This window comes from Gekko japonicus, unplaced genomic scaffold, assembly GCF_001447785.1.
Source record: "Gekko japonicus isolate JY-2015 unplaced genomic scaffold, Gekko_japonicus_V1.1 scaffold2052, whole genome shotgun sequence".
NCBI classification, from domain to species: domain Eukaryota; kingdom Metazoa; phylum Chordata; class Lepidosauria; order Squamata; family Gekkonidae; genus Gekko; species Gekko japonicus.
Window position 1 is genome coordinate 249855 of NW_015174899.1, and position 72089 is coordinate 321943.

The window sequence follows — 72089 nt, forward strand, 5'->3', positions numbered from 1 at the left end:
TCTTGAGTGCCCTTCTATGCTTTCTTGCCCTGTGGAACTTAAAAGAAATTTAAATGCCTTCTGAAGGCAATTAAATGTCCTCTGAACTGTTTTCCCCTAGGAATTGACATACTCGCTGCCCTGTCTCTTGAAAGGAAGGGCTAGAAACAGACTTGGAGCCTCCCCCTTTAAAAGCAGGCATTCAGATTAATTCAATTAGCTATAATTTAACTGCCCCCTTAAAGATTTAAATACCCCTGAACAAAAAAATCATGGCTATAGGCCTGGTTTTCTTATGTTCTTAATTTTAGGCACTACCCCGATGTTAGTAACCGTAGCAGAGGAGCAGGGCCGGCTCACCCACTAGGCAAACTAGGCATTCGCCTAGAGCACGGGCCGGCCATTAGGGCGCAGGAGGAGAGGCAGGGGTAGTCCACAGGAGCCTGGCATGCTCCTGGCACTGGGAGCCAGAGGAGCGCCCTCTCCATGAAGCTAGGCACCGTGCGCCCCCTCAAGCCAGCCAGCCAGCTGTGGTGCCACGCTGCCAGGAAGTGCCAAGGTCCACCCTCCGAGGTCTCCACTCCACCTCCCATACCCGCCCACCTTTCTCCGCCCACCTTTCTGCCTCCCTACCCTCCTTCCCGTGCCGCAGTCGGTGCCCCAGGGGGGGCCTCGGAGCCGATATCTCGCCTGGCTCGGGCTCAGAGAAGCCGCCCAAGCAGCAGCAGCAACAGCAGCAGCCTTTCCCTAGATTGCACTGGCTGGGCAGAGGGGGGTGGGCCCCAAGTCCTGGCTGTGCACGGTGGTGGCAATGGGGCTGGGCAGCCGGAGCGGTGGTGGAGTGCATGGGTGGCCACCTCTTGCTGCTGCTGCTTGCCCTAATGGTGGTGCTGCTGCTAGGTGCCGCAGGTAAGGACCGAGATGGGGCTGGCCACCGGCATCCCCTCCGCTGCCCTCCCTCCATGCTGGGCACCCTGTCAACTCAGGCTCTGCAGCACTGCCCCAGCAGAGGAGGAGGAGGCGTGGTGGGTGCTTCAACAGCAAGGCCCAGGGAGTGGGTGGCAAAGCCAAGCTCCGCCCCAAGGTGCCGCACGCCAGTTGGGAGGTCTCCAGTCCCCACTGGGAGGTTGGCATCTGCGCTCGCCTAGGGTGCAGGAACACCTCGGGCTGGCCCTGCAGAGGAGCTACTGCCAAGATTAGATTAAGAGGAAGTAGATTTGGAGGAAGCTGTCTTTGTAAATTAACCACCCCTGAAAACAAATGAGACAAACAACAATGTATATAGTAACTGTATAAAATTGTACAAAGTTTTAATCCAATGGCACCTTTAAGACCAACAAAGTTGGACAAGGCACTTTGCAGCTCACATTTTTTTGTGCACTACATTACCCTCAGTTTTTTGGTGGGTAAAAACATGTTGTAAAGCCATGGATCTCAAACACTGGGTAGTTGTCAAAAACATGGAGGAATATACTCAATAGACCCTGAGTTTTGCTAGCTACATAATTTTCCAAACAGAAATTGGCATAATATCATGTTTCTTTTCCTTTAGGTACAATGGACCATCTTGCACTGAGAAGGACTCTAATGGACATATTTTGTATTTGTTAATTTTGTTTGGATGTCCTGAATCCACTAGTGGAGACTGAACTGGCAGAAGGATGTGACTTACCGGAGTAACAAGTGGTTTGCCAAGGAATTTTTTGCTGATTAGTGTGTAACTTGAACTGTTCAGAGAAGCATGCTTTGAGGGCTAATGTAGTCAAAGAAAGTTTTGCCATCTACAACTGCTGTCATCTGAATTTTAAAATGAATACACCATTGGTTCCAAACAAGTCGTGCTACAATCTAATACAGGACAATAGAAATGAGATGAAAAATAACAATGAAAACACAGTGACTATAGGAGACACAAATGCCAATCAAATAACCTCAGAGGTTAGAACCCCTGGAAGGAAGGTGGGGACCAATGATTTGGCAGGAGAAACTCGCTTGAACATTGGCAAACCAGAAAATAACACACAACTCGATTCAGAGAGGAACAGACTTCAGGATACTACTGGTGTGTCAGAGGTGAGACTGCCCACTACCACCAACAGGGAACTACATAAGGATTATAGAGCCGATGGGGCTAAGGACATGTCAAAGATAGTCCCTATTAGCCGGGGACATAGTTTGTCCAATTTGAGGATTAACACAAATGATACATTTTCAGTGGTTCTTTCAAAAAGTGATGCTGATCTCATTCAGCATGTTTCAAAGGACAGAATGCCCAGAAGGATTGAGCCTGAAGGGATAAAACGTCTTTCCTTGGGAAGGTCAAGGAAACTTACGGCTAAAACAGAAGCTTTTGGAAGAGAATTTGTTGGCCGTGTATCAGGTAAGCGTTTGCTTTCTGCATCTCTGGATTCCATCGACACTTCACATCATTTGACTGGAGATACTGAAACATCTCAGAAAGCATCAGTGGACCATTTTTTAGGTATGGCCTCAGATGGAAATATCATGCGTTATTCTAAATCTACCTCGGAAACAAAGAAAATAAATGTTTCTGCAACACAAATGAGTGTGGACAGTGCACCAAATTTCATCAAACAAAGCACATCACATCCTTCTCATGCAGATCAGCATTTAACTGTTAAGTCCAATGATATTTGGAGCAGATCAGAAGCACAATTAGATCATAAGGCTGATAGGAGAGGGAAATGGGAGTTGAAGAGTCCTCTGTCTTCACAGCCTAGGAGTCTTTGTCAGCAAAAAATGGACAGGGTTATAATGGCCGAGTTTCTTAGATGTCAAAGGGAAGAAAATAATGTGGTGCAGTATAAAAAGGATTATGAGGCTGAAGTACACAAAGTGAAGTCCCTTCACTCGCAAGATGATGATCCGTACTCAAAGGAGGTGGTTGACTCCATGAATGACAGATCATTACGTGGTAATAACTATTCTAGTTTAGGAAGAGGAAGTAGCCATAGTGAGAGTGAGGCAGTGAATCAAGTTAGGGAGAAATATGTAGTTGAAAAGGAGGCAGATGCTGCGTTCTGTCTTACTGATGAGAACAAACCCAGTAGCAAACTGACACCAACAAGAAACGAAAACATGCATGACACTGATTCAAGTTGTTCTCAAGCAGTTGGTGGGCATATGTCTTTTGTACATAGCATTAATCCACCTGACGGCAAACATTTGAATGATAATGAGAGTAAGCTGATGCTAATCAAAGAGAACAGCGAACACTTTGCTGGGCCTGCCTCTGATCTCCCGGAACAACCAGAAATGCTCGATACAGAAAGTGAATTAGATGAACATTCCAACATCCAGGACAATGGTTTAGAAACTGCAAGCTTTTCAGTTCAGGGCAAGAAGACACTTATGAAGAAACACATATCAAATGACCTCCTGGAGAGCTGTAATGTATCCTCGAGAACAGATACCTTTGTATGTGCCCCAACTCCTTTGCGCCCTGTAGCAACTGTGAACTCTAATACTCACCCCACACTATCCAATGGCAATTTGAAAAATCTTTATGCACTTCATGTTGACAAGCTGTCACCCACCGCAGTCCTACCTCCCTTTGATGGTACACAGTTGTTAAGCCTATCCGCAAAAGTGCCTAATAAGACTGCCTGCAATAGCAGCATCCCTAAGCCAATCCTTGTAAATTCCAATGACCCCCATCCATCTAAGAGCGATGGAATCCATTCAAACTGTATTGAAAAGCCGGAAGAAAATGTTGAGACAAAGCCAGACGTCCCCAAACCCAAACACGTGAGACCTAAAATCATCACTTACATCAGAAGAAACCCCCAAGCTATCAGCCAGCTTGACCATTCATTCACCACATCTGGATTACCCTATGGGCCACCAGGCTGTGGTGTGCCAGTCACAAAGGAATCAAATAACTCGAATGATGGAGAGATTAAGCCAGCTAACATGCTCTATGACAAGTTTAAACCTGACCTGCAGAAACCTCGGATTTACAGTTCTGGACTCATGGTGTCTGGCATTAAATCCTCTGGCCACCATTTCAGTCAAATGGGTGAAAAGTTTCTACAAGAGGTAAGACTCAGCCATGTATGATCTTTGCATTCGTCCACTGGCTTTTCCAGTGGAAAATAAAGTACATGAGTGTGAGGAGGGGGGGAGCACAAGACATTTGGATAACTGAATGTGTGTGTTTAATAATGCAGTGTTACATTGGCATGGGATATGGAGAACAAAATGGTTCTAATATAGACCACTTTCTTAAATTTCTCCTTTCTCCTATACCTTCCTTTCCTTTTTAAAAAAGGGGGAAAAGAAAATGGCCAATAATCTTTATCTGCTTGATTTTAGAATACTACATGGCTTTTATTTTTTTTTAATGAATGTAATCCATTTTACCATGGCTGCTGAAGAGGGACCCTCTCGTCATCAGTGCTAGCTGTGTTGGAGGAGACTGAATGAATCCTACAATCACAAACACCCCATAACGTACTCCTCCAAGGAATCTTTCCCAGCTGGTTCACCCTGTTCCTAGGGACCCCTCACTCATGCTCTTCTCCCATGACAGAAAAGCACTGTAAGCTGGTCTAGTGTAATTAGGTTTGCCAACCTCCAAGTGGGGCCTGGAGATCTCCCACTATTGCAATTGATCTACCGATGTTCCCCTGGAGAAAATGGTTGCTTTAGAGGCTAGAGTCTACGGCACTGTACCCTGCTGAAGCCCCTCCCTTCCCCAACTGCACCCTCCCCAGGCTCTGTACCCAAAATCTCCAGGTATTCTCCCCACCTCCGAAGCCCACAAGCCTAGCTGCAATCATGTAAATTAATTTTTGAGGAAGTGGTCTGTGCCACATTTTAGTCTTTGCAGAAGTTGTGTTAACATTAGGGTTGCCAAGTGTATCTTCGCCAGGAGCAGGGGACTCCCGGCCAGCGTCTTGTGCATGCGCACGCGCACAAAGCGTGTGCGCACCGCACACACGTCACCCGGAAGTGACGGGAGGACACCAGGCACGCTGGGGGTGGGGCCACGGCCATACAAGGGAAAACCATAGAGTTTTTCCTTGTATGGCCGTGGCCCCGCCCCCAACGTGCCCGGCATGTCCACGTCACTTCCGGGTGACGTGCACGTCGGGGTGGAGTTCCCCCCGGGGGCCGATCCAGCGCCGCCAGGGAACGGGCCTCTGGGGCAGGGGTTTCCCCGCCCCCCATGGGGACTTGGGATCCCTAGTTAACATGAATTAATGCTAACCCTGCTAGATTGCTGCAGCAGTTATGTAAAAGCATTTACATTATCTACAGATGCTTTCTGTACAGAATGTATCTTCAAATTTTCTACAAAAGATTAAAAGCCAGTAAAATAATGGCAGGAGATCCTGTAGTTCTAGTTTAAGGGCAGAAATAATATTTCTCTTGGCAATAGACCAAGGGACATGTTAAAGGAAAAAGTCTGGGTCATGTTCGAATGAACTGTCACAGAACTTCTGGGCCAGTCTTAAGTGAGGAATTCATGGCCAGGACCCAAAGTGCCCTGTGTTCTTTGTCTCATGCACGTTGCAAGGTTTTTGCCCAACACCAACTTCTTGCTCCTTTCTTAAAGCTTGTTCTGGAGGCAACAAAGATCTTCTGGAGCCTGGAGCATGTTTAATATGTCATAAGGACCTACATACAGCCTGATCAGGAAACCAGTCGCTTCCTTGTGTATCAGAGAAATTATTTGTGCATGTGCAAAGAACTCTTTGGACTGTGGCACATAAAACACCTGTCTGTGTAGATTTGGATCCCTGGGGGACATGTAATAGCTGATTGTCACATGACCTCTGTAACTGTGCAAGGGGACTTTTAATATTGATGCAGCTCATTGTAGCCCCTGCTATATCCAGTAAAGCACATGAGAGTTTGCACTGTCAGACTCAACCTTAGAGTTGCCAGGCCACAGCCAGCAACCCCCAGGAGGAATTGGAGGCAGGGCCTACCAGCATTGTGGCCCTGCATATTTATATAACTCCTGGTAAAAACAGGAAGTGACGTTGGTAGATGCTCTTGTACTTACAAATGCTAGATTGTATCACCGCTGTGACGTAAGTGCGCCAGTGTGATGCTGGTGCACAATCCATTTTCTCCTGCCGTTTCCTGAGTCAGGATGTTGGTAGGCCTGGCATCCCTAACTTTCATCCTTAGAGAAGTTTCTTGATGACTAATTACTGCATGGCTTTCAGTTATCATCATCAAGTTGTTTTCAGGGCTAGTCTTTGGTGTAATTAAGGTTGCCAAGTCCAGGTTGGGAAATTTATGGAGATCTGGGGGCAAAGCCTGGGAAGGGTGGGTTTGAGGAGGGGATGAACCTCAGTAGAACATAATGCCATAGAATCCACCCTGCAAAGCATCCATTTTTCTCCAGAGGAAATAATCTCTGTATTCTGGCTAGTTGTAATTCTGAGAGATCTCCAGCCTCAACCAGGAGGTTGGCAACCTGTGTTGTAATGGATTTTAGAGGGGTCCTTCAGAGTCTCCATAGAACTGAACCCAGCCTGTTAGAATGAAACCAAATTGTGCATTTAATATATTCAATTTGGGCCAAGAGGCACTAATTCCTGGATTGCCAACCTCCTCAAATTAAAACAACTACTACCACCACCAGTGTATATACTGGCATTTTTATTGTATCAATGTAAGGCAAGGCACATATTCTATTTTGATCAAAGAACAACCTAGTTGCCACAACAAGCTAAATGTCTGTTGAATCTGGTAATTTCTCTAGACTGTAATGAACCAAGAGGAATCAAATCCAATAACAAAGAATGAAATCAAAAAGAAACAAAAATGGTAATGTTGGCTGATCCTTGTATTGTATGAGGTGAAACTTAATTCTGAGTAAATGTGCTGCACATATGGAATGAAGAGAAGAAAGAAATCATTTATCCAATATGTGTTAAAATATTTTTCCCCAGACAGTTAAATGCTTGATTTTTAAAAACAACAACACAATTTTCTGCTAAACAACATTTATTCCCTTTAAAATATTTAGTTAAGATTCATCCTTGAAGTTAGAGAAACCGTTTTCTATTTCCATGAGCTTCTCTACTGTGCTACCTACAAAAGATAAAAAGCAAGCAAGCTTGCAGCATTGCATAGATAAGCCAAGCTGATTAAAAATGCATTAACTCTGTATTTGCAGAATCCCTTTCTAGTTTTAAAAAGAATTTACTGTTGCGGCATTCATATCCGATACAGCAGGATTATTCAGAGTGTATGAAGAATTCTGGGCAAAGTATGTTAATTGGAGGAAAAAAATTAGTTGGATATACTTTTTGGAAAGAATTTCTAGAATGAATTCAGCAGCTGTGAATTTAAAGACAAGCAAAAAGATCTTTCAAAGTGAAATAATTTCATTCATGCATGCATTCATTGACTAGTCTACTAATATAACAAAATGTAATTGACCTTTCAGATAATTTATAAAATTGAGTACCCCCAAAAAATGGTTGCTAATTTTATTTAGATATAATCAACTTTTAAAGGGCTAAAATTAATGGTTGAACATTTGAACATGAAACAGAGATTAAAATACAGATGTTAGGTCCAGATAAAGTTTTCCATATATTTTCTTGTGTATCGCACGTGAAAATAATGGGGATGAAACCCCATGCTATGATTCCTTTTGAGTAAGATGGCTCCAGTGTAGGTTTGCCAAGCAAGCAGTGCCTGGCAACTGGAGGGAGGGGCTGTGGGTGAGGATATGGGGGAGCATGCAACACTGGTTGCAGCATCACATTACTTTTAATAAAAAACCAGAAATGCTAGGAATTGCTAGAAACTCTGTGGTTTTATCATAGAGTTTCCAGCGATTCCTAGAGTTTCACAGGATTTTAAAAAAATCTTCCACTGCTGCTCTGAGTAGTGGTCAATAATGGGAGTGGAAAGCAGGGGATCTCCCACTCCGACTGCTCCGATGATTCCACACACTGAGTTACCTCACAAGGAGTGAGTGGGCATGTGGGCTGGCCCACCCCCACTTCAGCACAATACCTATCATATGCAAGCCCCTTTCCTGTGATCAGCAACATTCTGAGGGGAGCCAGTGTGGTGTAGTCTGGAGAACTGGGGTCGATTCTGCCCTTCTCTACTTGAAGCCGGGCTAGGTGACCTTGGGTCAGTCACAGTTCTCCCAGTCCCCCCCCCCAATAAGCCTAGCTTGCTGCACAATGTGAAAAAAGAGCTAGAGCTTTAGGCTGCCAGACAGTCCTAGGATCTCCTGGCTATAACACATACTTGAATTTAGCTGTGACTATCTAAGGGGTTATACCTGCTTTCAGTTTGCATATATATTCTTGAAAATACACTAACATAGCACATTGGTGTGTTGTGATTTTAACAGCAAAGTTAATGAACTATTCTAGGTTGTCATGCATTTTCAGCTCCTGGCAAGTGTTTTGATTAATTTTTAAAATAAATTTATCTCTGGCTTCACAGCTGTTTTTTGTTAACATCAAGATGAAAATCTCAAAACTGATTAGTGAGATAATGGCTTGATGAACATGTATAGTTTAAATAGGAATTCAGCACCAACTTTAAACACTGTCCTAGCAAACTGAAAGGTATGTTACTTTTTTGAACCCAAGGGCACACCCTGATCCTACCTACATATGTTTGTCTATTTTAATTTATTGGATTTCTATCCCATCTTTTCACACAAGTGCTCAAGATATCTCATATGCAGTTCCTCATACTGTACAATAGTTGCTTACAGCACATAATATCACTTGGTGGGAAGCATATGGAAGTCAGAGCAGGACTATCAAGGGGGAGAGGTGTGTAGATTCAATCCCATTTGCCCCTTGTGGCAGCATCCTGGCAACAGACAAAGTAATAGCTCCTTGATGCAAAAGGATGTAGAATTATTTGAGGCAGTTTACTTTGCTGTAGATTTCAGTGTTGTTCTGGAAACTTAGACAAGAGGAAACTCAGGTATCCATCACTGGCCAGAAGTTGAGGACTACTTGGAGGACATCTAGAGGTGGTTTCAGGTTTGGAAGGACTGATAAAAATAACTTTACACAACTTTTCCTCATGCACATGTATGCATATTCATGTGCATGTCCAAACATACATTAGGCCTCCCATTTATCCACCCAGGGTGGGGGACTACCTGCCCCTAGCCCCAGTTTTCCACTCATGAGGAATTGAGGAGTGGGAGAAAAAATGGCCTCCGCATAGTTATGCTCTAAGAATTTCCTCTAGTCTGTATGGTAAAGACCATAGATACTAGAGGTGGCAACTTGGAGCATCACCTGGAGGTGACATCACATCCTCCCCAAACTCCACCCTTCCCAGGCACTGCCCCCCAAATTTCCCATCATTTGCCAATGCAAGGTTGGGAACCCTAACAATGCATATACTGTTCTTTCTCCTGAAGGAGAGAATGAAGCACAACTGATGACTCCTTGGTGGTGATGGAAACTGCTATCAAGTCACAGCTGACCCATGGTGACCCTGTAGGGTTTTCAAGAGACATTCAGAGGTGGTTTTCCATTGCCTGCCTCTGCATAGCAACCTGTAGACGTCCTTGGTGGTCTCCCAACCGAATACTAATCAGAGCTAACCCTACTTAGCTTCCAAGATCTGATGAGATTGTGCTAACCTGGGCCATTCAGAGGCGGCGACTCATTAGTACTTCTGTAAGGCCCAACTGCAATGACAGACTGCCTTGGAGATAATTTGATCAAAAATCATGCTATAATAAATAAATAGACGTGGCATGGCTGAAAGCTGCACATGACTCCATCTTGCAGTGCTGCTGGATCTTTTTAATTGATAGGGGTTTACTGACATCAGAGGTCATTTCGGGGGGGATCGCGGGGGAATGCAGTTCCCCCGGGTGAGGTGCAGGGGGCGGGGCACATGATGAAGCCCCGCCCCCTGCTTCCGGCCGCCCCGCTTCCAGCCCTCATTCAGCCAGGAGGAGGCAGGAGAAGAGGGAGGGTAAGTTGCTTCCTCCCCGCCTCTCCCCACCCCTGCCTGCCTGGGGCCAGGGAGGGCCTTCGCGGGGCTTCCTTGCACTCCTGCTGGCCTTGCAGGTCCACCGCCAGGCCCCTGATATCAGGGGGTGTGGCATATGCTAATGAGTTATGCTAATGAGTTCCCCTAGCTCTTTTTCTACGAAATGACCCCTGACTGACATGCATACATTTCCCAATACTGAAGAGAAGGGGATAGCATCAGTACCCTGCAGGACTCTCTATCAATACATACATCCTAGCATGTTCATACATAGAGCTGAATCATGATGACTGCTTTCAGTGGCAGCTTTAGGATTTGAAGTGAGTTTTGAACTAATAATGACCCGAGGAATGCCAGCAATCTACATATCACCCTTCAACACCAGTAAAAAGAGATTATTGGAAAGGACCAACCTCATCAGCCATGTGCTACTAGGCCTGGGTGACTCAGGAGATTGCCCTCAGCTTCACAGGAAATGAGTCCAAAGGGTATTTTCAAACACAGGTGCCTAATGCTCTAGGTATACAGTTTGATTATATAAATTCAATGCCACTGCTAACAGCATGTTCATAAAAACACTGGGCGTGATCCAGACAAAGCTATGCAATTTTACATTTCACTGACTTTACTGGGATAGAATTAAGTACTCTGTCACTGAAACCAAATACAACATAGAAGTACTTTAATTGTGCTGGATTGTCCACAGTACTTGAATGTAAGAATGGCCTTGAATCAGTTGGGTTTTCTTTTGAGTCATGTGTTTAGGATAGCCCTAAGAACATGCTCGTAAAATAAACTTTGCAGTTTGCATATTGTGGCATATTTATATGTGAAATCGAATCCCAGTGTATCTTGGGGTAGAAAAATGTTCCTCCCTCCCAGATCACCTGTTTGTGGTAGCAGAGGACATTGTGCTTCAGAATACCCTAACTCCCTGAACCTGAAAACATCTAATTGTAATGATTTCTACTATTACCTGCACCTCAGGTAATTTTGTACTGTAAGAACGTATCTCTCTATGGTGAGGTAAATATTCTTAAAGTTATCAGTAGAGGTCATCAGGTTACCAGAAAGGGATGTATCTGGAGTACCTAACATGTTCCCCTAGATTGTGTTGTTTTGAAGGGGAAGATATGGGATGGGGTTTTTTATTCCGAGATATTTTGAGTAGGAGTAACAAAGTACCCATGGCAAAAGATAAATACATTTCTGGGATTGTTTTAACTTAGATGAGGGGTTTTTTTTAGAACTGCTTCTCTATGCATTCTGCCAAAAAAAGTGCAGCAGGGGTGGAAATTCACCTTCAGCTGCATTATTTTACTCTATATAAATTTGAGACTATACATTTTGCATGGTTAGTATTTTATTGTGTAGATTTTGCTTTTCTGTTGCTTGGTGGAATGGGATGGTACACGAAGGTATTAATTAATCATTCAGACAAGTGCAAATTTATTCAGGATCACATATACCCAGGAAGCTTAATTCATTTGTTCTACATTGAGAAATGTATTCATAAATTATTGTATATCACTGTTCATTTATTACTCATTAATCATACCATCTCAGTCTCCAGTAGTATTATCCAGATGCTTAACAGTAAATGTTTTCTTATTTGTCTTCTTAAAACATTGAGTGATGAGCACACTAGAATAGGCTTCCTTTGTTTATCCTGCAATTAAAAATAGTTAATTAATTTCACTGGTTCAGTTTCCTTTCCTGGTATCCTACATAATGAAAGGCATGTCACAATGAACAAGTTGTTGTCAGGATAAAATGGAGGAGAGGAGAATGATGTAAGTAGAGTTGCCAGGTCCCCTCTGGGGACTGACAGGGCATGGGGGGGTACAGTGGCCAGATCCTGGTTGGGAAACTCCTGGAGATTTGGGGATGGAGCCTGGGGAGCACAGGGACCTCAGTGGGGTACAATGCCATAAAGTCCACCCTCCAAAGCATCTATTTTCTCCAGGGGGACTGAACTCTGTAGTCTGGAGAACAACAGTAATTCCGGGGGATCCTCAGGTCCCACCTGGAGGCTGGCATCCCTAAGCCACTTAGGGTCCCGATCGAGGGCGGGGGGCGAAAGACAGGTTATAAATGAAGAAAAAAAATAATTAAAATGGATGGCTGCTGTTTGACATTAGGGTATGAAAACTAGGGTTACAGTGCAATGTTAAGAACACTTTCCTGGGAGTAAGCCCCACTGAATAGACTTAAGTAGGATTCTGACTGCATCTGTTTAGGGTTGCACTGGAAGGCCACCATATTGTTACAGAGATCATCACATTTTTCTTTCTGCTTTGCACAAAACCCAGACTAATGATCAGTCTGGGAAACATTAGCTCAGTTCTTATAAGCAGTGACGTGACCCATATATTTTAGATCTCAGAATTATCTTTTTGCAGTTAACATTTCTTGCATTCTCATGTAGGTTGGGGAAAGGCCCGTGAAAGAAGAATTTTGCCCTCCACCATATGCCCATTATGAGGTACCTCCAAGCTTTTATCGTTCAGCCATGATACTTAAGCCCCAGTTGGGCCTGGGGGCAGTTTCCAGGCTGCCATCTGCAAAAAGTAGGATTTTGATCGCCAGTCAAAGGTCTTCTGCAAGCTGCATCCATCAACAAGGTCCAATAACGAGCTCTCCCACACTTTTCCATCCTGATGCTACAGGTAATCAATGTCATTGCCTTACTTTGAATAATATTTTAATTTAATTTATTTGAATGGTGTTTTGCATTTTGGAACATTTTTCTGGTTCAACTTGTGTTATCGTGATTGAGGTTAGTTACCAATCATCGTTCAACTTGTGTTATCGTGATTGAGGTTTCCCCAATAGTTACCAATCACTCAACCATGCCACCTCGATCTGAAAACACTCTGAGTATTTAGAATTCCACTCTCTTGGTAGCAATAGGAACTTCCCCTAATATGTCCAGTATTGAAAGTAATTATAAAATTATTCAGTAGAATGGTTTGGATCGAATGCTTCCATGAATGGAGTGAGTTCATGAAAGCTAGTGTTACTGCTATGTCAATTTCCCCAGGATCTCTTTATCTTCTTCTTGACTAGGCAGCCCTTTTCTTTCTTTGTTTTTGTCTGTCCCACTCAGTTGTTTAAATGTATATAGATCTGTGCTGACCCAGTCTAGGGATCTAAGGGACCAACTAAAATCCTTCTTTATTTTTTGGTCAATAATAGCACATGAGAGGCTGATGGTAATTCAAAATTAACAAACTATTTTATTATACTTATTAGGAGAAATGGTCAAATAGGTATCAGTTTTAGGACATAGGAGGTGAACAGCCAACAGGAATGAGGTAACTGTGTATAAATATAAGCAATAAGTAGTTTGTCACAAACACAAACAGGTTTTTAAACACTGAGCAGAGATTTCTTAGCAGTCTCTGCTTAAAAAGCACTTAAAAAGTTGGTGAAGGCAGGAATATTCATCCATTCTTAATCACTTGATAGGGATCACCCCCTTCTCCAGGAGCTATTCCCCTCAGACTGAATAGGGATCACCCCCTTTTACTAGGAGTTATTTCCCTCAGGGTTGAATGGGGATCCTTCTTAACCCTCTCACTCTCTTAACCTTCCTTCCCAGTCAACTCTCATTTCTTAACTTCCACTTCTTACTGACACTCTTAACCGTATGATTCTGTTTGAATCCCCTGTCACTCAAGGTTCTCATACTGGTTTAAATCATTAACCATTTACTGTCCATCACAATATTGATTGTGACCTGAACTGTATCAAGAGGTAGCTTGGAAGACTTGTGCTTTAAATAAAACTTAATTCTTGGTAGGATTGAATCTCATTGTTGTGGCAAAAGAACCTGTTTATACTGTGTGGGAAATATGAACAATGTACAAAGATTGTCAATGTAGTACATTTATATCAGTTCAAAATTTGCTTTTTCCCTTCCCCCAGGAGCTCCCTGTGTCCCTTGAAGAGCTGATAATAAGAGTCAAACAGGGCCCCTCTTGCATGCTATGCCATACAACATGGGAGGTTACCAGTAAGAAGGAGGTATCAGCTGAAATATCCCTTAGGGGACATCTAGGAGAAGGTAGTAAAAAAAACTTCATTCCATTCATAAACATGTTGGATTCAACCCAGTCTTTCTATTATTTGTTTCAAGATTCTGAAGGTTAATCTCAGCAGCTTTGGGAGCTCTGAGTTTAATTGACTTCAAATTACACACGACTTTTCCTGGAGTGATTGCTTTCAGTGTTTCCAGTATTCTTGGAAAAGACATATTATTTCAGTTTTTGCTATCTCATGTCTATTTTCCCTTGGATGTGAAAACATTTTTTCAAGAACAGTTTGCATTACACTGTTAAGTCTTTTATATTTTTCACTTTAGTCTTGCATTTCTTCCTTTGATCTGTTACTCCTGTATATAAAGGGAATATGTTATTGAATCATATTGTATTGTGTGTTTTTTCTGATGTTCCCAGTGAATAGCCCCAAACATTGTCAGTTTCTTTATTCTTGGGAAGAATGAAGCAAGAAATTGAGAGTTAGACTCTTGCCCACACTGGCTTGTGAAAGGTAGTTGGCAGATGCTTGATTAGACAACATGGAATGTTTCTTTTGACAGCAGCTAAGTTAGGTTGTATATGTGGCTTTTGTGCTTGAGCACTTTGTGGCATTCATTAGCTGGCAACATTTTCCCATTTCCTCCTCCAAGGCTTGGCCAATTGCAGTTTTGATGCACTGGGTAAGGACTCAGTGCATTACTTTGCAGAGAACACCACAAAACTAGGAATGAAATGTACATGGTCAAGCCTTTCTTAGCTGGGAAGGGGCACACCTTTTGGAAATACAAAATAAAAATAACAAAAAAGCTGTTTTGTAAGTTGATTTTTTCCTCCTTTGGGCATAAGAATTCGTTTTCTTCAGACAAAAGAAATTCTGTGGTGCATTGCAGAGGTGGAGACAGAGGGAATGGCAAAGCCTTGTGTGACCATGCATGCACAAAATGATTACAATCCAAGTTCAGGCATTTTGATCAGTACAGATGTCCTGTTGAGAGACTGGAGCTGATTAAGAAAGTGATCAAGAAACCACACACAATGGAAATAGTTGATCTAGGAATTCAATTGTTATTGGATTTGGGGTGTAAATAACATTGGAGGTTCCTGCTTGGTATGTTGGTAAGACAAGGGAAGCTTCTCAAGAAGGTTGCATACCTCTTTTGCAGAAGTATCCTGCAGGACAGTAATGGATGTTTGTGCATCTTCACAGCAGCTGTGGTGCCCCCATCTTGAGTTTCTCCTCTTTTTGCTGTAACAGCCATTTGATGTTATCCATAACTCCTCACTGTGAGCTACTTTTTCTGTTCCAAAAGTAACCACTGCCATGACAAAGAGGTGGGAAAACTGACTGTGTCATATGTCTAAGGCTCCTAGATGCTGCAAGTGAGAAGGGGAAGAAATTGCTATGGAGATACCATTTTTGGTGGCACCTAAATGGCAGGCATAATGTGTTATTCAGTGGTCTTTCCTGCAGGGTTCTGCAAATGTCCACTGTTGTCTTTGTCCCATTCATGAAGCCTGTTGGCATGACTATGAAGAGTTCAAGGGCAGAAGTTAATATACGTCCACTGAGAAGGAAAGAGGATGTTCCTTTCCAGTTCTTGTACCACATCAAAGATAATTATATTTCTACCTTTCTCATTGGGTCTTGAAGCATCCTAATAGCATCAGTGCCAGTATTTCAACATAATAGCAGTGACCAAAATTGGAGTGTCAGATGCTTTTGGTACTCTCCATTGACATGGATGGGGGAAGTATTGGGGTTTTTTAAAGGAGCTTTAGAGTAGATTCAGCTCTGATCGTTCTAATTATAACAATATTGATTGTGACCTGAACTGTATCAAGTACATTTATATCAGTTCAAAATTTGCTTTGTCCTTTATCGATGCTCAAATGGCTGTCAGTTTAGTAAACACCATTTTGTTGATTATTTTCTCGTGTATATGCTCATAATCCTAAAGGAGGAGGGAAAAGTGAGATAATTTTGAAATTATCATTCTAATAGGGGGAAAATGCAACACTAAGTGATATAAATCTCTCCAGATCACTTGAATTTATTTCTGTGATAATGTGGTAAATTTGAAAATCATCCATTACTCTTCAGAAATGTGATGCTCCGTATCTCTGCCAACATATTTCCTCTAATTTGACACACTGTTGAGTTGCGTCGTATCTCCTTTCATCTGCCTTAATGGTTTTATGTAGCATTAGAGCAATGGAATTGAGAAAAGGCTCAGATAACTGTCCCACAAAGAAGAGAGATGATGAAACGCAAGCACTAAATAGTAGCTTTCTCAGCCATTATCCTCTGCAAACTAGCAAAGGAAGGCATTTTGTCAGGGTAAGGTAAGACAGGTTAAGAAGAACAGAAACAGGGAACAAGAATCTCTATAGTGCAGTCAGCTGCTTTGCAGCAGTCCTTTAATTTGGAAGAATAAAATTTGGAAGAATGAAAGCACATGGGGAATGGGGGAATGGGACCACAGTGATGAGCCCTACTCCTAACACATGTGTTCTCATTGGAATGTAGGTCCGGGTAGAGCTTGCCATGTCATTCATTCTCCCCAGTCAGAATGTATGAAAGAGACTAGCAATTGCTTTTACTGGAGACAGGCCATTGTTCCGTGGTACACAACATCCTTTTGCTAGCAGACAATTGCAGCTTCAGGCTATGGCAGCTTCAGCTAAAAGAAAGGAAAGAGTTCTGGAAAGGTAATTTCCTCAAATAAACAGGATAAAAGTTGGAAGATTTTATGTGTATGTTAAGTGCCATCAAGTCGCTTCTGACTTATGGTGACTATGAATTAATGACCTCCAAAATGTCCTGTGTGCTCAGGTCTAGCAAACTGAGGGCTGTGGCTTCCTTGATTGAGTCAATCTACCCCATGCTGGGTCTTCCTTTGCTGCCTTCCACTTTGCCTAGCATTACTGTCTTTTCCAGTGACTCTTGTCTTCTCATAATGTGTCCAAAGTATAGCCTCAGTTTAGTCATTTTAGCTTCTAGGCTTAAGTTAATCTAGAACCCACTTATTTGTCTTTTATATTGAATTTTATACTGAAATTTTATACTGGATGGTTAAAATGAGAGCCAGTTGTGAACAGTGTGTTTTATTTAACTACATACATAAAAGATAAAGGCAAACAAACTGCAAGAGTTAAAATACAAACTCCACCCGGAATTAGGTGTCTCCCTGGTATTAATGAGGGTCTACACACCCAACAGAGAGGTTTCTATATGCATGAAATGATAATTAGGACACCACAATTACTTTTGCAAGTGAACTCAGATTCAGTCACTATGAAAAACTTTAGCAGTGGTAGTTCTAATTCCAAAAATAAAATAATGTTCTGAGAGACTATAACATTTCTCCCCCTGTGTCTGATAGTTGACCTTTACAATGTCATATTTGTATATGTTCAATTGTGTAGAGAGAGATACCGGCTGTAAAGATCACAAGGGCACTGTTGGCAGGTGAAGACGTATATTCTATTTTAACTGTAGCACAACCCCTGTGGACTGGCCTTCCCCCTTTGCCTGGCACCTACCTTATTCTTTTCCAGGCATCTGGCCAAAACGCTCTTTTTCACCTAGGCTTTGCTTTAAAGGCTTCATCTTTTAACATCATTTCTATAGTCTTCTAAAAGAACTGTTTTATGAGATTCCTTATAAGCTGCTCAGTGTTATATGCTGGGTTTCAAATATTGATACCTTGAGAGCCAGTCTGGTGTAGTGGTTAAGTACACGGACTCTAATCTGGGAGAACCGGGTTTGATTCCCCATTCCTCCACTTGCACCTGGCTGGATGACCTTGGGCAAGCCATAGCTCTGATAAGAGCTGTTCTTGAAAAAGAGCAGTTTCTGTCAAGAGCTCTCTCAGCTCCACCTACCTCACAGCCTGGGTGTCTGTTGTGGGGAGGGGAAGGGAAAGGAGTTTGTAAGCCGCTCTGAGACACCTTTGGGTTGTGAAGGGTGCGGTATAAATCCAATCTCTTCTCTTCTTAACTGTTAATAGTTATTATAATGTTTTGTGTTTTTATATTTTACTTTGTAAGCAGCCTTGAAGAGCTTCTCTGGAAGGGGGGTGTAGAAATTTTCTACATAAATTATACACAGGAGAATGAGCCATCTATGTTATCTGGCCCAGGTATCACGTTGCCTCTAAGGACCAAGTTGGCAGAAAGGTTCCTAGGATTGTGTTTCCATTCAGCGACCCACTGCTACTAAACGAATAGTCTTTTCCATCAGAGGATTCTATGTAGGCAAGGAGACACCATCTCCAACACCTCCATAATGAAGCAGTCACTTTCTTTGCATTGCAAAAGTTTTAGCTAAGAACGATGTTAACAATCAAAGGTCTGTGACTTTGTCCATTGTGACTGAAGGAACCCAGTGTGTGAATCTGTTTCTTCATTTGAAAGGGGAGTTCAGGTTCAGGAACACCTCACAGAGATCTTGTTGCTTGAGAGGCTGGAGTTGTTACATCTAGAGATGGGTGGAACCTACTGGTTCTGCCCTAAAGATTTTTTGTAGAGCTCAGTCTAAACTATATGAGGACAACAGACTTTGGAATACCTTATCCAATTCATCCCCCAGAAATGCAGTGGGGTTTTTACCAACAGCCATTCAGTCCTGAACATATGTATGGTAATAATACTTCCCAATCACAGCATCAGAAGACGTTGTGATGCTAGGTAGGGAGGACCTTGCTCTAGACCTATGATTTGCGGATGATACGAAGTTGTTCAGGGTGGTGAAAACCAGTGAGGATTGTGAGGCACTCCAAAGAGATCTGTCAAGGATGGGCGAGTGGGCGTCAACATGGCAGATGGGGTTCAATGTGGCCAAGTGCAAGGTGATGCACATTGGAGCCAAAAATCCTAAATATAAATACACGTTGATGGGGTCTGAACTGGCAGAGACTGATCAAGAGAGAGATCTTGGAGTCGTAGTAGATAACTCACTGAAAATGTCGACACAGTGTGTGACTGCAATAAAGAAGGCCAATGCTATGCTGGGGATTATTAGGAAGGGTATTGAAAACAGATCAGCCAATATCATAATGTCCCTATATAAATCAATGGTGCGACCTCATTTGGAATACTGTGTGCAATTCTGGTCACCAAACCTTAAAAAGGATATTATAGCTTTGGGAAAAGTGCAGAAAAGGGCAACTCGAATGATAAAAGGGTTGGAACACTTTCCCTATGAGGAAACGATGACTGAGGGGTGACATGATTGAGGTTTACAAGATTATGCATGGGAAAGAGCAGGTAGAGAAAGAGGTACTTTTCTCCCTTTCTCACAATACAAGAACTCGTGGGCACTCCATGAAATTGCCGAGCGGTCGGGTTAGAACGGATAAAAGGAAGTACTTCTTCACCCAAAGAGTGTTTAACACTTGGAATTCACTGCCACAGGAAGTGGTGGCGGCTACAAGCATGGACGGCTTCAAAAGGGAATTAGATAAGCATATGGAGCAGAGGTCCATCAGTGGCTATTAGCCACAAGCTATAGATAGGGACTCTGGGGCAAGTGATGCTCTGTCTTGGTGCTTGGGGGGGGGGTCAACAGTGGGAGAGCTTTTAATGTCCTGGCCCCGCTGGTGGACCTCCTGATGGCACTGGTATTTCTGGCCACTGTGTGATACAGAGTGTTGGACTGGATGAGCCTTTGGCCTGATCCAACATTGGCATCTCTTCTGTTCTTATGTTCTTATTTGGATCCATTTAGGCTCAGGTGCCAGATTTCTTGCCATTGTGGGTGGCAACTCCTGTCCTCTGACTCCAGGCTTCTGCTGCCATTCAATGGAGTAGCAGGAGAAAAAAATAAGAGAGAAGCCACAGTCATGTGGCTGCTCAGTCTAGAAGCATGCCCGGAAGTGATGTCACAGCATTCTGTGATACTCTAGGAATCTCTAAACCTCTGTGTTAGAAACTATAGAGATTTTGGAAATTCCTAGAGTGTCACTGACATATTGATGTCACTTCCAGGTACACAAATGGAAGGGATGTCATGGTGTCAAATAATGCTGGTTTCCAGAGTTTCTACCCCCCTGTCTATGAGGCCCTCCTCTGATACAGCGAAGGAAAAGATAGGACTTCTGGTTTATGGCAACACACTGGTGGATGCATCTCCCGGACCTCCCGGGGATGTGATCTGCGCATCAGTAGATGGGAAGGCGTGGGCGATAGGTCACCACCACCCCCGAGCCTTGGCAAAAGGCTCCTAGCAATAGGGCTTTTGAGGGGCAACCTCTTCATCAGCACGATGCTGGGGAATTGACGCGCTCTTCCCCCCGATGGTCCTGTCACTGAGTGTCCGTATGGAACTAGCGCCGCTGACCGGGACAAGCGATTCCGCCCCGATGGTCCTGTCACTGAGTGTCCGTATGGAACTAGCGCCGCTGACCGGGACAAGCGTCGGAGATCGAGTAGTTGAAATGGGTTCTGAGCGAGGTCGTATGACCAACAATGAACAGTGAGTCGGGTTAAAGTGAAGACGAGAATTTTTTAAAAAGCTCCCCCTGGAAACGGCGATAAAAGCGAGCGGGGGAGGGGCCCCTCCCATACGCATGAACTAAAAAATGATATACCAAGGGGGGAGCGGAAGCAAAAGCGTTGAAATCTGTTTTGAGAGACTTACCAGAGCGCAGATAGCTTTTTAATAAGTAAACAATCCATAAAGATGGCGGGGAAGAAGACGGAGAAAGACAAACTAGCAAAAGTGAAACTAGCGGGGAGCATGAGCCCTCGACCAGAAGAGGTCACTGAGTTCTCCAAAATGTTGACAGATTCCTTGCGCCCTCCGCTGGACCAGATGACCAACATTAACCAACAGCTGACAACTCTAAATCAGAACCTTGCAATTCAGCATCTCCAATTGACTGAAACTTCAAAAATGATGGAGCAAACAGCTGAGAAGGTGAAGGAAATAGACGCTAACACTAAAAAAGTTAAGAAAAAGGTGCAAAAGCTGGGGGGAAAGCAAGTTTCGGAAGAATCTCAACTTCTACAGCTGCAAATGGAGAAAAACTTTGATCCTCCGGTTCCAAGGAGTCCCAGAATTAAAAGACAAGAATCTAAAGCAACTCTTGAGTGAAGCATTAGCCCCAGTTACAGATTTGAAAGCGGATTATATTGTAAGCGAAATGGATGTAGTCTATAGGGTCTATTCCGTATACATCAAGAAAAATAATCTGCCTGGGGAGATAGTGGTTAGATTCTTGAAGACACGTGTGAGGGATTTAATCCTGAAAGCAACTACTGGAGTACCCTTGAAAATGGGGGACAACACCATCAGGATTCTAAAAGATATCCCATTTGAAATAAGACAAAAGAGGAAGAAATATAAAGATTTGATCCTTTTTCTCCAAACAGAGAAGAAGAGAAGAGATTGGCAAACAGCATTGCCTATAGATGGTTAATTCCAGAATTCATCGTTTTCAAACTACATGGTAAAAAAGAAAAGATTGACTCTGACTCTAAAGCACATGAGTTCCTGAGATTACAACTGGGAGAGACAGCCGGGGGGGGGGGGCAAAAAAAAAGCAAAGGGGAAGATACTTTCCTGGCCCTTTGCTCTACTGCAGACCTTGTATCATTGGATGCAACACATGATCCACTTTCTCAAGAAGGAGAAAGTCTCTGATTCAGTGAAGGATACATAAGAACTGCGTACTTGCTACTCTGATGGGATACATGGGAAGTCTAGCATAGCCCTGACACTGCACAAATCCCCATCTTGTATGCATAACTCTTGCCTTTCTGGGAGAGGGAAGTAGAATCCAAAGCACTTCTCATTTGTTGCATTGGAATGAGCCTGCAGCTTGCCAGAAAGGAAGCAGGTCTTGGCCTGCCCAGTCCTATTGGAAGCCATGTTTCCAGCCCAGATTCCAGTGGAAGGGGAATTCTTTCCCATTCCTATTTGTATTCTATAAAGTAGACTGTGAAAATGGCAGACATTACTTGAGAATTAGGTGTTAGATCTCAATTCTTTACAACATGAGAAATCATGTTCTGGACCTCAGACATACAAAATATCTATAGCTCCTCCATCTAGAGTGCTCAAAGACAGCCTGGGCTACTTCACCATGTGTAATAGTTCTGAAATACAACTCAGGCCACTGCAGAATTGTGCCAAGATGAATCCATTGTCATGTAATCCCACGAGATCAAAAGAGAAAAAGTTCCACAGTATCTTATTGTAGCTTCAGCTTTCCTGTCTGGAAGAAAATCTCAGAGGGGACTGAGGCAAACAGTTAAATAACAGCAAAAGAAAATTATGCACAGAGTATCTGCATATGTGAATTTTCTGGCATCTTGCCTGCCAGCCAGCTGCTCCTCATCTTCCTACAACTGCTATCAAGTTAGTTGGGCCCAGGACTATGCCTGCTATTGTGCTGTGCCACCAAGACCAATATTTACTATTTTTTCCCTTAACCTCAAGGCCTATGCCATGTGTATTGTCTCATTAAACATGAAACTAAAGCAAGTTTTAGATGCCATATTGCAATACCGGGGGGAGACCCAATATGCTGTAATGAAGATTTTATCTCTGCTTCAAGCAGACTCTTGCTCTGCAGCACAACGCAGCGTGGAAGAGCAAAACTAACAGTATTCACCCCAAAGCAGCTGTAAGCAACATCTCTTTTCTGTGCTTACAGAAGCATCAGAGCCAGACATAAAAAGTTTATTAGTTTCAAGCTGTTACTGCATTCACTGGGTGACTGAATTTGGATAATGGAGTGGTGTGCTGGGGGAATGGGCAATCACATTTTTATTACTGGTCATCATTTAAAGAGGTACCATGGGAGGTTGCTACAAGTGTGATTATGAGTGTGAATCCCCAACTGGGGCACTTTTTGCTTTTATAATAATAAATTAATGGAGACAAATATTAGACGCAGGTAAGCTGGAAATTAGTTCTCTATTTCTGACACTATGATGCATACATATATCTCATGTTGTGTGTATATTCATTTCCTTATTTAAAACAGTTCAGATGGATTTACTGGATGCAGAAGGTAGTGAAAAATCAGGGAGGTTTGCTTCCCGCATATGGTCACATGTGAATCAGACCATTGTTCCAGCAAGATCAGTAATGTCTACTCAGACTGGAAAGGGGCTCTCCTGGGTTTCAGGTTGAGGTCTTTCACATTACCTACTGCCTGATCCATTTTATCTGGAAATGCCAGGATCCAGGGATTGATCCTGGGACCTTCTGCACGGCCCCACCCCATACTGATTGCTCACTGTTCCAGTGAGAAGCCTCACCGTTATATCATCCTGTATGTCAATTCCTGCCAACCTAGCAGTTTGAAAGCAAGAAATTGCAAGTAGTACCTTCAGTGGGAAGGTAACAGCATTCTGTGTGCCTTGGCATATAGTCATGCTGGCCACATGACCACGGAAACGTCTTCGGACAGCGCTGGCTCTTCATCTTGGAAACGGAGATGAGCACCACCCCCTAGAGTCGGATTCGACTATCTTTCGAGCAAGGGAAACCTGTACCTTTACCTATGTCAGTTGCTGCAATTTATTTCCTCTAAAGATTATGGCTACAGATCTTCCCTGGATTGCTACACTGCAGGAGCTCCATTTGATCACCCCCCACCCCAAAATCTTGCTCTTTCCTCTTCTGCTCACATTGCTTTGGCGGAGCTGCCCCCTCCTCATTTCAACTTATTATCTGCATGGCTTTTCGTCCACATGGTCCCACAACTTCCAGTATCACCTATTCTAGGGTCAAAAGGAAACGCTGGGGGACTGTGAAGTGGTTGTGCAGGTGGTTGTTAGGGAGGGAAATTATTTCTCTCTTCCTGATACCAAGATCCTGGGCATATCAGAAACAGCCATGTTATTTATGTGTATATTGTTTATTTGTGTATATTCCAGTTGCATAACTCATGATATTGGATTTTGCTTATAAATATGGAAATATTGGCAGCCGAGGCATGAGATATTGTGGAGAACCAAACCTAATCCAAACAGTTTATACATTGTATAAACAATGTATTTGCCCAAATGCACAGAAAGAGGGGGTTAATCAGAACAAATAGGGTGTACAGGTAATGAATGCGGACAGTATACCTCTCTCCAGGTGGTTTTATACACTTCTGAAATCAGAGCTCAGCTGTGGGGAAAAGCAACTTGGAGACAGGCAGCAGGGAAATAAGCTTTGGGAAGGATTCTGCACTTTTTACTTGTTTGTCGCTTGCACAGTAGAAAGCAAAAACATAGAGCTGGAAAGCACCCAAGGGACATCTAGTCCAACCCCTTGCAAAATGCAGGAAATTCACAGCTATTTCCCACCCCACTCCCATAGTGGTCCCTGCAGAGGAAGGCAAGAAGCCTCCAGAATCCCTGGGCCAATCTGGCCTGGAGGGAAAAAAAATCCTTCCTGACCCCAAAGTGGCAATTGGCATTACCCTGGGCGTATCAGAAACAGCCATGAGACCTGAGCATTGGCTCATCCCTTTCTGCCCTCCCCCTCATGATCTGCCGAAATTCATAGTGAGTCATAAAATCATCATTGCTGTCAGGTGGCTGTCTAGCCTCTGTTTAAAAACTTCTGAAGAAGGAGAGCTCACCATCTCCTGAGGAAGCCTGTTCCACTGAGGAACCCCTCTGTCAGGAAGTTCTTCCTAATGTTTAGCTGAAAACTCTTTGGATTTCATTTCAACCCTCTGGTTCTGGTCCAGCCTTCTAGGGCAACAGAAAACAACTATGCTCCATGCTCTATATGACAGCCCTTCAGATACTTGAAGATGGCTGTCATATCACCTCTCAGTTGTCTTCTCTCCAGGTTAAACATACGCAGCTCCTTCAACCTTTCCTCATCGGACTTGGTCTCCAGACCCCTCACCATGTTTGTTGCCTTCCTCTGGATGTGTTCCAGCTTGTCAACATCCTTCTTAAACTTTGGTGCCCAAATGAGGTCTAACCAGAGCAGAGGTCTAACCTCTTTTTCTACATGATCAGGACATATCTATGAAGGGCCAGTTTACACATTATGACATACATAGGTTGGGTCCAGAGCTCTCTAGAGATGGGCGAACTGGCTCATGAACTAAAGGCCCTGGCCCTGCCAAGGTCCTGACCTGTGGGAGAACAGCCAGCTCCAGTGTGGAGGCCAGTGTCCAGTCTAGCCCTCGAATCAGGGGAATTAGGACATACACCATTAGGGAGAGGGTCAGCCAGTCATGGGAGCTGCTGCTGACCTCCTCGTCTCCATGCTGGATGATCATAGAGTAGATGACATCCTGCACTGTGCTCTTCTGCTCCAAAAGTGCACAATCATGGTGTAGGTGGAGTTCTCCGTCCCCCTCCCCCTGCCTCTTGCACAGCAGATGGTCAGACCTGGTGCTGCATGAGAAGTCTTGAGCAAGAACCTCATCTCAAGGGGAGCAGTGTTCCCCAGCCCCAGAGCATCCTTCACCACCAACTCAAGCATGTGCATCAAGCACATAATACCCTTCAGGAGCACACGCTTCATCTCTGCCAGCATGTCGGCACTGACATCCATGACCATGTAGCCACAGATGATGTTGCCACCACCCACCCACTCCCTCAGACTTCTCTGTATCACATGGCAACAATGGTCTGCATCCATCCCCTGCACATGGAGTAGAGCCACTTCGTAGCCTGGTGGCAGGACTGTCCTCTCCTGGGGCCTGAACCGAGAGCCGCTTGTCTGGTGGGGCTGGGGTGCCCGTCAAGTAGTCATCGTGGGGTAACTTTGGGGAGCCCCTGTCAGAAGTCTCTTGTAAAGTTTGCCTTTCTCTCATTGCAACACTTTAAATGGAACCCAGGGGTCATTTCGGGGGGGGGGACGCAAGGGGACGCCATCCCCCCGGGTGAGGTGTGGGGGGCGGGGCACAGGAAGCCCCGCCCCCTGCTCCCGGCCACCCTCTGCTTCCCCCTCATTCAATCACAGGAGGAGCTGGAGGGAGTGTGGCATATGCTAATGAGTTATGCTAATGAGTCCCCCTAGCTCTTTTTCTAGGAAATGACCCCTGACTATGATTTTCACTGATTTGGTGGGGCTGGGGTGCCTGCCAAGCTGTCATGGGGTAACTTTGGGGAGCCCCTGTCAAAAGTCTGGGGATGTCTGCCTTTCTGTCCTTGAGAACCTGCCTTTGGAGACCTGGGGGGCTGTAAGCATAGAGGGGATGCTTCCTTGCTTCTAGTGTCTGGTTGGGGAGGATCTGCCCAGGTGAAATTTCTATTTCGGTTTGGTGTCACTGGATTGTTCTTGTACCATTCCATAGACTCCAGTAACTGCAGCTGTCTATTCCAGAGAGAGCACTGGGGATACCTTTTGGGGGGTCCCAGCCCCAACTTGGAGAGATTGTAGAGGAGCGGGCAGCAGAGTGAGGTTACCTGTGCATTTGGTGTGTGTAGCTTGCAGGGGGTCCATTCTGTACACTTTTGAACCTGTGCCTGACATTTCCCCAAAAGCACTTTCCTGGCCATTGGGTTTGCAGTGCCACAATGGCACTGGTTCCACTGGGCACATTGCACTGGTTCTGCTGGGCTTGCAAAAATGCCCCCCACCTTTAGTTTCTACTGCAAAGGTTCTTGGGGACTTTGATTCTGTTCTGCCAGACTTCTATAGCCCTTGCCTTTTTTGCTGTTCCCCCCCCTCCATTTCAAACAATGGAGGATGGGGGCACCTTCCCTGTGGGGGGGGGGCATAACTCGGATCCTGTAAATCCAATCCTCACCAAATTTGGAGGGCAGGTAGAGGAGAGTCAGCTGGAGATCTCATGCGAGTTTGGTGTCTCTAGCATGCTGGGGGGGTGTTCCATGACATCATGAATTTCATGAACTAAACCAGTTTGTCTAGCATCAAAATGTTCATGACGGTCTGTGGTTTACAAACCAGGCACACCACAAACCACAAACTGAAGCACATTTTCCTAGTTCATGCCCATCCCTAGAGCTCTCAACCCCATGTCCTGTTCACCAGTCAGATGTGAACTGCAGGTTCTCCCTAATTCCCTCATGGTTGTGCCCAGTTTGGCTCACAAATGTGGCACATGTGGATAAGGAGCTTCAGCTCCCCCCACACTATTTTCTTGACCTCAAACAGTCCAGGAGGGGTGCTATTTGGCCCTTTGATGAAGGGGGGAAGGTTGAAGTCATATCTGACTGTTACATAGTACACAGGGTAGGGACCCCCAGACCCAAACTGTATAGTCTGCAGTGTGTAAATCAACCATGTTTAACAATGAAGACCTATCTCTGCCATGTCTTGTTTGGTCCTTAGTCATGTGCCTGCACAGTGACATCTTTCCTGAGCTTTGGTGAATGCATACCCCCAGGTATGTATGCAGGTTTCCTTACTGCTCTAGAGTTACAACTATACTGCATCCAGGGCCGGCCCAAGGGGTTTGTGCGCCCTAGGCGACGACGCCTCGTGGCGCCCCCCTCAGATGCCAACCTCCCGATGGGGCCTGGAGACCTCCCAGCTGGCGGGGGGGGGAGAGTTAAACAAAAAACATATTTTATTTTTCTCATGTGCCATAGTGTTGATCCATTTTCAAAGGTGAAACCAAAAAATGGCAGTTTAGCAAAAAGCCCCCAAATGTTTATTGATAAACAGTTTCTAGAAGTTGCAGTTGTACTAGGCAAGCATTTCATTAAACTCTAATAAACTTACAACAAAGCCACTGAGTCACCATAAACCAGGCCCGAGTCTAACACATGCTCAGGGTGGCGTACAACAATTAAAAATACAATAAAACATGGATGCCTAAATGCAATATTATAAAATTCACATAACAGTGTACATACAAAGTGCAGTTAAGTGCAGATGGCAATTGCTGTATGGTGGTCCAATGTAGCTGAGCCAGTATCCTTAGTAGTTCTTAATGCCATTAACGTGAAGGCCATAGCAATTCGGTTTTTAATAGTTCATTTGTGGCGGCTCCTAATCGAAGGCCTGGTGGAAGAGCTCCATTTTACAGGCCCTGCGGAACTGTAAGAGGTCCCTGATGTCTTCTGGGAGCTCATTCCACCAGTATGGAGCCACCACTGAAAAGGCCTTAGCTCTGGTAGAGGCCAATTTGGCTTCTTTCAGACCAGGGAGAGTCAGATGGTTCTGCAACCCTGACCTGAGTGCTCTCTGGGGAACATATGGGGAAAGGCGGTCCCTCAGGTAGGCAGGCCCCCGACCATATAAGGCTTTAAAGGTCAGAACTAGCACCGGTATGCTATTGGCAGCCAGTGCAATGCCTTCAGCACAGGCCGGATGTGCTCTCGTATAGAGAGACCCATCAACAGCCTGGCAGCTGCATTTTGCACCAGCTGCAACTTCTGGATTTGGGACAAGGGCAGCCCCTTGTAGAGAGCATTGCAGTAGTCCAATCTTGAGGCGACCATAGCATGGATCACCATTGCCAGGTCATTGTGTTCGAGGAAGGGAACCAACTGCCTGATCAGCCAAAGATGGTAAAAGGCTGCCTTGGCAGTGGCTGCTACCTGGGCCTCCATTTTTAAGGTGGCATCCAGGAGCATTCCCAAACTCATGACCCTCGGTGCTGGCACCAACGGCGCCCCATCAAAGGTCGGTAGTGGGATCCCTACCCCCGACCCACTCTGACTCAGGCACAGGACCTCCATCTTTGTTGGATTCAATTTCAATTGGCTCAGTCTAAGCCAGTCCATCACGTCCTGAAGCACCCAGTCCAGGTCATCTGGGGTAGAGTCGGACTGACCGCCCAACAACAGATATAGCTGGGTGTCATCTGCGTATTGGTGACACCTCAGCCTGTGCCTCAAGGCAATCTGGGCAAGGGGGCGCATGTAGATGTTAAATGGCATTGGGGATAGCACTGTCCCTTGAGGAACCCTGCAAATCAGCGGGTGCCTCTGGGACATCTGATCCCCTAATGCCACCCTTTGTCCCTGACCTTGGAGAAAGGAGACAAGCCATTGCAACGCAAGCCCCTGAATCCCAGTGTCAGTGAGGCGGTGGATCAGTAATTGATAGTCAAATGTGTTGAATGCCGCCGACAGGTCCAACAGCAACAGTACCACCATGCCGCCCCGATCCAGATGCCTCTGGAGGGCATCTGTGAGGGTGACCAGTGCCATCTCCATCCCATGGCCTAGGCAGAAGCTGGACTGGAAGGAGTCTAGCATGGAAGTGTCACCATCTAGCCTAGGCCTTGCTGGGGGGACAGTTATACATTATGGTCTTCACACAAAGGTAATTTAAAGTGCTGTCTCATGCTCGTGCTCCATGTGTTGAGTAGGAACAGTTAAAACCTTCAATAACACAGAGCATCTGCTTTCCACTGCTATGTAACCTTGGATGTGGCAGAGGCTGTGTGCATTTGTTCTATACAGTTGGAGAATGGTAAAAAGGATGCACATTTTAAGTAGTAAAAATTCCACAGGAATTGCCACTATGGGGACAAAACATTTATATAATTGTAGTAGATAGTATGTGTATGTGCATTGTACGTAAGATTGTAAACTCTAGCAGGTGAGACAGAAAGTTATTGTTAAAAGATTATCTTGACCTATAAACCTGAGTGCTCTGTATTGATTCAGAGTTTCATTATCATAGAGGAAGCTCTTTGCCTTGTAAACTTCCTTACTTTCAAGCAAGATAATATATTTGGGTTTCTATTGCTCTCTCAACTTGATCAATTATATGTGTGGAATGTGTTGCTCAGTGTTGGTACCACTGTTCCCTCTAAGCTGAGTTAGTGTGAGCTAGCTCACAGTTCTTTAGCCTCCGGCTCACACATTTTTGTCTCCGCTCAGGAAGGAGGGCTCCAGAGCAAACTAATGTATGCAGTAGCCAAATCGCTTGCTCACAACTTTAATGCTAGTAGCTCACAAAGTAGAATTTTTGCTCACAAGACTCTACATCTTAGAGGGAACATTGGTTGGTACCAGTGTTGGTTAAAAGGGAACACAGATTATCTAAGAGCATTTCCTTCTGGATAACTCTAAGAGCATTTCTGTCTCAGGATAAATTAAAATGTTTTGGGTATACCTCTTGCCAGAAGGTTAATATGCCTAGTGTGAGAATTCTGACTGGAAGCTCAGGTCTATTATGCCTCCACACCCACATCATGTCCAACAAGAGTCATCCAGGACAATGAGCATTGCCTGGGCATCAGCACAGCTATCTGTTGCACTGAAGAGGCAAGTTATACAGCTCAGTTATCCAAACAGTGGGAAAGTGACGACCCTCTCAGGAAGTGGAGGGGACAGCAGCCACCAGCCAGGAGCACAGCTAGAAGGGAGGGCCAGCCCCAGGGGGAGAGTGTATGCTTGTGCAACAACAGCCAGGCCAGGCGGGCCAGGTAGGCCAAGGCAGGAAGGTCAACAGAGTGCCCATACAAAAGGCAGCCCTCAGTGGAGGGGTCAGCAGCCACCAGCCAGGAGCACAGCTAGAAGGGGGGGCCAGCCCCAGGGGGAGAGTGTATGGCTGTGCAAACAGTAAACACCAGCCCAGCTAGGTAGGCCAAGGCAGGAAGGCCAGCAGAGCGCCCATACAAAAGGCAGCCCTCAGTGGAGGGGACAGCAGCCACCAGCAAGGAGCACAGCTAGAAGGGCCTCAGGGAGCATGTGCAGTGTTCCTTGTGATATTTAAACGAAGGGAGCAGGCAACCAAGGAAGATTAGTTCTGTTTCTTGGAAGGTCACTGATTGTGGACTGGAGAAGGAGGAGAGTCATCAGAATGACTGCCAGACTCCTCCTTTCTATATATGAGTCTATATGGTAAAAGAATAGCCAGAAGGGAGGGCCCTGTGACCCAGTTTTATAGTTACAGACCACAGATGTGTGTTGATTTTTTTGAACCACTGGATTTCTAAACGGGAAAAGCTGACTTGACTCAAACCATTGAGCTATCAAGGTCAGTCTTGTCCATTTGGCAGCAGCTTTCCAGAATCTCAGGCAGAAGTCTTTCATATTACTTAAAACCTGATCATTTTAATTGGAGATGTTGAGAAGTGAACCTGGGATCTTATGCATGCAAAGCAGATGTTCTTCCATGGAGCCGCTGGCTCTCTGAAAAGGGGGCAAGATATTAAGATATTTCTTAAGACTTTTTATTTCAACAAACACAGTGCTTCTTGTATTTCCTTTGCTGTTGTATTAGTTTTCTGTTGACCTTTTATGGTATGTTTTCAATTCACATCACTGTGTTCTTTCCCCCCCCAGCTGATCTTAAGAAAAGCCCAACTCCAAACACCATAAAGTCAAATCTACCCAAACCATGTCCATCTGGACTTCGCCCACCTGGTTATTCACGGTTGCCAGCTGCTAAACTAGCAGCATTTGGTTTTGTCAGAAGCTCGAGCGTCTCCTCAATCTCAAGCAACCAATCAAATGACAGTGTCCAAAGCGACCAAAGCAGGACAGCCAACCGTAAGTCAGATGATGTGGTTTCTGCTCATGCTATGAATGGGGTTCATTGCAGAGGGTGGGGGGGGGATGAAAGGCATTTTAGTGTCCTTTCAATCCCTTGTTTCTGTGGGAACAGAACCCTCATTGCCTAACTTTTGAATTTTATGAAATGATGGATGAATAATTACAGGTGACAAATTGTACAGGCAGGGTATTACTCTCCAGGTTGCCTCAAAAATGCATTGCCCACAGTTCTGCATTCTAGGCTGATTGTTGTTGTTTTTTAACCTCTTTGATGAATTATCCATTTTACAAGCTGAGGTAAGTAAATAAGCACAAGCAGATATCCTGCATCAGCACTCAGCAGCCATAAACTTTAGGTAGTTTGGGGGGGAATGTGGAAATAAGTGCTCTTTTCTTTCTTGTTTGCTCTTGTTCTGTACATCTCTGCAGTGTAGCGAAAGAAGCTCAGTTCAAGAAGTTAATCAAATCATGCAAGGGATTTAAAATAGGATCAGGATTGTTGTTATCTCTTTCCCCATGGTCTCCTTTTCAGCTGTAGAGAAGAACCCTTGGCTGAAATGTCATATCAAATCCTATTTTTCTGTAGCTAATGTTAATTGTATTAAGTACAAAATAGCCCCACGACCCTGACTGTGCTCGTTGTGAAACCTATCTGTGCCACATGCTCAAAGCCCAGACAGGGATTGGGGGATTTTTGATGCCAGTTCCTCTTTGAAGAACAGCTTTTGCCTGAGCTGTGTCAATTTCAAAGCAACTGTTATCACTCTTTAAGTGGCTCAAATGGAAGATGCCAGCTTGCATAAAATGCCAGAGGCTTTTGGAAGCAAGAGAGTCCTAAATCTTTTAGTGTTTGTGCTAATTTTAAATGAATGATAATAAATAAAAGAAAAATAGGCCAAAATAAAGTCTAACGATGGTAGGCTGGGTAATTAAATCAAAGGATGTGAATTCTGAGTTTAGCATTTATACTGAAATAAAATATAAGTGAATGTCTTTAGGGCTTTATGATAGCATTCGGTTGCAATAATGCTATGTATAGAGAGACATTAAGATTATGTATGAGCACATGTAATCAATGAGTGTGGAGTGGAACAGGACTGCTGCATCCACTCCATCCTATACGTGCTGATTGGATTGTCCATATAGATCCTGTATCTGTGTACGCATTTTGCGTGTGCATTGTCTGTCTGTGTAATTCATATTCTGGAAAAATGTCATGATTATACGGTGATGGTAAACTTTGTGTTGGCTTCTCAGGGCATATATTTGTATTTTTAAAACTACTGCATTTAGTTCAAGCATGATTTTGTGATTATATTGTAACTTTATTTTTATGGGGTGGTTGTTTCTAAAGTTTTTATTGATTTTTTTTGTATTGTGTACAGTTGTATTTTAACTCAAAAGCTGATAGATCTTGTCTCACTAACCTGTTAGGGAAGATCTTGTCTCACTAACCACTATGTACTGCCTTGCCAGTTTTCTCATGAATGCTGGTCTTTATCTGTAGATTCCTAGTGTGATTTGTAAAAACCATTTATACACTACTAGAAGTTTGTTCTCTTACCAAACTATTCTTTTGAACCAGAATAAAAAATTGTCTTTGTAGGGAAGATACTAGTTCCAGTTTTATTCAGTGTTGAGATACCAATGATCACCTGCTTGCAAGAAACCATTAATCTTTTGCACCTCATTCTGAGCTATAATACTAAAATTATCAATTAATTTTAATTTGGGATTTATACTAAGGAATTAATTCTGAATTGTAGAACATAAAGGTAGGAGTTAAAACTACGTAAAGGATTTATGCTATATTTGTAAGCTACCTTGAGCTTCTCAAGGAAGAAAGGCAGCTAATAAATGTTTTAAATAAACTAATAAGGGGTACATAATAAATATAAAAGCTGGGCATTTCAGTGAGCTTTGGGCTTTTGTTGCTTGAACTATACCCCCTCATGCAGAATTATAAGCTTCATTTTAAAACTAAACAAGGATTCAAGAGCAAGTTTAAATTCAGTGCAAAACGTAAAAAATCCCACTGGGCATGCTGAAGCCCTTAGGATACCTACAGTTAGTGATGGGCAGGATCACCCATTTCAACTTTGCTGACCTTTGGCAGAGGGTACGAATAACTTATTCCAGTGCATCAAAATGGGATCACACAATCTGGAACATCTCCAAAATTCACTCCACAACAACTATCCCCTGTCAAATATGGATGTATGAGTGTGTATGGTTTGCATAGCCCCCTGTACATGAGACAATTTCACATACAGGCAGGCCATAATAATCCTATAAATCCACAACATCATAAAATTGCTCCAAGGAGATGCAAATGCTAGAAGCCCCTGAGCGAAGAGGATAGATATCCAGAACTTTATATTAAATGAGTAGATATAGCAGGCATTTTGGAAAGCTGGTGGGACAGGGGTGGAATCGCTCAGTACATTGGAGGGGTCATTCATTTGAATGGAGAGTCTATTCATCTGGACAACTTAAGAACAATAGTTGCTCCACAGAATCACTGTGGATCCAAATATTGGGACATACTGTCATCCACACTCTGATCAAAACTCTTGTGTGTGTGTAAGTGCCATCAAATTGCAGCCAATTTACAGCAACCCTGTAGGGTTTTCAAGGCAAGAGATTAACAGAGGTAGTTGGCCATTGCCTCCCCTTGCATAATGACCCGAGTTTTCCTTGTTGGTCTCCCATCCAAATACTAACCAGGGCCAACCCTGCTTAGCTTCTGAGATCTAAGATCAGGTTAGCCTGGACCATTCAGGTCAGGGCATCAAAACTCTTAGTATGACCTTAAATGGAGAAAGAAATAAGGAAGGCAACAAGAGGAGAAAGTTGTATAATAATGGGAGATTTTAACTATACTTACATTGATTTGTTTAATACGTTCCAGTCATAAAGTTTGTGTATACTATAAATGATTATGCTTTGGAGCAGCTGTAACTATCCCCTGTCAAATATGGATGTATGAGTGTGTATGGTTTGCATAGCCCCCTGTACATGTGACAGTTTCACATACAGGCAGGGCATAATAATCCTATAAATCCACATCATCATAAAATTGCTCCAAGGAGACGCAAATGCTAGAAGCCCCTGAGCGAAGATGATAGAAATCCAGAACTTTATATTAAATGAGTAGATATAGCAGGCATTTTGGAAAGCTGGTGGGACAGGGAATGATGCACACAGGGTGGAATGGCTCAGTACATTGGATGGGTCATTCATTTGAATGGAGAGTCTATTTATCTGGACAACTTAAGAGCAATAGTTGCTGCACAGAATCACTGTGGATCCAAATATTGGGACATACTGTCATCCACACTCTGATCAAAACTCTTGTGTGTGTGTAAGTGCCATCAAATTGCAGCCAATTTACAGCAACCCTGTAGGGTTTTCAAGGCAAGAGATTAACAGAGGTAGTTGGCCATTGCCTCCCCTTGCATAATGACCCGGGTTTTCCTTGTTGGTCTCCCATCCAAATACTAACCAGGGCCAACCCTGCTTAGCTTCTGAGATCTAAGATCAGGTTAGCCTGGACCATTCAGGTCAGGACATCAAAACTCTTAATATGACCTTAAATGGAGAAAGAAATAAGGAAGGCAGCCAGAGGAGAAACTTGTATAATAATGGGAGACTTTAACTATACTTACATTGATTTGTTTAATACGTTCCAGTCATAAAGTTTGTGTATACTATAAATGATTATGCTTTGGAACAGCTGAACATGAAGCCAACTGGAGTGGAGGTGAACCTGGATCTGGTATGAGATGTAAGAGTTGTTGTATTAGTTGGAAACAATAATCACAGAGCTATTAATGTTAGAGTTTATATGAATGGAAGATTGCCCCCAAAGTCCAACAACATCACTACATTTCTCAAACTTCTCAAACTGAGGGAATTAATCAAAAGGAAGCTGAAAGGGAAACTAAAGGTCGTCCCTCCATGATGCTTCAGATGATTTAAATGGGAGCCCAGATAGCATGTCAACCACAGTGGTCTAAAATGATGTCAGCAGGGTAAACCGATGGTCACAGACCAAGAAAGAAGTCCTGGGGTCATAATGGATTGTTTGGTGACAATGTCAACTTGGTTTTCAGCAGCAGTGAAAAAGGCAAATTGTACTCTTGAGATTAGGAAAAGATATCATCAGGGCTCTAGTCGGGGGGGAGCTCTCAGGTATGGAGCTCCGGAAGAGAACCTCTAGGGGGCGGGGCGGTCACGTGGTGAAGCCCCGCCCCCTTCTTCACCCCGCCCTCTGCTTCGATCCTCATTCCGTTCGGGAATGAGGACGAAGCAGGAGGGTAAGTAGCCGGGCCTTCTGACACACGTCCGGTGATGTCAGGGGGTGTGGCCTTCTGTCACTTCCGGTGATGTCAGGGGGCATGGCATATGCAAATAAGTTATGCTAATGAGTTATGCTAATGAGCTCCGGCAGCTCTTTTTCTACAACAAGACCCCTGGATATCATCATTTATTTGCCTAGCTCTGTGATGTGGTGGCATTTGGAATACTATGCACAGTACCTGTTGCTGCAGCTGAATAATAATAAAATAGTGCTAGAAAAGATGCAAAAAAGGTTGACCAAAATAACTCAAGGGGTTGGAATAGGGATGGTGTCAACAGTCCCTGAGGTGGGGCAACTGCTGAGACCAGATCTTCTGTAGGGCTCTGCTGTCACCTCTTCCCACCCATTAACCTCCCTTGCTGCCCATCCACTTGTTGTGAACCCTCCTACCATCTACACTCCCATCTGCATCCACTGCCCAGTGCTGCAAGGGGAAGAGTATTCAGGAAGTGAATGACAGTGACATTACCAGCAGCAGAGCTGCCAGTTGCACACTGCACAATACAGTTGGGAAGGGTGTATGAGCACTTGGAGGGAGAGGGGCCTCCTGGGCACTCTCTGTCCAAGGCCCACCAAAACCTGGAACCAGCTCTGGTGGAACACTTTCCCTTGGAGGAAGTGCAAAGGAGGTTGAGGTGTTTTAGTATATAGAGAAGACAATGGGGGGGGGGATAATAACATTACATAGCATGTGGAAAAATGGATAGACTCTTTTCCCGACTCCCATAAACTTCCAGGTACCCAATGAAATTAAAAGGCAGTCTATTCTAGAGCTTTTCAGATAACAATGCTTGTTTCCTCTAAAGCATGGAGTTTTGTGCCAGTCTAAGAGCCTTTTGCACCAGCAGAACATTCCTTTTATTGGAGGAACATATCACTATTAGCAAAAAAGTTATGTAGGATCCAGTCCTATTATTGTGAATATGGTAGGATGCTCGAAGGGGATAAGGGATAATTTAAGTAAGTTATTCTTTAGGAAAAGTGTTTATTGTAAGCAGTTAGAAACTTCTGCCTTTAAAAATTATTTTTCTTATTCAACACATAGATTTCTGACAATAACGATTCCTAGACACTAAAACATACGTATACACCTGGGTTTAGAAACAACACCAAGAGAATCTCTGATTCTCCAGTCATTTATTTGAAGCCACACCTGGAAATAGGAGGAAGTCCCATCTAGTGTGGACAGAACTGGGCCATCTGCTAGGCAGCCTTAAGCAATTGCCTAGGGCACCAACCAGCCCTTTCCCCCTCATCCTCCCATCCCACTTACAGAATCCTGGTCTACCACTGTGAGAGACAGCCTGGGAGGCAACTCCCCACAGTCCCAGTGGGCTTCTGCGGGAGCCTGCTCTTTCCTCCCTCCCTCCCTCCCTGCATCAGGGCAGGCTGGCCTTCTTCCTCCTTATCTTGCTGTCTCACTAGAGGACGGGGAGGGTGGGGCAGCAGATTTCTGCTCTGCCCTGGTGTGTGAGGGGGTGAGGAGGGTGGCACTGCTGCACCACCTTGGCTCACTACCTTCCCATCTCAGCTCACCTCACTGCCTTGTTACCAGGTGAACAGTGGTGCGAGGCAGGTGGGTGCTCCCTCCATGGAGGGAGGGGCAAGGAGGGTGGGTGCTGCTCCACCACCATGTTGCCTCCCCATCTCGTCTCACCGCTGGGCAGAAAGCATCCTGCTGCCATGAGGGGGTGTGAGGGACTGGATAGCAGTGTCTAACCACACCTCAGGGTGGTGGTGGGGGAGGCAGTCACCTAATGTGCCGGAAGGGTATGGGCCAGCCCAGAGTGAGAGTGGAAGTCTGGCTTCAGGTCTGGGCCATCCCGGCATTGTACCTCCTCAAGTCACAGATCCCTGTCAACTTAGTTGCATGAGCTGGTGAGCATTTATTCTTACATACAACACAACATGTTTAAATCAGGGTTTACCAAGTATTCGTATTAAGGAATCCATTCCTCACACAATACTACTACATGCAAGAGTTTTACTTCTTCCAAACCAAATTTATGGCAGGGCCAGAAATAGAAGCCAGCAGCTTTTGTGTCCCCAGAGGCTGAGCTGTTACTTCACCTCACCACTAAACTGATTTTCTGAACATCAGTATGTCAAAGAATTGTGGAAAACAATTTTAGCACATCAAAAATACTTTTCTGGAATACCTGTTAACCATATAGCTTTGATTTCTTTGTGCATTTGGAATTTTAATCAGTGTGTATCTTGTATATTTATATATTAAACCAATATAATGACTGAGAATATATGTACATTAGATTAACTGAAACCAAACTGGCATGATTTTTTGAAAACTGATTTCCACCTGGCAAAGTTGATGGACTTAAAAAAACAAACCCGAGTTACGTAGTGGCAAAATAACATAATGTTACTGAAAATAAAGGTGTGAATTGCTTATTTGTTGTTCTTGAATAACAAAGAAGATGGTGTCTCTCATTTTGCCTGCTGCTGTTCATGCTTTTTAGAGGAGAAACAATGATCCATCAATACATCAGGATATCAAAAATATCTAATATTCATTACTGTTTAATTTTTTTATTCTTCATTCCTCATTTCAAGGCCTGCAAAATGTAAGAAAATAACCCAAACTAATCAGGTATATAAGGAAACTGAAAATGTCAGCAGTGTGTACTCCTTATCTCTTCCAGGAAATAGAATTTATTCTATTTATCAATGTGTTGTTGTTGACTGTGTGGTTAATAAATCAAATCATTCACTTCACTCTGGCTTTGGCAGATGAGCACACACAGGCCACACAGTAGCAGGCTTTTGCACAGTATATTTGTACCTGCTCCATGTTCAACCTCCTAGTTCCTCAGCTCAATCCTACAGCCAGGATTATATGCACACAGTCCTATAATTTGACTGCTAGGAAAAGAAGCAGGGGACTAAATGCTGCCCCCCCTGCCCGACTTCCCCTTCTCCACCAAACTCCCTTCCCCCATCAAACCATACTTCTTACAGTTTCTGTAGATTAAGATTCTCATTTTATGGAATCCCTCTATACACTTATCTTGCATAAGGCAAGGTGCAGCCTTCCTTATCATGTGGAGAGTGCCTACACTAACTTAAGGGCAATTTGTCATCTGCGAATGGGAATGCCTGTCTGGGTGTATCCCTGGCTGAAGATTTATCAACACATACTGGAACAATAAGTGATTCCCCATGAAAGATCCATATTTACTGCATGGGGAGGGCGGGGTAAAAATGTCTAAATAAATAAATAAAAATGTCAAAATAAAGATTATAAAATATTTTAACCTAAAAGGGTAACTAAAATTATGAAGTGGTTGGCTCACTTTGTGAAGAAAGGCTAAACATTTGGTATTTATTTTCAGCTTAGAAAAAGATCTCTAGGAGGAATATTTAATTAAGGTGTTAAACATTACAAATAGAACAGAGATGAGCATTCTGTCCCTCTTCTTTAAAAATACTAGGATTTAGGATCACCACAGCAAACTTAATGACAGTAGGTTCAGGAATAATAAAATGAAATATTTAACAGCCTTTTCAGGTGGGGGTAGTAGATATGAGTGGGCGGGGGGGAGGGATAAGATTGGCAAGCTCCATCTTGACATACTTCTGTACACTAGAATCACTATAGAGTCTATGTTTATACAAATCGTACACTATGAGATCCAGTTTGGTGCGATGGTTAGAGTGTTGAATTAGTACTGGGGAGATCCAGGTTAAAAAAATCACACTCACAAAAGTTTACCTGGGTTATTTGAGAGTGGTTTTGTGGTGGTCTTTCTCCTTGCTTTGCTTCCAAGCTGAAGGTAATTCAAAAGCATTTCCTTCAGCCTATTATGCACTGGTGTTTTGCCTCGCTTTCACGGTGCATGTCTGTCGGGGTTCCCCCTCCCGTTCCTCATTGTCTTTTCTCCCTTCAGCGCTCAGCTCGCTTTTCTTTCACTATTTACCTGGGTTATTTGAGAGTGGTTTTGTGGCGGTCTTTCTCCTTGCTTTGCTTCCAAGCTGAAGGTAATTCAAAAGCATACACGTTCCCTCGGATTTTTCCACCCCACTCTTTTCTGGCCCCTCAGAGGCCTCTCCTCTGCCCACATTGAGGTCATTCCTCCCATTCCTTATTGGTCAGGTTCACACTGGGTGTGTTTTTTGAAATATGAGAATCTGTGTTTACTCTCAGGTTAGTGGTTCCCCCCTCCCTTCATCAGTGTACAAGCTCCACTATAGCTCACCCATTTAAATTTTTTTAATACAAGTGGGATGAGTCTAGCAAAATCAGTTTTTCACTAGTTTTGAATCTCTGGGGTAAAAATTACTGATAGGAGCCTCTTCGCAAGCTCTGAAAGGATGGAGATGTCAGCAAGCTGCCATGGTGTTCTGTGTTACTTGTGTGACTGTACAGTTTCTCCCTCCCCCTTCTGCTTGCTAGCCTGTATTTTATTCTGCTGTAACGCCTAAGCCAAACATCTGGAGGACGTGGTGTAGGAGTGAGCTTGAATGCTAGCTTGTTGCTTTTAGTTCCTGGGAACTGCACCTGTATTATGTCTGGAGATAGCAGTGTTCCCAGGGAATGAGCGCGCAACCGTTTCCTTTCACCCGCCAGCGGGAAAGTGACCCATTGGTTATGTACCTGGTTCAAATCCCTTTATTATGCTTGCCCTAGCTGTTTGTACTCATTCCTAACAAAGAACTTGTTTGAGTACCTTTCCAAAGCTTTGAAATAAATTTTGCTTTTTTGAAACGTGGATTTATTCTCGATGCTTGGGGGTCCAACAGGAGAGAGAGAGGGAGGCATTGGGTCAAGACCAGCATGCTTCCTTCATGTTCCCAGGAGGCTGGGGGAAAAAACAGTATGTCTGTCCTAAGGCTTTAAGGGAAAACAGTTTTAAAAGCTTTGGGCTTCCCACCCCTTCCCAATGTGTGTCTCTCCTTACATGTCAATTTCATTCAGTTTCATTCTGTGCTGACAATCCCCCACTTCCAGGGAGAAGCACGGCGGCCCGGGGAAGAGGGAGAAGGTGAAAAGTACTGGGTTCGCCACATGGAGGATTCAGACGATGACATGAGTTTGCACACGTTTATTGTACTTAACACAAGACTAACTAAAACGGCCCTGCAAGGCCAACTATATACACACCCACCCAGCGCCGCCTTAGTCCATTGGAGGGTTTGAATTTCCCACCAAAGTGGCTATTGGTTGGGGCTGGGGGGGAACTAGGATCCTATGTTCCTATTGTCCAGGGGAGCCAAGCTCCTGTCTTTGCCGCGGACCCCTAGTGGCGGTCCGCGTACATAACAGAAGGAGCTACCACTGTGCTTGTCTGGCTTTTCAAAGCTTCTCTGGCAGCTATCTGAGAAGCTTCTTTGCAAAACAAAACAGAGAATCCACTACCCACACACAAAAGGAATACATTGCTGTATGCAAACCAAATCAGGGGGGATCATCATCGCAGAATGAAACATTTTTCCCTTTCATGTTTCATTGAACAAATGTGGGTTTTTTTGGGGGGGGAACCATTTTGGCAGTCTCTGGAAGCAAGCCTAAGATTAAAATGGCGCCTCGTTGTTTGACATTTTCATTTTTTTTACAAGATGTGATGAGATTAACACTAGACTAGGTTTTCTGGGGTGGGGAGACAGGGAAATGAGGAGGGGCATGGCAGCACCTTTTCCCTCTTCCCTGGGGCCGCCGCCTCGCTTCCCCCCGAAGCCAGTCTCATGTGTGTGCAAGGCCAGTAACCTGGGCCAGCTGGGCCACTTCATGGTCTCACTGCCTGCTGATGAGGCGTGCTGCTTGGAGGTACAGCTGAGTGCGGTGGGTGAGAGCCTGGCCAAAGTGCAGGCATTGCTTTTCACAGTGGCCGATAACACAGCAGAGAATCCAAAAAGTAGTTTCGTCAATTTCAGGAAGGTTTTTTTTTTAACCTTGCCTACTTTCCTGTCTTGCATTTCATTCAAGGAACTGAAGCATGAGCATTTAGATGGAAGGTGCTTGCTTGACGCTACTGTGCAGCTGCAATAGGGCAATTTAAAAAGAACTTTGAACCCCACCTCCCCACACACATGTTCCCACTCCAATTAAGAAAAACTATGAGTTTTGGTTGTGCATGCACAATAAATACACCGGGGGGGGGGGGGGGGGGGGGGGGGGGGGAGAATGGTATGTATGGCAGGAACATGAATCCGAAGCCAAGCTTAAAAGCTTAACTGCTGGGATTCTCTGCGGTAGGCTGTGAGTGCATAATAGGCCTTCCTGTTAAAATGATGCTAATTGAGCAACCCCTTCATTAAAAGCAGGGCTATTTTTGGGCAGGAACGCACAGGAACGGAGTTCCGGCTGGCTCCCAAGTTGGCCACGCCCAGCAGGAACTCATTAGCATAATAGGCCACACCCAACAGCAAAAACTCATTAGGATTGGCTACATTAGGGGTGTGTGGCCTAACATGCAAAGGAGTTCCTGCTACAAAAAAGGCCCTGGGTTTGGACAACAAACAAGGTAAACAGAATAAGAAGCAAAAGATGGGTGTGGCTGGATAACCACACTTCTGGTAACATGTGGGTGCAGCCTAATGTGCTAATGAGCTGTGCTGTCAGGGGTGTGGCCCAATATGCTAATAGGTTCCTGCTGTTGGGTGTGGCCTATTATGCTAATGAGTTCCTGCTGGGCTTTTTCTACAAAAAGAGCCCTGATTAAAAGGCTGGGTAAAAAGAAACTGCTTTGCATGGCACCTAAATGGAAGTAGTGTAGGCATCATGAGCTTCAAGTTGAAGGGAAATCCACACGAAAGGGGGCACTGCTGATCACCACCAACCTCATCTTTGAGGTGGGGGCACAGACAGCATGGCTTCTTAGAGAAAGACCTTAAGTGGTGGGATGAACAGTATGGGAGGAGGCAGTCCTATTAATGAAAATGCAACCCCCTGGTTGGCTCTTCCTGCTGCTGCTCAACTGTACAGCAGGAGAAAAATAAGGAAGATGGGGAGGGTGATTGCCAGCATCGTGATACAATAACCTCACGTCCAGCATAACCAGAAGTGATGTCATTGCACTGTCACTGATGTCATTACATCACCAGCGAGCCCTCTCTCCAACAGGTCAGTTTCCTGCTGGTTGTCAGCCTTAGGCTGCGATCATGCATATGAAGTAATTTACTTTTAATGCACTTTCAATGCACTTTTGATTTGGATTATGCCAGTTCACACAGCGAAATCCAGTTGGAAAGTGCACTGGAAGTGGATTGAAAGTGGATTATTTCATGTGTGTGATCACAGCCTAATGCTAGCAACCCTAGTTTTCAGCCAAGGTGGAGAGAAACTGGCTCCTCAGCCCCTCCTTCCCTCTGTGTTTGAGGCACTGCAAGAACTTTTGTATGGGGGAAAGTCTATGACCTGTCACTTTTGAGCCATGTCAAGTGAGATTTTTAGTGCTGTTTTATTATATTCTTGTCTCTGTTTCAAGTCACTTGTATTATAAGTCCTTGGGGGGGCCTGCTTTATGGAAGAAAGGAGGGGTAAGAGCATTTTAATAAATTAAAAACTAAAAATTCAATAGATATAATACTGTATCCTGTCACCATTTTGGGAAACAGTATTCTGTTTTCACCCTATATTCACTTGTAAAAATGAATTATAAATGAATTATGAAATTCCGAAGACAATTCTGTCTCTTCCACACCAAAAAAATGTTGAGTTAGACACAGCCAACCCTGCACATCCAATTATGTAGCCCTGTGGATTTTTAGCCTAAAGTAAATGTTTAAATGCATTGTGGTGGAAGGAAACAAACTGTTAATAATATTGCTTTTTCATGCAAGCATGATTTTAATAATTGGGAAAAATATGAAGCAATTTTAGTCTTAAAAGGTAGGTAAAATTGATGGGGATTAAGTACACCTAATTGTGCAATTAATAAAGCTCAGAAACTGATTTTTCATTAGTGCATATTTGATACCTTACATTTTCAGCATACTTAAGCTTTCTAGATGGAAAGGCGTATTTGTCCTCTATTAGCTGAAGTATTGCTTCAGGCAAAATGTATGTACACACTTCTCCTTCTCAGACTCACCCCATCCTCTCAGCCTGAGGTGTGAACCCAATCCTGCTCTCCCCAGCCAGCCTTGTTTTGTTTTTCAACACACTTTCAGGCAGTCTGTATTATGGCAGCAGTGTAGCAGTTCTGCATTATTGTGAGTCAACAAGACACAAGCTGCTTTGGGGAGAAGAATCTTGCTGCTTTTGATCCTGCTCGTCATCTAAAAGACAAGCAGGAATCGAGTAAGCTTTACTGCTAATTGGGCTGGTCTGAGGTTTGCTCTGGAACATCTTGATAGGCCTTGTAAAAAACTAGTTCTGTGTTAAGCATACAGATATTTTTTCCATTGTGTCTGCTGCTCTCACAACACCATGTCTAGCACAAGGCCCCCCCAACCTTTTTGAACCTGTAGGCAATTCTGGAATTCTGTCACAGGGTGGTGAGCACAACCACAAAATGGCTGCCACGGGAGGTGGAGCCAATGACAGTGAGGCTATGCTTAACTGGAATAGTAACTATTAAACATTTCAAGCAGAAGGTCTGCTTAATAGAATCATAGAATGTTAGAGTTGGAAGGTACCCTGCAGGTCATCTAGTCCAACATCCAATTCTTTCAGCCTTTCCTCATAAGACTTGGATTCCAACCCTCTCACCATCCTGGTTGCCCTCTTCTGGACACGCTCAAGCTTGTCAACATCCTTCCTAAAATGTGGTGCCCAAAACTGGACACAGTACTCCAGGTGAGGCCTGACCATAGCAGAATCGTGCTGGAAACAGTAAGAATGGTTGAGCAGTGGAACAGTCTGCCTCGGGAGGTGATGGATGTTCCTTTGCTGGACGACCATCTTTCAGGTATGTTGTAGGTATGTAGGGCTATCTTTCAGCTATGCTCTTGCAGAGTGCAGGGGGTTGGACTAGATGACCTGCAAGGTCCCTTCCAACATTATATGATTCTATGAGTCTTGGTATGATGTTGTAAGGCAGTTCTTAGGTTCTAAAATAGCAGTGACCATTGTTATTTGCTGGACCAAGCCTTTCTGTTTTGTCAGATGCAGAAACCTAAGAATGCTTGTGCCTTCCCGGTAATAACAAAAATAACATGTACATAAATGCTATTTGTATAGCAATGTCATCTTACAGTCACAAGTCACCATGCTTCACACTATGCAAAATTGATTAGTTCCATTTTTTATTCTGACAGCATAAAGCATAGGAGGTGACCGTAATGAAATCAAATTTTGAATAATGTTCATACTGTGCCATTTGGAGTGTTAAAAAAGGCTGATGGGATGAGGGACAGAGGGACAAATTAAAATCAGCATGAAAGGAAAAGCAAAGCAAACTGTAAAGCAAGGCCAATCTTTTATCTTGTTATTACTTTGTATTTTTTTTTTAAAAAGCATAGCGGAACATGAACGAGATCTTTTCCAAATGATGGGCTGTGCTGGAAATTGCTCTTGTGACAATTTTGCATCTGTGAGCAAGATAAAATTTAGGTCAGACCTGTAAGCTCTCCAGGTGGTCTTGAGATGACTGGCACTAAAATGGCAACAAATGACCACCATCAGTCAGTTAGCCATGGGTGAGAAAATGGAGAGATGGCCACTTAAACAATTACTCCTTATGTTTGCTGGTTGACAGTCTCTAGAGACTCGTTCCTAGCTGTGTTTTGCTGTAAACATCCAGAAAGCTGTCCGGGTTTTAGCACGGCAGCACATACCAGGCTTTTGATTTTTGGTTTTGACATTTAATTTTAGTCTTAATCTCAAACCGGTTGAGGTCTAGCATAACGGGGTAGGAAAATACATATCTGGGACCACTGACAAGCACAAACACTGAATACAATGGGGAGAGAAACTGCATATCATTTTCTTCCTGGGTGGCAGTTATCAGGAAATGTTGGGAACTGACACACAAGACACTTCCAGTATTTCAGCCTTCGATTGCTAACAGCCATTTACTTTGCTCCCTTGGATACCATAATGGGGGGGGGAAGCAAAGTTGACTTCCGTGTCATTCTCTGTAAGGCGTACCTGCAGTGTCGGTATCATTAGAAGGGAATTTTGCAGCAGCTGGACTTGTTTGCAGATCACAATCAAAACATGACCCCATTTTCTTTATATGCAAGAATGAGGGAATTAACCTGGATGGCATGGTGTGAACTCTCTTGGAGATTTTTAATTTGCACAGTGTGGCTCTGCTCATGTGACTAGGCAGACCTTTTCGCAAGTTGCTGTTGGAACCAAACAGGGAAGAACAGACCCAAGGATGCAAGATCCCAGTTCTATATAAATAAACCCCCCAGTGCATAAATACAAGTTTGGATTTGCACAAAGCACTGTCAGCTCTACAGTGCACTAGGTATTACGCCAGGGGAGATTTTTGCATTTCTATTATTTGGTGTTTACTGAATCTGTCACCTTGTCTGTAAACTCATGTAATCACTGTATGTTTTCTTCCTATACAGCAAATAGTTTCAGGAGGCAATTGAGACCACAGCCTTGATGATTGATCTGGTTCTCACATACATTTGCACATACACAGAGCTCTTTTACTTTTTTAAAAAAAGAAAGGCATCCAGTCACAGACATTTCACCACTTCACCTTCTATTATGGTACTGATACACCAAGGCTGAATATGAATATGCTGCTTACAATACAATATAAGTAGTGTTATCCCTTGTAAACCCGTCAACTTCAATGATCCTATGGCCAAACCAGACTTTTTTCAAAAAGTCACATACAGCAAATCCGGATTCAAATTACTATCCCTGAAGCCATGCAGCAGCTGCAGGGAATGTTTCTTTAAAAATGAAGGAGAGCCCAATTTGGATTGGAAGAGTGGCATGGGGGGAGAAGAAGTTCTTGCCCCCATGGCTTTTTGACAGCTCACAATGGTGCCAGGGGGTATTTCACTTTCAGGAGCACCTCCTCCTCTGACACCACAGTTCTGAGCCAAATTGGTCTCTGTCTCATTTTTAAAGAGACATTCTCCATAAGGGCTGTGTGGTTTTCGGGTGGGGATGGGGGGGCTGGGGGGACATGGGGGCTATGTGTTTTGTGATATCACCAATATCACTACATCACTTCAAGTTACAACCCAGAAATGACAAAGAGTAGCTCTAGGAATCTCCAGGAGCTCTGTGGTAAAATCATAAGAGTTTCCAATGAATCCTAGAGTTTTGTCACATCTGGGTTAACATAAGAACATAAGAGACGCCAATGTTGGATCAGGCCAAAGGCCCATCCAGTCCAACACTCTGTCACACAGTGTCCAAAAATACCAGGTGACATCAGGAGTTACAGCAGTGGGGCCAGGACACCAGAAGCCCTCCCACTGTTGCCCCCCCCCCCCCACCCACAAAAAACTTTGCCCCAGATTGAGGGTTCCTAGCTAAACCTTGTGGCAAATAGCCACTGATGGACTCTGCTCCATATTTTTATCTAATTCCCTCTTGAAGCCATCCATGCTTGCAGCCGCCGCCACCTCCTGTGGCAGTTAATTCCATGTGTTAATCACTCTTTGGGTGAAGAAGTACTTCTGTTTATCTGTTCTAACCCAACTATGCAGCAATTTCATTGAGTGCCCATGAGCTCTTGTATTGTGAGAAAGGGAGAAAAGTACTTCTTTCTCTGCCTGCTCTATCTCATACATAATCTTGTAAACCTCAATCATGTCACCACCTCAGTCGTTGTTTCTCCAAGCTAAAGAGCCCCAAGTGCTTTAACCTTTCTTCATAGGGAAAGTGTTCCAACCCTTTGATCATTCTAGTTTCCCTTTTCTGCACTTTTTCCAATACCATAATATCCTTTTTTGAGGTGTGGTGACCAGAGATGTACACAGTACTCCAAATGAGGTTGCACCATTGATTTATACGGGGGCATTATGATAACAAAAAGCTGCAAGACATGACGTGGAAGATGAGCCCCTCAGGTTGGAAGGTGTCCAATATGCTGTTGGGGAAGAGCAGAAGGCAAGTACAAGTAACCCCAGGAAAAGTGAAGTGGCTGGGCCAAAGCCAAAAGGACACTCAGCTGTGGATGTGTCTGATGGTGAAAGGAAAGTCCGATTCTGCAAAGAACAATACTGCATAGGAACCTGGAATGAAAGATCTATGAATCAAGGTAATCTTGACGTGGTCAAAAATGAGATGGCAAGACTGAACATCAACATCTTAGGAATCAGTGAACTAAAGTAGACAGAAATGGGCAAATTTAACTCAGTAGACCATTATATCTACTACTGTGGCTAAGAATCCCGTAGAAAAAAATGGTGTGGCCTTTATAGTCAACAAGAGAGTGAGAAAGGCAGTAATGGGATACAATCTCAAAAACAACTGAATGATCTCGGTACAAATCCAAGGCAAACCATTCAACATCACAGTAATTCAAGTCTATGCCCCAACCACTGATGCAGAGGAGGCTGAAGTGGACTGGTTCTATGAAGATCTACAACACCGCCTAGAACTAACACCAAAAAATATGTCTCATCATCATAGGGGACTGGAATGCTAAAGTAGGAAGTCAAAAGGTAAGCAGAATCACGGACAAGTTTGGCCTTGGAGAACAAAATGAAGCAGGGCAAAGGCTAACTAGAGTTTTGTCAAGAGAACACCCTGGTCATAGCGAACACCCTCTTCCAACAACCTAAGAGGCGACTCTACACATGGACATCACCAGATGGGCAACACCAAAATCAGATTGATTATATAATTTGCAGTCAAAGATGGAGAAGCTCTATCCAGTCAGTAAAAACAAGACCTGGAGATTACTGTGGCTCAGATCATGAGCTACTCATTGCAAAATTCAGACTTAAACTGAAGAAAGTTGGGGAAACCACTAGGCCATTCAGATTTGACCTAGATCAGATCCATGATAAATATACAGTGGAGGTAAAGAATAGGTTTAAGGGACTAGATTTGATAGATAGAGTGCCTGAAGAACTATGGACAGAGGTTCGTGACATTGTACAGGAGGCAGCAATCACCACCATCCCAAAGAAAAATAAATGCAAGAAAGCAAAGTGGCTGTCTGATGAGGCTTTACAAATAGCAGAGGAAAGAAGGAGTGAAAGGCAAAGGTGAAAAGGAAAGATTTACCCAACTGAATGCAGATTTCCAGAGAACAGCAAGGAGAGATAAGGAGGCTTTCGTGAATGAGCAATGCAAAGTAATAGAGAAAAACAATAGAATGGGAAGGACTAGATATCTCTTCAAGAAAATTGGAGAAATGAAGGGATCATTCCATGCAAAGCTGGCCATGATAAAGGACAAAAATGGTAGGGACCTAACAGAAGCAGAAGAGATTAGGAAGAGATGGCAAGAATACACAGAAGAACTATACAAGAAGGACCTCGATGTCCTTGACAACCTCGACGATGTAATCACTGACCTTGAGCCAGACATCCTGGATTCCGAAGTCAAATAAGCCTTAGAAAGCATTACTAAAAACAAAGCTAGTGGAGGTGATGGTATTCCAGCTGAGCTATTCAAAGTCTTAAAAGATGATGCTGTTAAAGTGCTGCACTCAATTTGCCAGCAAATTTGGAAAACACAACAGTGGCCACAGGATTGGAAAAGGTCAGTATATATTCCAATCCCAAAGAAGGGCAATGCTAAAGATCCTACAAGCTAGGCTTCAGCAGTACATGGATAGAGAACTGCCAGAAGTACAAGCTAGGTTTCGAAGAGGTAGAGGAACTAGAGATCAAATTGCCAACATTCGCTAGATTATGGAGAAAGCAAGAAAGTACCAGAAAAACATCCACTTTTGCTTCATTGACTATGCTAAAGCCTTTGATTGTGTGGATCACAACAAACTATGGCAAGTCCTTAAAGAGATGGGAGTACCAGACCACCTCTCATGTCTCTTGAGAAACCTGTATAAGGGTCAAGAAGCGACAGTTAGAACCGGAGATAGAACAACTGATTGGTTTAGCATAGGAAAAGGAGTATGACAAGGATGTATGTTGTCCCCTTGCTTATTTAATTTATATGCAGAGTACATCATGTGAAATGCCAGCCTGGATGATTCAGAAGCCGGAATTAAGATTGCTGGGAAAAACATCAACAACCTCAGATACGCAGACGATACCACTCTAATAGCAGAAAATGAAGAGGACCTCAAGAGCCTCTTATTCAGGGTAAAAGAGGAGAGCGCAAAGGTTGGCTTGAAACTCAACATCAAAAAAACTAAGATCATGGCATCTGGCCCCATCACTCCTTGGCAAATAGAAGGAGATATTGTGGAAGCAGTGACAGATTTCACGTTCCTGGGATCCAAGATCACTGCAGATGGTGACAGCAGCGATGAAATTAAAAGACGCCTGCTCCTTGGGAGGAAAGCGATGGCAAACCTAAACAGCATAATAAAAAATAGAGACATCACCCTGCCAACAAAAGTCTGTATGGTCAAAGCAATGGTATTCCTAGTAGTCATGTATGGCTGCGAGAGTTGGACTATAAGGAAGGCCGAGTGCCGAAGAATAGATTCTTTTGAATTATGCTGCTGGAGAAGACTCTTGAGAGTGCCCTGGACTGCAAGGAGATCAAATCAGTCAGTCCTAAAAGAAATCAACCCTGACTGCTCCCTGGGAGGCCAGATACTGAATCAGAAGCTCAAATACTTTGGCCACCAAATGAGAAGGGAGCACTTACTGGAGAAGACCCTGATGCTGGGAAAGATTGAAGGTCAAAGAAGAAGGGGATGGTAAAGGATGCGATGGTTAGACAGTGTTATCGAGGCAACAAACATGAAATTAAGCAAACTCCGGGACACGGCAGAAGACAGGAGGGCCTGGCGTGATGTAGTCCATGGGGTTGCGAAGAGTCAGACTTGACTGTACCACTGAACAACAACAATTATGATACTGGCTGATTTGTTTTCAATCCCCTTCCTAATAATTCCCACAATTGGCATCAGCAATGTTGCTGGGGGCGGAGGGGTTCTCTCACTCCCACTCCATAGGCAACTGAGTGTGCCAACCTAGTATGCAAACCTAGTGGCTGCAGGGAGAGTGAGTTCTGTCTGGAGAACCCAGACTGGACTCTTAAAAATGTAACATCTAGTTTGGCCCGTAGAAGAGGGTACCTCTGTTTATGATTGCACTGCTAAAAGTGCTTTTCAATCATTTTCACACTGTTGATGTTCATGTGTGAAAAACTCACAAGTGTTTTTAAATGTATGTGTATCAGGTTTTGAACATGAAAATAAAGGAACGAAACCTAGAATGTACTTGGATCAGGTTTCTGAATCAATTGATGGCCATCCAGGGAGCTTGGCTAATAAATGCATTTCAGCCTTAGTGGGCTTGTCAATGCAGCTGTGATTTGGGTCTTGAAAAGAGTGGAACTACAGTCAAAATCTACAGCCTTAGCTTGGTTGTATATGTGCATGTTTTCAGAAGTAATGAGGTAAGTAGTTCCACTGAAGAAATAGCGATGTTGTCTTTTCTCATTTTCTGAAAGCAGGAATAATAGAACTTGCTGTGAAAGGCACATCACATTGCAGGAAGAATAGCGAAGAGAAGGTTGCAGTTGTTTAAACATTGTTCCATACATACATTCCAAGTTAACAAGACCATGGGCTGCGGTCACACACACTAAGTAATCCACTTTCAATCCACTTTCAGTGCACTTTCCAACTGGATTTTACTGTTTAAACTGGCAAAATCCAGTTGGAAAGTGCATTGAAAGTGGAGCAAAAGTGGATTATTCGGTATGTGTGACCGCAGCCCATGTTTCACTTTTACTTGTCAGGAAACTGTAGCCAGTCCCTAGTGAGCTATGCCTGTTTTTCTCATTCACACATGACATTTAGACATGTGTACATAAAACACTTTGTTGGTGTATTTGAACAAGAGCACTGTATTGAAGCAGTTCTGAGACCATGCAAGCATAGTATATATTTCATATTTGTGGCAGGTCTACAAAAGTACAGAAAACTATGGAGATGTAGCTGAATCTTCTGTTCTGTTGAATAATGATGAACTCTCAGAGTACTGTGGTTTGTATTTGAAAATGTCCGTCTTAGTATCAAGAAACCAGCCTAACATTAGTTTATGGGCTGTGTCCTCCAGCGACAGATTAATAGCAAGCACCTCTAGCATTAATTTGTACCCTGCACCCTGCTGAAGCAAAGTAGGTATACAGCATGGACAAAGTCTTCTTTCCTTAGCAAATGTAATTATTTTTCTTCCTTTACTCTTTAGAAAGTAATGAGATTCTTATTTTTGGGTTGCCCTTTTACAGTAAGTATTTTCATAGAAACAGCTTATCTTTATTCAAAGTCATGAATTGTGTCAACAATACCAACCCAGTATCAGCATGAAACTGGACACAGGTATTTGTGGGCTGATTAAAGAGGCTTTCCCAGATGGAAAATACAACTGTGCTTTGACTGAGGCAGGAAGTTATTTTAGGTGCTTGAAGTGCCATGAGGTAAACAATTCTTTTTTGACAATTCCAGCGTTGACTGAGTGCATTATGTATAAAGGCCAAGTATCTGAGGAATTTAAAGTGTCCCAAAGGTAGGCAACGATTTCCAGAACTGTTCTTTTGTCAGTTCTTTTATCTTGCAAACTGAAACACAAAACAGACGTGCATATTGTTATACTTCAGGTGAGCGAAAATGGATTGGAGTGATACTGTAGCTATTTTGAGTTCTTCTAAATTGTCCTTCCTCATAGACAAACATGTTGCATTCCATTCACCATGACAGGATTCTATTCAGACCGCTCTTCTGTTAGATAATAATTGCCAAACTTTAGTTTACAGTGTAAAAAAGTGGGACATATCTGCATCTACCTTTACTAACATATTGATCCTCCTTGTGTGAAGTGGAAAGCGAAGCCTCTGAATAACAAAAGAAGAAAGGGGCTGATTTCTGAGTGAACTGGGGACTGTTTTTTTTCCACCACCAAAGATTGTAAATTGTTCCAAAGTAATTTTCAGTTCTTTCAAATGACAACAAAATATCTCTAACAATATTTTGTTGTCATTTGAAACAACAAAAACAGAATTTGTACACTGAGATTTAGTGAAGCAGCCTGTAGGCCTGATTCAGGCGACTCCTGCCACCTTGACTTGTGAAAACAAGGCCTCAAAAATCCTTGGAAAAAAAGTAAGAGTGCTTTGTTACTTTACAAGTTAGAATGAATGCACATATAATGTGTGTACAGTACACACTTGATTTTTCTTTATTTATGAGATGAATAATTCTCATGTTACATTCAATGCATGTACAGATAAATATGTGATTTAAACCCCACATTTATCCAGGTTCTGGTCTTTGTTTTTCTATGGCCCCTGCCACACGGGACAGCTGAAACGCGGCTACTCAGAGCCGCTCCAAACTTGAGACGCCGTGGCGGGATCCCACGGATCCCCTGAGCCGCGGCGCATCGCTCCCCGGCACGATCAGATGCCAGGGAGGAAAAGTCCGATGGGAGGGGGAGGCTACCAAACTGTGCATGCTCGAGCATGCGCAGTTTGGCCGGGGGGCGGGATGCGGTGGCGCAAGGACGTGCCGCCGATTCCACAGCCCGGCTTGAGGCGCTCCAATGGATGCAACCACCTAGATAGGTGGTTCTTTTTTACGGCGTGGTATTGGCATTTGGGACGGATCAGGGACGGAGACGGCATGCTCCCCAGATGTTGAGGTGGGATCGCGCCCGTTTGCTCCGCCCCCGTTCCGTCCCGCTCCCGGCCCAAATGGGCTCGTATGGACAGGGCCTTTGTAAAGTGAACCTGTGGCAACTCCTTGTTACAAACAGACATATGCAGGTACACAGTGACCGATTCCACAAAAGCAGTTGTTCCACCCTTGGTCTGCCATTTCCCCCGGTTGTATTGCTCAATTTCCCACTATTTTCTGCATGGCTGCATTTTGACCTGCATCTCTCCCTCCCCCCCATTTCCCCCATGTCAGGCTGAGGGCAGAACAACTGTTTTTGTGGAATTGGCCAGTGTTTTTTCATGAGGGAAAAGTGCAAGTACTCATATATAAGGTAGCATTGATGATTCCTATCAATTCCTCTCCCTGAACTTAGGAGAGCCCTCCCAAAAAGGTGTTGGTACATTTGATAAGATCTACATGTACATGCAGGATGTAAGCATGTTACCTGCAACATGTGAACATGGCTAATATGGTTGTAAATCACTCAAGGACAATTCAAAACATGCAGTTGGAGAAAAATGCAGCTTGTGTTGATTTCTACATACAGAACACAGATTTACCATAGGAATCACTCTTGAATTATGCCTGTTTTCATATAAAGATTTTTGGTCTTAAAGTTTAGTCCTCCAATCTGTGTGCATACTACTCCTTAGATTCTCATGGGAATTAACCACACAAAAATTAGGCTCTAATGAATTTATCATTTCCACCCTCCACATGGGAGCCCCTTAGAGTTTGAATGGGGGGGGGCAGGGCACTGGTTCTTTACAAATGTACATCTCTTGGATTTCATATTGAGTTCAAAAAGCTATCTGCACATTGCAGGAAATACTTTTAAAGGTCAGGCCTCAAGAGGCATCCTTTGCATTGGGAATCATATTTGTAATATATCTGTGTAGTCATGAAAGGTTAAGACAATAATTACATAACGCCAAATGTAAAGAATGGAGTACAACTGACCAGGATTGTTTCCATTCCAAACTTTGCACCTCCACATAAATATGTTAACTATTTAGATTTTATTATTTTCTTCTCTGCTCTTGTACTTGTATACTTTGTTGCATACTTCTTTTAATAAACTTTATTGATTATACTTCTGTGTTGTCATTTGAGTTTTGGGGCTTCAATCTAAACCCACTACCATAGCATATATTGGCTACAGTTAACAATGTAATTGTTTTTGGAACTCAACTTGCAAGTGTCTCACCTTGCAGTGCTGATTTCTTGATTAACACCCAGCAGGGTTGGAGACCTGGTCCCTTGGTCTCTTAGCAGAGGGCAGAGGTTGATTCGGGGGGAATCGCGGGGGATCGCTGTTCCCCCGGGTGAGGTGCAGGGGGCGGGGCACATGATGAAGCCCCGCCCCCTGCTTCTGGCCGCCCCACTTCTGGCCCTCATTCAGCCAGGAGGAGGCAGGAGAAGAGGGAGGGTAAGTTGCTTCCTCCCCGTCTCTCCCCACCCCTGCCTGCCTGGGGCCAGGGAGGGCCTTGGCGGGGCTTCCTCGCACTCCCGCTGGCCTTGCAGGTCCACCGCTGGGCACTCGGCAGTGGAGCCGCAAGGCCAGCGGCGGCGGCTGGGACCGTTGGGGGCGGGGGGGCTTCGCAGGGCTTCCTCGCACTCCCGCACCTTTAAGACTAACAAATAGCACCTTTAAGACTAACCTTTAAGACTAAGACTGAGTGGTGGGTGTGGCCTTATGACACACTTCCGGTGATGGCAGGGTGTGTGGCCTTATGACACACTTCCAGTGATGTCAGGGGGTGTGGCCTTATGACACACTTCTGGTGATGTCAGGGGGTGTTTGGCTTATGCTAATGAGTTATGCTAATGAGTTCCCCTAGCTCTTTTTCTACGAAACGACCCCTGGCTGAGGGTTAGCTAGAAGGGCTGGTGCCTGGGCAGTGAGGACTCACTCCCCAGCATTTTGTATGTGGTTTTGCCCTGTCTTGTCACAACCCCATGACAGCATTTGCATCCAGTGTCCCCCAGAGAGAACATAAGATCATAAGAGAAGCCAGTGTTGGATCAGGCCAATGACCTGTCCAGTCCAACATTCTGTCACACTCTGTCACACTGTTTATTTGCAGAGTGCCTTCCCCTCAGCATTGAGCAACAGCTGACCCCTCAGTTTAAGAAAGTGGATCTGCAATTGTCATGCGGCAACCTGGTATTAACCTTTAAGGCCCTTAATGGTCAGGGACCCACGTATCTCAGGGACTGCCTCTCCTGGTATACCCCCTGAAGAGCGCTACGCTCAGTCAAGAAGAACTTGCTGGTGGTCCCTGGCCCGAGAGACATCCGGTTGTCCTCAACCAGGGCCTGGGCCTTTTTGGCCCTAGCCCCAACCTGGTAGAACTCTCTGCCGAATAGCCTCCATGCCCTGCAGGACATAATGCAGTTCCACAGGGCATGCAAGGCAGAGATGTTCCGTCAGGTGTTTGGCTGAGAGCAGCGACGGCTTCCATCTGGCTGGCACACCTGTTTTTCCTGCCTCCCCTCCCCATGAGGCAGTGGCATATTTTTAGCAGTTTCATCACCATCTTATTGGTTACAGGTTATTTATTACTGTAATGGTAGGGATTTTAAATATAATTTTTATGTTTGTGTGTGTTTTTATATTGCTGTTTCACAGGGTGGTTTAAAAATTGAATTCAATAAATGAATAAATCTGAGCTACAGGAGGGTGACCAGAAAAATATTAGCGGCAGCAAGTGCAACAACAGTGCCATTTAGTGCAACCATTGGCAAAGAGACAGCAGAGCTGACTTCAGTTGACTTACAAGAAGAAGAAGAGGAGAAGAGATTGGATTTATACCCCGCCCTTCACTACCCAAAGGTGTCTCAGAGCAGCTTACAAACTCTTTTCCCTTCCCCTCCCCACAACAGACACCCTGTGAGGTAGGCGGGGCTTAGAGAGCTCTTGACAGAAACTGCTCTTTTTCAAGAACAGCTCTTATCAGAGCTACGGCTTGCCCAAGGCCATCCAGCCAGGTGCAAGTGGAGGAGTGGGGAATCAAACCTGGCTCTCCCAGATTAGAGTCCGTGCACTTAACCTCTACACCAAACTGGCTCTGAACATAACTGGCTCTTAGAAAGGAGAAACTCTGCTTCAAATTGCACTGTGTGTCTTCCAGAGAGCACACCATGGAAAATTGGAGCCTTGTTCAGTGCAGCCAAACCTGCATATATCAACACAACAATCAAAATAAGCGGCAGCTGCTGCTGAGGTGAGTCCTCTCCATATCACTGGAGTGAGGATAGGGACTCGAAACAACTGGTTAGATGGGGGTTGGACAACTCTGAGACCCTTCCAGGAAGAACTCCACAGTGAAAGACCAGTTCTCCGGGTTGCTGGTCGCCTGGCACTGGATGGCAGACTTGTTCGATTCAGAAGCTCCCTTGATTTTTGAGAGGTACGGAATCTCTTCTGTCCCCAGAGTGGCAAAAAGCTCTGATTTCTTCTTATCTTCATTTCTAAAAACACAGTTTCTACTGTACTTCATTCTATGTGGGGCAGCTAGCTCACACTAACTCAGCTTAGAGGGAACACTGGTGGTGCTGTCCTTGACGATATCTCAGCAATTTCAGTTCATACAAAAAGTGGCAGCAAGACTCCTGTTGGGGGGGTCAGCTGCTCTGAACGTTCAACTACGGTGCTCTATCAACTGCACTGGTCTGGTTACCTGTTTGCTTCTGGGACTAATTCAAAGTGGTAGTTATCATCTTTAAAGCCGTTTATGAACTAGGGCCCTTATATTTACGAAACTGCATCTTCCCAGGATGTACCAGTTGCTCTCTTTAGACAGCCTTCTGCTTATGATGCCCTCTCTCAGGACTACCCAGTTAGCAAGGGACAAGTTGTGGACTTCTCCTGTGGCTGGCTCAGTCCAGAGTGGTTGAGGAGAACACCTTCTCTTTCAGTATTCAGGAAGCCTTGTAAAATGGGACCTTTGGTGGAAGGTAAAATGTTTTGGGACAATCTATACTGTCTGTACATTAACAAAAAGATTTGCTTGGGGTTGCCGGCTTTGGGTTGGGAAATACCTTTTGGGGATATTTGGGGGGTGGAGCCTGGGGAAGGCGGGTTTGGGGGAGGAGAGGGACCTCAGCAGGATATAATACCATAGAGTCCACCCTCCAAAGGAGTCATTTTTTCCAAGGGAACTGATCTTGATCATCCGGAGATCAATTGTAACAAGCAGGAAATCTGCAGGTGCCACCTGTAGGTTGGCTATGTTAGCTGCTTTTAGTCTAAGGAGATGGTGGATAAAAATATTTTAAAGGAATAAAGGTGGCATTCGTGGCACTTCCAAAATGTCACAGGAGTAAGTTTCAAAGGTCTACAATTAGAAAATGCATTTGAGCAAATTCACTCTGAATGATAAACACCCAAGTGAATTATACGCTGGCAGCGCAATTCCTTCAGTAATATATGCTCTTTATTTGGATTATTATTTTATTAATATATGTGTGTTTAATTTTAATTATGTTTGCAGTCTCTGGCGAAACTAATGAAAAGGTTTACATGCTTCTTGGTAAACGTGCGCACAGGGTGTTTGCAAATTGTCAGTTAATATATTTCTGTTTTCGCACATCCCATTAATGCAAACCATTTTAAAGGAGTCCACTTCACTCTCTTTGCAGTGAACTGCAAAGCCTGTGTTAATTTCAGAAGAGCTTGATTGTGTTTTGCACCTCAGTTGATTGTTATTCAGTTGTGTGTGCACTTTAGGGAAGATTATAGAAGTGGAGTATTTCTTGCCAGTGGAAATATTTTTTCAGATGCCTAATTCAAGAAAGAATGTGCGTGTGCATTGCAGCCCACATTAGCTTTTCAAGAAGAATAAATTCATCCTGTTGATTTGTGTGAATTGTCAAAACTTTAGACATCTTGTAGGAATGTTTCTAAGATGCAGAACCACAACATGAGTCATGGCTGTTAGTGACAAAGAAAATATATTGCAAGTGGTCTTGCAGGTCTATAAGAATAAACCAGTTCTTGTTTTTATAGATTTGGAGGTTACTGTCTCAGGGCTCCTATTCCTTGGTAATTTTCTATGTCTTTCATGCAGGAGCAAGGAACTTCAGGATGTTTGGGTTATTTTGAGTCATTTACAGGGCACTGCTTGCCTCTGGGAACCCCACCTCACTACTCCTATTTATATACTAATTTTTGTGGCTGTTGCTTTATGGTACCAGTTTACAGCACTGTGAGTCAGCATAGAATGTTGGCTTTCCATTTCAGCCAGTTTGCTACAGTCCTCTGGGATACACCACTGTGTGCTAGGCTCCAAATCAATCTGGACATAGATCACACATTCTGAGTTTTGCCTGAATCTCGTAGATAGCTTTCTTTGGTAGGTAAACATATAGGGTTGCCACCTTCCAGGTGGTGTCTGGAGATCTCTCAGAATTACAGCTGATCTCCAGATGACATAGATCAGTTCCCCTGAAGGAAATGGCTGCTTTGGAGGATGGACTGTATATAATTATACCCTGCTAAGGTCTGTCCCCAAACCTTACCCTTCCCAGGTTCCACACCCACCCCCACCCACCCAAAAAAAACCTCCAGGAATTTTCCAACACAGATTTGGCAACCCTAGGCCAGGAGACCTCCTGGAATTATGACTGACCTCCAGATAACAGAGACTAGCTCCCCTGGAGGAAATGGCAGTTTAGGAGGGTGACTTTCTTGCATCACATTCCCACAGAGCTCCTTTCCTTCCCCAAACTCCATCCACTCCTAAATCTCCATAAATTTCCCAAGCCAGAGTTGGCAACCCTATAAGTTAAACACTAAGAGTATCTATTGTGCTGCTTGCACAACACAGACACTTATCCTAAGATAAAAGGAAACTTCAGTGTCCCTGATTTTGGCTGGGGAGTTGAACTCACTTAAAGCCCCAATTCTGTACTCTTCAAAATGTATATAGAAGCCCGAGGTTCACATGAACAAATGATGATACCTTATACCAGGTCAGACTATCCCTCCGTCTAGCTTAGTATTGTCTATGGTGGTTGGCAATGGTTTGTCCGGGTCTCAGACAAAGATCAGTCTTTCTCAACACTTGCTAGATGAGGTCTTAGAGATGTCAGGGACTGAATCTGGGACCTTCTGCATACAAAGCACAATCTCTTGCACACTCAGTACAGCATCAATTAAACAAGTCCTCAGAGGGAAAATAAAGGAACAAAAAGTTCCTTGGAGACTTCCCAGGGGGATCCTTAAGGAAGAATGAAGAACAGTTTGCTCACAATGGCTGATTTTTCCTTGACAATGAACAGCTGCAGGACTGCATTGCATATGTTCTAGGGAGCGAGCGTTGCTGTTCACATAAGGCAGCCGTGGACAGCTATCTGAGGAATAAGCAGGGCCGTAGCCAGGATTTTGTAATTCGAGTGGCCTTTAAATAAGTCGGGGGGCACTGACATCACAAAATTAAAAAATAAAATAAAAATTTTAAAACTCACTTTTGCAGCATTCGCAGTCTGCTTGCTTATGCGGGGAAACAAGCTGCGCTTGGGGAAGGGGTGGCGGTGGGGAGTCCTCCAGGTAGCCCAAAGAGTTGGGGAGCCTGGGTGCTGCATGGAAGTCAGGGGGCCTTGGCAGAAAGTCAGGGGGCCAGGCCCTGAAATGCCCCACTGTAGCTACAGGCCTGGGAATAAGGAATGCAGCTGCTTAAACATAGCCCAGAGCTTTGCATACCCTGTGGTAATTCCATTTGAGATATTTTGGGACTTCCGGTTTTCAGCGACTTGCGAACGAACGCACTCCATCAAGCTCCGATGGGCGTGATTTGGATCGAGGCGGCAGGGAAGGGGTTCAGAAGCCTTCGACCCCCCCCCCCCTGAAGCTCTTGTAGGGAGCTTCTAGCCTGGAGCGAAGAAAGAGCCACTCCCAAAGCCGCAGCTAGAGGACTGAGGCTCTTTTTAGCCCCTTAAGGTCCTGCTGCCCTGAGGCCAGCAATGGCAACCAGAGATGTTACCAGACCAGAGCATGCAAGGACTTAAGCAAAAGGACACTCCCTACGGGATGACACCCAGCGGGGGAAAAATAATAAGTGAACAAGTTTCAAAAGAAAGACAAAAGTAAAAAGGGTGGAGGAACTGACAGTGAGACGGCAAAGCCCCATAGAGAAGGAGGGGGAACTCTCGGGAGGAAGAACCCTAAAAAGCAGTGAAACAGGAAGCAAGCCAACAATAAGCTGTTAGAAACCCACCCAACTCAAGGGGATCGCAGTGGGGCTTGTTATTCAGTCCAGAGAAAGACCTTAGAATTTTTAAGAACTTTTACCTTAATGTAAACAATGTTGCAGCGAGGGGGGAAATGACGTCCAGAGGCAGAGGCACCACAGGAAGCACCAGCACAGCATCACCGGTCACAAGACTGGAAACTACCACCAATATAGCTGGTACAATTTCTGAAGCCTTGCGCCCCCTGCTGGATCAGCTGATGAATCTCAATAAGAAATTTGATGATTTGCAGAAGGAGCTGAAGGAGACCAAAGATAAATCAGAGAAGACAGTCAAAGAGCTAAAAAAAGGTTGAAACTAAGACCAAACAGATAGATCAAAGAATGGACATTGCTGATAAAGAAAGAGCTTCTGAAAAACAATAATTACTACAACTACAAGTGGAAAGATCCCTATATGTTTTAAGATTTCAAGGGGTACCGGAAAAAAAGATGAACATTTAAGAGAAATCCTAAGTGAAGCAATTGTCTCTTTTGATCAACAGCAAACCTGAAATATTGCAAACGGACATAGACATGATTTATAGAACTTATTCAGAGTTTGTGGAAAAAAATAATCTTCTAGGGGAAATATTTGTTAAATTTGCAAAAAGATCAACAAGAGACTCAATACTTAAAGCTTCTACTGCCACAACATTAAAAATCCAAGAAGAAGAGATAAAAATACTGAAAGATGTTCCATTTGAAATACGTAAGAAGAGGAAGCAATACAGAAACATCACAACATTTCTTCAAAAGAACAATGTCCAATACCGATGGATTTTACCAGAAGGTCTTATATTCAACTACAAAGAGAAGAAGGAAATGATTGACTCTCTCTCTAAAGCAGAAGCATTCCTGAAGCAGCATCAAACTCCAACAACAACAAAAAGAAGCAGAGGAAAAGAAGGCGACAAAAGAAAACAGCGATCATCAGGCGTCAGCCATCAACAGCTCTTCATCTACCTCGGTGTCCCTGGGTGAAATCTTTGACTCTGACTTTGATTCTGACTTGGGAACTGCTGCACCCAATTCTTATAAGGTTAAAATCCCCTGGCAAAAGAAGAAGAAGCGCAAAGACAAGAAAACATCCAAATGAAGATCTGAGATTTTTCTATGTTAAAATTTAAAGAATTTATATTATTGCCCATATGTGATACTAAAATTTAATTTTTGTTCTTTCTATTTGAATACTTATTACTTAGAAATTAAATGATATATTGTAAACATGAATATGTAGGGAAACATCCAAAGCGCAAGATAGATCATTAATGTACCTTGCTACTCTGAATTTGTAGTGTGTAGTTTTGTAGTCTATAGTGAAAAGCAATTAAAAATTCTTTAAAAAGAGAGAGAGAGATTTCGGGCACCCTCAATTGATGTGGAAAGAGTTCTGCAGTCATGTTCAGAAACCACTGCTCTCTCCTGAACACGTAAACGACTGTTGGTTGGGGAGTTCTTTCAATAGGATCCCTGTTTATCTGCCCTGCATTTCCTTGACTGTGACAAATATCTGCTGATCATTGTATCAGTCAGAGATCCTGCCAGCTGTTGGGGTTCTTTTATGGAACATCTAATGAGAGACTTCATCTTCCCTAGAGTAGATACCATTAATTATTAAGCAGAATAGTGTAAAAGTAACAGTGAACATAAGTATTCTGCAGAACACTGCTTTGCCAGAAAAACATAAGCCTTATCTAGGCAACATATCCTGGGTGATTTAACAATTGGGGGGCAGATTCTTACTTCAGATCTTTGCCCCTAACTATACATCTCCAACTGAAATGTTTGCATGGAGCATCACATGTGTTGGGCTTTGTCTCTGCACAGTTTTACATTTCCCAGGACTCCCAACTGTGCAAAGAGACCATACAGTTGTAAGCATGTAGGCACTATGCTAGGGGTCCCCAACGCATTGCCCGTGAGTGGCCACCAACACCTTTTCTGATGCTTTCCAGGTATTTTAAGAAAGTGGGTGGGGCTTTTGTCCAGCAAAGCTTCTGATTGGCCATTGGAGATTTGAATGGTTGTGTGGATTTTTAAAAATGTTGCACTGGCAGCAGCTGCCACCACAGCACAAGGATCTTCATTGTGTGACATAACATGAGCTGTGGCGACTGCTTTGGACCTGGTTCCACCTCTTGCAGCAGCCATTTTGTAGCAGCTATTTTGTGACGGTACCCACTGCACTGTGTCGGAATTTCAAAGGGGCCTGCAGTCTCAAAAAGATGGGGGCCCCTGCACCATGCAGATGTCCAGTGGAAGACATAGAAGGGGTCCCACCCACACAAATTTATTCATACAGACTATGTCAGATGAACAGGGCTACACATTGTAATCTGGGCTGAGGTGGTGTATTTGCCTCATTCATTATACACAGAAATACATTTCTGGTTATTAACTGGCTTCTTGTTACAATATTCAATTACACTTTAAAAAAAGAACACAAATTGACTGATTGACTGCCCACTTTTTTTGGGGGGGAATAAAAATTAACAATGGATTTGCTATGGTTAGTAGAAGGGTCTTGTTGCTTGGCAACCAGAAATATTGCATAGTGTTGTTTTTTAAAAAACAACAACAACAACTAACTGTTCAGGTCTGGAAACCTTCAAACCAAAACTAAAGCCATAGTTTGTCTGCTCACTATTTTATATTTCCAGTACATGCTCAAATATTTCATTGCTGAATATAATAGAGTTCAAGGTAGAGGTAGAGGTGCTTACATCCTTGCGCCTAGATTCAGGCAGGTAGCCATGTTGATCTGAAGCAGCAGAACAAAGTTTAAGTCCAGTGGCACCTTTAAGACCAGCAAAGTTTTATTCAAAGTGTTTGCTTTCATGGGCCTGCGCACTTCCTCACACTGAAGTTCTCCATTTCAGTGTGTCTGAGGAAGTGTGCATGCACACGAAAGCACACACCTTGAATAAAACTTTGTTGGTCTTAAACGTGCCACTGGACTCAAACTTTGTTCCTATTCTTGCACATAGTTATTAGCAGCATAGAAAAGCAGTCATATGTAACCTTTGTGCAGTTCTGGTACGTTCCAGAGGGCAGCATCAGACAAGGCACCCTAAAGTCTCTACTATTGGTGGGGTGGATCCATCTACTCATCTTAGGAAGGTCTGTCTTCCTCCAACTTAAGTTGCTCTTCTGTTGAAGGCTTCAAACTTCGCTGAGCAGCATGGCGGGATGCAAGTTTATATACTTTGCAGGGCAATCCTATGCAGAGTTTCTCCATTCTAAGGCCATTGATTTGTATGGATTTAATCTGAGATAGGAGCTGTGGTGCGGTGGCTCAAGTGGTTAAGACGCTGAACTGCAAGCTGTGGAAGGTCGGTAGTTCAGCAGTTCGAGACCCGAGTGTGCCACATGACGGAGTGAGCTCCCGTCTCTAGTTCCCGCTCCTGCCAACCTAGCAGTTCGAAAGCAAGAAATTGCAAGTAGATAAATAGGTACCACTTCAGTGGGAAGGTAACAGCGTTCCGTGCTCCTTGGGGTTTAGTCATGCCAGCCACATGACCACGGAAACGCCTTCGGACAGCGCTGGCTCTTCGGCTTTGAAATGGAGATGAGCACCGCAACCCTAGAGTCGGATTCGACTGGCTTTCGAGCAAGGGAAACCTTTACCTTTACCTAATCTGAGATAGCTCTGCATAGGATTGCAGTGTTGGGGATTTAGTTTCAGAGGGAAGCCATATTGATCTGCAGTAGAACAGTTAGACTTGAATCCAGTAGTCCCTTAGAGACCAACAAGATTTTCAGGGTGTAAGCTTTTGAGAGTCAAAGGTCCACTTGTCATTCTTGAACTTGAACCTAAGTGTTGAGAACTGTCAGTGTATTTCTAACGATCAGCCTCACACAAATTTTATATTCATAGGAATCAACAATGAGATAACAAATGAAAAAAAAATGCTTTGGACATAGTAATGAAGGAATTGTCCATTTCACTTGAGAACAGGAGTCCGCTGTCTGATGATACCTTCCTGGCAGAGACTCTGCACATCGATATAAAATCATGTTTAAATCATGTAGGTGTGAAAATACGCTGCATCCTAAAGGAGAGTTCCCAAGACATTTAGCTGCTGTCATCATCGTTTGAATCTAATCAGATAACAACAGTAAGACACTGAGAGAGCAATCCTAAACAGGTCTACTCAGAATCCTACTCAGGTATATTCAGTGGGGCTTACTCCCAGGAAAGTGTTTTTAGGATTGCATTGTGAGTCTCCAGTAATTTGATTGATTGATTGATTTGGAGAATTGTTTTTATCCCACTCTCCTTCTGAGAAGTTCAGGGTGGTATACATGGTTCTTGCTTTCTCCATTTTATCTTCAGTAAGGGAGGTTAGACAGAAAGATAGCCCTAACCCCACTGAAGAGTGGCAAGCAAGTATGCTTTATACTGAATCAGACCATTGGTCCATCAAGGATGGTACTGTCTACCACTGACTGGCAGTGGCTCTCCATGGCCTCAGGCAAAGGTCTTTTCACATCACCTACTGATGGTGGTCGAAAGTGCCATCAAGCCTGGCCCATAGCAATGGTGGGGCATCTCGGGGCCACGCCCCCTCAGTTTTAAGCTACACCCCACAAGTTTCTATACCAGAAAGCATGTGCTTCAAGTTCAACCCTGCCATGCCCTCTGACCCAGCTGCAAAACTAAAGCGGCGGCAGCACAGTGCTCTGGCTAGGCAGAGCACTACTTGGAAGGAGCACTGTTTCAACCCTCAGGGCCCAGCTGGTGCCAGAAGAGGCGCAGGAAAACCGTGGCTCCGGCCGTCAATGGGGTCACGCTCATGTCTTGTGTGGAAGCGGCTGGCCCAGCCATGCCCTTCCCCCACTGCCCGGCCTTGCTCACTGCTGTCCACGCACCCTTTCAGTGCAGGAGAGCCGCATGATCGCATCCACACACACCTCCGGCGGAGCAGAGCAGGGGTCGCTGAATGGGGATTCCAAAGAGAGACTCCTGGCAGAGGCCTCTGTCACCTTTCCAGGGGACAGGTGGGGGGGGAGGGTCCTACTTGGGAGGAGATCCAGCAAGAAGCAGCCCCTTTCTAGGCTGGAGGTGGGAGGAATCTCCTTCCCTCTGCCAGCAATTATTTCCTTCCAGCTCACTTCACTCCTGAGAAACCGGCCCCCTTGCTACGGTTGCCAACTGCCAACTCCCAGGATGGGAACAAAATTTCTTGCCCCATTAGTAGAGGCTTAATATGTGGAAATGTGCAGCAATGTCTTTTTATATCATAGACGTAAATGTCCCCATGTCCTTTCACACACTCCCCCCCCCGAATAAAAGCTCAGCACCAACCAAACAATGAATGCAAAGCCCATTTTGTAAGGGGGGTGGATCTGGCAGAGCAGTGCAAATGCAGCACCTTGCCTGGTGATTCAAACCTCCACCTGGCTTTTCCCCCTTTGGGGGCAACTCCATGCAAGGCTTCAACGGGAAGGGACTGGATGCCTAGAGGGAGGGAGGTCCCTCCTAGCCCAAACCCTCTTTCTCCTCCCCCTAGAGGAAATGGGTCTTTCTGTCCCCTCACATGTGCAGCATTTGCACTGTCTACGGTAGGGCTGATGATTTGGGAGCATTTGGGTGAGGAAGGGTAGTCCCAGCCGGGGCTGCCGGAAAAAGAGAGGCTGCAAGGGGGAGTGATGCATAAGGGGAGGGAGAGCCCCACAGCACTGCGCTCCAGAAACTAGGGGGGGGGGTCCTTAGGGTCAGACCAGGGGCTGGCAAGAGAGCAGAGGGGCAAGCATGGATGCGCGGATGCACCATCCCCCCTACTTCTGACGTATTGATCACATGCAATATTGGTACTGGTGCATATATCCATATTATTTTTACAAAGCCCCTCACTCCCTTATATTGGCTGCCCTACAAGTAAAAAAATATGCCCCACAAAACATAAAATCTTGGCTATGGGCCTGCATCAAGTCGCAGCTGACTTACGGCAACCTCATAGGGTTTTCAAGGCAAGAGACATTCAGCAGTGGTTTGCCATTCCCTGACTGTGCATCAGGACCATGGACTTCCTTGGCGGTCTCTCATGCAAGTACCAACCGGGACTGACCCTGCTTAGCCTCTGAGATTTGACAAGAACAGGCTAGCCTGAGCTATCCAGGGTCACGATCACATGCAGAATTAGCCATGCCATAGGTGCGAATGCCAGGCCAGGTGATTTTAAGGGTGTGATCAGATGCCAACATCTGCCAAGCATCCCGCTCCCATTGGCAACCCATTTTGCTCCGCTGCAAAAGCGGAATAAAAAGACACTGGGGAAAACCCAGTAGCAAATGGGTTTGCTTTGGGCCAGGAACAGACTTTTCCCTGAGTGGTCATGCCAGCGCGCTTTCACAGCATCGGGATGGTCTTATCTGGCCATCCCGACTCCATGCTGTTGTCCCACCCCCCGTTTCAGTACGCGCATCATCGCACACTGCATAGGGAGCACTCAGTGCGGAGATGCGAATCATCAATCCCTCGTTGAAGCACACCAGAAATACGTGGCAAAAAAACCCCTGACTCACCTGCGGTTGCGTCTGATCATGGTGGTGGGCTGCCCCCGCAGCTCCCAGGTACTGTGTGATCATGCAAATGCGGGTCAAATTTCTGAGGAGCAAATAGCCTTGCTTTCCCCCTGCATTATCTCGCGCGTGTGAACACTGCCCAGGTCAGGTTACCTACTGCCTTGTCCTTTTTAACTGGAGGTGCTGGGGGTTGAACTTGAGACTTTCTGCATGCAAAGCAGAGGCTCTTCCTGTGAGCCACAGCCCCTTCCCAGATGTTGCTTGCCACTCTTCAGTGGGGTTAGGATAATATCATATCAAGCCTCATTTCCTTGGTGCATCTGCCAACCAGAGTCCCTGTGCAGATTTCTTGCACCAGGAGGAGTCATGGTATATAATGGGGAAGAAAAGAGGGTCTTGACACTCTTAAGCCCTTCCTTCTAATTCCCTCTCATCTGGTTCCTTGACAGATGGCTTTGCCATTTTCCCACAGTGCATCTCCTGTGTTTTTTGGCTTTCTTCCCTTTTTCTTTCAGTAGGCAAGCACCCATTTCCTTAGAGCATATTTGACAGGGCTTAACACTTGGCCTCCCAGACTTTTGGTTAGCTGGTGCTAGTAGGTTTTAGAATATGTATTACATAATTTGATTGATCTATATTTTCTTAAAGCTGTACTGAACATCAGTTCAGTGGTCTTAATTAGCAGTAGTAACCTTGTTAACATGGCATATAGTCTGCTTGTCAGATTACGCTCAGATTCTCAAGAAAGGCCAGACTTTTTGGTTCTATAAAATGTGCAAGTGAATATATTCAGAAGAAAGAAGGTTAAAGGAGACGCTTCACAGCATGACCTGTACAATCTACAAGAAATATGTTTTCTTAATTAGCGTGTTGTAGAGAGAATATTAGATTTTTCTGTCCCTAGTTGGGTCATTTACAGAGATCTATAGTCAGTTTTAGCCATGAGAACCAAACATGTATGTCTCACTCTGAGTTTAAAAGTTTTAATTAGTACCCAAACGACTGGGTGAACTTTCAGATGGTTCAGAAATAGGTCTGCGTACTTCCTTTTGGCTAAACTGTTCCTGCTTCTTTTGTTCTTTCAAAATTGCACCGAAGTGGGGATTTGCTGCAAGCAAGAACATTTATTCCAAATGTTTTGGGAGTAATGGATGTCTGTGTGTGTCCTTTGGGGGGCTGTTTAACAGGTCAGTTTCTTTAGGGTGTCTGATGCAAGTCGTGGGATTTATGAACATGCGTTCCTCCTGCTAGTATGTCCCTGATAAAAATAGGTCTGCCTCTGGGCACGCAGGAATCAAATCTTCAAAGAGTTATTCATAAAATCACTTGTTCCCATTTAGACACACAAATTGATTCTTTTCTCCCATGTTGTTTTAAATACACTTTAAATTAAGGCTGATTTAACGCCAATTTCTGCATTGCTGATTCTGCATCAGATAGGCAAGAAAATGCTGTGCTGCTTCTGCCATTTCCTGTGATATTCATAGTCAATAGGAGGAAGTAGGACTTACCACTTCCTCCATTTTGGACCAAGTTATCGGGGCCTTCTCCTTAGCGTCCTTTGGTGTCTGTTGCCACCTTTTAAAATGTTAAGATGCAAGTATAGATTGTGTTTCTGTTGGTTTAGAGTTAGTACAGTCAGTGTCATGCCCACTGTGCCGCTCAACCAAGTGGACCCTGATTAGGGTTGCCAAATCGGGCCAGGGGGGCGGGGAATCCCCTGCTTCCGAGGCCCGATTTCCGGTGCGGAGGAATTCCGGCCCGGGGGGAACCCCGCCCCTGAAGCTGCGTCACCAGAGGTCATCGCCATATGGTTTTCCCCCCGACGAGCTCGGCCACGCCCCCAACGTCAGCACATCACACGTCACTTCCGCACGCGCCCCGACGGAGCTTCCGGACCCCAGCCCGGCTCCCCCACTGCAAACGGTGAGTCGAGTTGGCAACCCTAACCCTGATCCCGGGGACTCGGCACCTTCCACATCCAAGGAAGAGCTCCCTGTACCCCGGACGTAAGTTTTGCAGAGGATGAACACCGACTGCCAGAAGGATTCACACCTTGAGCCGCTCCTGCAGAGCCGAACACAAGCTCCACACCCCCTGATTCCCCTCCACCTGTAGCTCGTTTATGAGACCGAAGGAGACGGGATTTGACAACCCGGCACAGGGAAGCACGCATTTGTGGGAGGCGTCCTCTGAGTCCAGAGTATTAACTGGAGCCAGGACTCTGTAATCAGCCGGCAATTAGGAACACAGGGAACGGACTTTTAAGGAAGCCCTCTTCACTACCTACCTCATGCTGGCAACTGATCGCATGATTACATCGCGGCACCTCGGACCTTGCATCTGGTTTTCCTGACTCTCTGTTTGAATCTCTCGGCTATTGACTACAGACTACGTGACATCGTCTTCTGGCTCCTTGACCCTGGAATTTGTAACAGACTCTGGACAACGGCTCGGCTTTACACCTCGGACTGCAAAGCTCTGGTAACCTGATGTCTTGGACTGTGTTTTGTTTCTCTGTCTCTCTGGTGCCCTGACCTCTGCCTGTGTTTATTGGATACTCCGTGCCTTGCCCAGCCCGCCCACCAGGGCAAGCATGATAGTCAGTACTGAGCAGACAGGCATTGACTGGTTATATGTTACTGCCTTCTTGTAAAACAAAACTTGCTTTAAGTACCAAAAATGAACAATGCAAGTGTCAGCATCTTGAACTTTCTTAGGAATAGATGCTTTCTTTGACCATGGTCATTTAATAAAGAAAGAGTTTCTACTGTAGTTGTTAGTAGTGATTTGGACCCTTTCTTTAAACCCAGCTAAAATTTGTAATTTCCCCATTATGCATCAGAGGAGAAAGAGCAAGTTAGCTGCACACTTTCATGCCATCTACAATCTCATGCAATTTCACTGACTGCATTTATCTTGCAGCCACCTACCAAGACAAATTGTGGACAATACCTACTGTGGAAGCATTCCTTCTTCTTCTTTTGATGAATGGCCCTTTACATGGGACAAGACAGCTGCAAAAAGCAGCAGATCTCTGTGCTTCTCTGTAACCTGTTCTCAAAATTTGAAGTGAGATTGTTTTCTGCTCAGCATATCAGCCTTGTCCCATGAGTGAACAGAACAGGGAACCGTGCATCTCCCCCATCCCTGGAAAAAGGAGGAGGAGGAGGAGGAGAGGAGATCGGATTTATACCCTGTCCTCCACTCAGAGTCTCAGAGTGGCTTACAAACTCCTTTCCCTCCCCCTCCCAACAACAGACACCCGGTAAGGTCGGTGGGGTTGAGAGAGCTCTTTCGAGAACTGCCCTTTCAAGGACAGCTTTTATCAGAACTATGGCTTGCCCAAGGTCATCCAGCAGCTGCGAGTGGAGGAGTGGGGAATCAAACCCTATTCTCCCAGATTAGAGTGCACACACTTAATCACTACACCAAACTGGAAGCATGTCAAGGAATCTCTTACAGGTCTCTCACGCTCACCCATTATCATTGGGAGGATCACAGTACAGAAATAGTTTTTCTTCTGCCTTCCTAGAGATCTGGGAACACAAGATACTTCTTTCTTTGCACTCTGTTTAGCATAATGGTGCATATCCGCAAAGAAAGAAGCTTACAAAAAAGCCACTTGCCTGGCATCTTAGATGAACAAATAGCACCAGAGGATGTAGTGACATCCACCAGCCTAGACTGGTTTAAAAGGGGATTAGACAGATTCAAAGCAGATAGGTCTATTAGTGGCTACTAGTCATGGTGACGAAAGGGAACCACCACATTCAGAGGCAGTAAACCTCTGAAATCTAGTGCTATGAGGCAACTTCAGTGGAAGGCCTTGGCCTCTATGCCCTTCAGAGGAACTGGCTTGCTGCTGTGTGAGACAGGATGCTGGACTAGATGGACCACTGGGCCTTTTGTAATTTGTAAGTATGGGGCTGTCTGGACCAAGGACAAACACTCTCCCGTTCTCAGGCGCTGAGCTCACAACCACCTGTGGCCCTGGGATTCTCACTAGGTCCTGGTCCTTTGCTGAGGCTCCTTTTCATCTGGGTTCCCCTCAAGGATGCAGACAGACACTCAGCAGACACTCTCAGCATGGTGGGTTAAGAAATACCTCTGCATTTATCTGAGTCCTTCAAAATAACTGTGTTTGCTCGGCAGAAACCACTCACAAATTATAGCAATGGCAAAAAAACAACGACACCATACTTGCACTGGGCAGAGGCTGAGCCTGAAGCATTAACTCCTTGTGGCTTCCTTCACTGGGGTAATCTTGCGACCTGGCTTTCTCACCCGAAGGCTTAAGAAAGAGAGTCCACTCCCACAGGCATAGTCCACAGCATTCCGTCTTGCAGTCCTGGAGGCCTCAGCCTCTGTTCCTTCCCTGTGTGACTACTGCCCGACGTTCGGTAAAGGCATCTTATCAGTTGGTCAAGGCCACCAGGTGTTTTTAATTAACGCTCAGCCCAAACAGGCTGCAACCAGCCTGTGAAAACTTATAGCTTGGTCACATTAATGAAAGCCTAAGATCTGTAAGTTCTAATCCTTACAAGGGCCTTTTGTAAATTGTGGGAAGGGGAAGTTTTCTTTTTATTTTATTTTTATTTATATATTTGTATTTTGTAAGCTTCCAAAGGAACATATAATAAAACCAAGCTAAAAGAAAGACAAAGAAAAACAAACATAGTAATTAATTCAAATGAAACTAAGATTAAAATTTGATAAAATGGCAGAAACCTTTTGAAGGCCTTGGATAATAACAGGTCTTCACACGGCACCAAAGTAAAGAAAAAGTTTGCACCTGACAAATCTGTTTGGGAGCATACTCCATAAATAAGGTATCATGACTGAAAAGTCACTTTCACTGGTCACCACCGTATTT

General features: G+C 44.3%; 1 protein-coding gene across 1 annotated transcript; it reads left to right on the forward strand.

Moving 5' to 3' along the window:
- Positions 1–1788: 1788 nt before the first annotated feature.
- On the forward strand, positions 1789–35175 carry LOC107121966 (microtubule-associated tumor suppressor candidate 2-like; the record flags this gene model as incomplete). The annotated part of the gene is made up of 4 exons (XM_015424987.1): positions 1789–4038; positions 12389–12629; positions 31188–31394; positions 35090–35175. Coding segments are annotated over exons 1-4 (2784 nt in total), but the record flags the coding sequence as incomplete, so codon positions are not given.
- Between the last annotated feature and the right edge of the window lie 36914 nt (positions 35176–72089).